General features: G+C 42.9%; 1 protein-coding gene across 1 annotated transcript; it reads left to right on the top strand.

The window, feature by feature from the left end:
• The first annotated feature begins 52,455 nt into the window (after positions 1-52,455).
• KCNK12 (potassium two pore domain channel subfamily K member 12) lies at positions 52,456-70,931 on the top strand. Its single transcript, XM_058835664.1, has 2 exons — positions 52,456-52,823; positions 69,980-70,931. The coding sequence occupies exons 1-2, from the start codon at positions 52,472-52,474 to the stop codon at positions 70,873-70,875; spliced, it is 1,248 nt and encodes a 415-aa protein (XP_058691647.1). The 5' UTR covers positions 52,456-52,471; the 3' UTR covers positions 70,876-70,931.
• Positions 70,932-72,089: the final 1,158 nt, after the last annotated feature.

The raw sequence follows: 72,089 nt of genomic DNA, 5'->3' as shown, positions 1-72,089 counted from the left end.
AGCTTAATGTATGCTCAAGCAAAAAGTCAGTTCAGGTTGTCACTGATCACTAATGCAAGCAACCAGCACAGAACCCTTGCATTAACTGGAAAGTTCTTTTTGTAATCGTCTGGCAACTCCATTAGCAAATTCAGGCCACCTATCTAAGAACTGGTAAGAAAGGGAAAATCACTTGTTAAATGGCTATTTAAGAAGTACATTTAGATAGATTGTTGAAAATTGACTGAATAAATCAAAAATATGTTCTGAGAAATCTGACCACATTAAGAAAGCAATCTGCATGTATTCCACAGGTTTATTAACATGGATTATGTATTCAAGGACTGTATATGCCATCAAATTAGCAATTCAAAGAGAAGAGCTCCTTTTGAATTTACTTACTCCTGAAGGAGATGCTTTCCTCCTTTCATCACTCACTGTGGCACATTCTGTTCCTCTCTGCAGGCAGACAGCTAAAGAGGAAAAAGAACAGCAGAAACCACAACAAATCAGGAGCATCGCTTTCCATTCCTTTCTGCCTGGCCATGTGCACTCTCTCCTCTCTCTAGTGCCATCACTTCCCTTTCCTGCTTCAGTGTTATTTTCCTTCCTCTCACTGGAAACTTCTGCTACTTCTGCTTCTTCTGGTTGTTCCCTGCATTTCTCCGGGAGTGAAGTCCTAACAGCGACTGCCTGTGCCCCACAAAAACATCTTTGGTGTCCTTCCCACTGGATCAGCAATACCCAGTGAAAGCGTCTTAGGCAAAATTAGGAAAAAGGAGCAAACCTTGAGAAATGGTCCATTGAGGGAATAGTTATAACAAGATACCATCATATCCATCCCACTGCCCTGAGCACCCAAGCCACATCACAGGGAATTTTCTGTGATACACCCTAAAATATCAACTTAGACAACAGTGCATTTCTGAGGCTGGATGTTGAGTGGGGTCTGCAGACATATTCCAATATCAAAATTATTCTCTCTCTCAGTATTTTCCACTGGTTTTTGAGGCTAGATGTTCAGAATGGACTTTATTTAAAATGTGTTGTTAATGGAAACACGTGAAAAACAAAGCATTATTAAAAAAAAAAACAACCCACAGGATTAAAATTACAAATATCCAATACCTGTAAGTGACCTTAAACTAAATTCTGCACAGGTGAGAAGGCACTGGCTCAAACTGACACCAGCAGTTTCTCTGTTCCGAGCAGTTCTGGATGTGCAAAATGTACAGGACTGCTGATTCTTTTTACATATGTGTGTGTGTGTGTGTGTGTGTGTGTGTGTTTATGACCTTATATCTCCTGAAATTATGTTCAAGACATGACCAACAAATGGAAAAACAAAAACAAGAGTTGGATCTGCAGGTGAATTGCAAGACCCTTCCTAAAATCGGTGGCTCTTTTGAAACAAACCAATCCTTGAGCCCTGAAGTTTCAGACCTAGAGAAGTTAATTCTAACCTGCATTCTTCCTAGGTGAATGATAAGTCTTCTAAAATAAGCCTGGCCAAAATGATCAAACTCTTTTCCCAAAGTTTAGACAAACTGTGTCCAGCAAATATGTACAGATCCTGTAAGGCTTCTGATTTCTAAAATCAGTTTGTGACTCATGCAGACACTCGCACCAGGCACACACTGAAAGAGAGCCGTGCAGAACACAGCAGCAAAAAAGGCCTCCAAAAATATGCAGACCTCTGCCTTGGATATATTTATGTAGAAGCTGCAATGAGCAGGCTTTCTCGTGTGCTTTGATGTGCACAGTTCTCATGTACCAGCCACCTAAGAGGCTTTTCTGAGGTTGTTTAAAGATGATATTTTAAGGTGGAGATATGTCAGATGACTGAAGCTCTGCTCTGTGTCTCCATAAACCCCCTCAGCCTTTTGGGTCAGGGCATTTCCCCCTTGTAGAAAACACTGAGAAACACCTTCTAGAAAACACCTGTCTACCTCTGTTCAGTGGGAAAGAGACTTTGCCCTTTCTAGAGCAGGACAGGGAGGTGACCACTATTATGGCCACAATCATACCTGACCCACACATTGCCAGTGAAACTAGAAGAAAGGTTAATCTATTAAAAAGCTCTGTATTTATTCTCTGAGAATCACCTTTCCGTGTTTGCCCTTTGGTGGGAAGATCATTCAACTCAAGATCTGAATTTTATGAGCTTTCCTGGATATGTACCTTGGACTGAAATCAGCTTTCACTCCCCAGCGTTATTTATAGCGCAGTCACAGTAAATAGTGACTGCAAGTAGGATGGGAAAGGAAGGAAAACAACATCACTAAAATACACGGCTCTGCTAACTCTGGGAATGGGTTGGTGGCTCTCCTTTCTCTCCTACTGACAGAGCATCCTGGCTTGGCTCATCTCCTCTGCCACCATATTTTCCTGCTTCCCTTGAAACCTTTTGTCAGTCTGCTAGCAAGCAGTAACTCCTTTTGGATGGTTTCTTCTCACACTTGTGTGTGATGGCCACCTGTCAAAGCACAAGTAAAAGCTTTCTAATTCCCCAAACCTGCCAACCAACATTCTTGAGGTTTATTGAGCTTTTTGAGGGACAAGCTGTACCCACTTGCAAACAAGCAAAATGGCTAAGCTGTAGCTCGACTTAATTGCCTTCAACTTCCCAGCTTGAAGGATCCTCCTCTGGGCTCTCTTGTGACAGCAGAGGTGTAAAACCATCCAGGAGAGGAGGAGGGAGATGCGGATACAGGTACCCAAAGGAGAGATTCGAAGAGAGCAGGGGGTTGGACCAACCCCAGGTGGAGGGCAGGGATGTGTCAGCAAGGTCATGGCCCTCCAGGCACGGTCCCTGGCTTGGCCCATGCTCCAGTGACGTTCCAGAGCTGCCCAGGTGAGCAGGAGGGAGCAGGGACAGCTTTCTGCTGCCTCCTGAAAATGAACACCCAGCGCACATGGCCAGCGTTGGACAGAACAGCGCAGGAAATTTTGGTGCACCCGGTCTGCGACACCTGGCTGAACATTCCTGCCTATTTCCTCTTGAAAGTGATTTGGGAAAGGATGTAACACGTAGAGGCCCTTTTCTTTGCAGTGTCTCACAGTAACATTTAACACTCTTCTCTCTTGCACAGATTTTCCTCTTTCCATCTTTCCATTCTCCCTCTTATCAGTGTTCTCTTGTTTGAAATAAAGGCCATTAAGACGGAAAATGTGTTTACTCTCTGCTCACAGAGAAACAAGTAAGATACATTAAAAAAAGGTCTATGAGCATCAGAGGGAAAAAGTAATTTATTGGGGCATACAAAGGCAAGGGCAGAAATCCTGGCTGGTTTCTTGTAGTCCTGTATTCAGCTGAAATTCATGGGATATAAAGGTAACTCAATTGCAAGTTGTTTTCTCTAAAGACTTTGAGACAAAGGCAGGAAAACTCCACCTCCCATTTTTCACTGTAATCACAGTAATGAAGATGACCTTAGCTATTTTTTTTTTTAAATTCACCTGCTACCCATACCCCTGTACTCTTGAAAGGCTTTAGTACATGATACATCAAGGATCAAAACCAAGTAACAGCTTTTATCTTCTCTTTCAGAAAAGAAGAAATTTGGGCTGAAGTCCATCTCTGCTTTACTCAGAGCTCTCATCATGGTATTTACAGTGTTACTCTAAACAGCCTTTCAGAGATCTGTGCCATATTTTCAAATGCTCCTGTAAGTGTCATTGCACAGCCTGTTACTTCAGAGCTCAAATTCACTGGAATACAGCTGGCTGTGTGATTTTCAAAGCAAGATAATCCTTATTTGCTGACCTGCTGAGCAGTCACATGTAAGTTTTGTTTTCTTCTTCAAGTTTTCTTTAAAATAATGAAGGTCCTACTCTACCCAAAGGCCAAACTGGCTTCATCCACCTCGAAAATGTGACATAAGCCTTCCTATTCTGCCCTAAGATCCTTTTAACCAGCACAAATAGATGTATTCAAAATTCCAAAGGTTTTTTTTTGAAGACCTGTTCCATGTCTTTAAAACACATTTCCATTTTTCTTATCCTAATAATCAGCAAATTACTTACTTAATGTTCTCCATATTTCTGACAGAGACAATTATAAAACAGCTAGGGATGGAGAGGCTTGTTGTTACTGAGATAATTTCTAATACTGTCTAAGTGGCTGATACTTTCAACAGCACTTAGCTGCTGTTAAGTCTGTCCTCTTCTGACTCTCTGCTGCTAAAATATCCACTAAGCCTGATCTTGAATCTCTTGTGTGTTTTTCTTACTCTTCTCACAAAACTGTCATTTCTGCCTAACTTACTGTTCCCTTCTTTTTTATTAAAGCCAGCATGGAAATAGCAGCAGTAGAATGAGCCAAACATGGATTTGAAAGTGGTGTTATAATACAAGAAAATTCAGTCCTCATTCAACACCCTTTGCAACAATTTAAAGGAAAAGAAAAAGGAACTCTTATGCATTCAAAATGGATAATGAAATCTTGGGCTCCTCAGCATTACAGAGCTTGACACAGGGTCAGCTACTGGACCATGTAAATTGCCTGTGTTGGCTTTTCCTATTAATGTATAAATCACCACCTTCACACAGAATAAATTCAATAAATCCATCTAGAAGAAGAACAACACAGTGCTAAGAAACCTTAGTGCCATTAGTATTGCACCTACGTGCAATAATGCAAAAGGTTTCCATTCACTCATATACACACTCATCAAAATGAGCATCATAGATCTCAGTCTTCAGGAAACATTACTACAAAAATTAATTCATAAAATTGATTAGAGAAAATTAAATGAAGAGTGGAAAAGCTCAGAGAAAGAAAGGTGAAATCTTTACCCTACTGGTATTAACATCGAAGGTACTGCTGTTTTTCATGAAAACATACTTTATACTCTGAGATGCTGGGAGGCATTCCCCACTGAAATATCCATTTCATTCACAGAGATTCCCAAGAATTAAATCCTTCTTAATGCAGTGGATTGTTTGATTTCAAGTTTGAGTTGCACTGATAGGTGTCATGTCCAAAGGCAAATCAGTGAGCACAGACAAATTACACAGCTCACTTTCAGCTTTGGTTCCATGAGAACACTGATTTGTTTGAAGTTAGCTCTATACTTATTGCTTCGTAACTTTGAAGACTTTTTTTTCTTTTTTGTGCAAAATGTGCATGCTTCCCTTATCTAAATTCCTCACTATTTCTAAAGTTGCTTGCAAAGTAGCTTTTCCTGCTGAAATACTTTGGCCAAGTCAGAACCAGGACATCCACACTTTCCTAACCTGATTGTCTCATATACATTTGGCAGCCTTCTTCACAAGCTGTGTTTGTTGGTGGGTTTTTTTCATATCCTTCAGAAGGGAAACATAATTCTGAGTCATCTCCACAGGGATTTGTTATCAGCTCCCTGGTGTGCTTGCTCTGAGCAAGCAGCTCTGTAGATGCTGACATGAGTGAAGAATAATGTCCCAGGCTAACAGAGATATTACACATTGTTTGTGAGCTCCCTTATGCATGTGTAGGCCAGCCTCATCCATCACTTATATGGGTGACAGCACCAGAAATAATTATAGGAGGTCTTTCTGAGATGGAATAAAAGTTCATATTTATTGCAGTACATGGGGGAAAAAAAGAATACCGTGCCCTGTATGATTTCTAAAGAAACAGAGCTGCTTTCTGTAATCAAATTATTTTGATTTGCAGGGGCTTTGCAGGAAAGCAGGGCCACTGCCAGCCTTTCCATGTAGCAGCAGGGAAGATGGGCAACCCAAGGAGAAAATGTTTTTACACTCTGCAGAAAGCTCTGGCTCCAATGAATGTGTTTGCCCCAAAATACTTAGGTTTCATCAAATCACCTTTTTTTTTTTCTGTGAAAATCACTCTGAGGGAAATGTTATTCTTTTTCTGTTTCATGCCACGCAGCCATGTCGTTAAGGATCTTCACACTCAGGAATTATTTTAGTCCCTCACCATATGAAATGTTTCCTGTTTAAAACAAAGTGGGCTGATAAGAAGAAGGCAGTAGAATATTAACACAAGTATATAATAGTCTGTAAAGCGATATATTAGGTAACAGAGGGTAGTTACAATTAACACGACAAAGTTTTATGTAATTAGGAGGCAGCATGAAAACGTGTCTCCAAAGCTGATATAGTGAAATGCACAAGCTCCTTTCCTAACAAAATTTTGCTGCATTTTTCGTTGCTCTTGTAACTTGCCATAATCACAAAAAAAATCAAATTTCCCAACCAGGACACAGGCTGAGTATTCATCAAAGTCTGGTTTACAAAGCAGAGCAGTTAAAAGTTGAGGTCCCTGCTCATTTCTCTTGCTGTGCCCACAAAAAGATGGTCACTCTCCCTTTCTGAACAGAAATATCAGAAATCTGATGCTGCTTTGACTGCTAATGACAGAGCGAGCCCTGAAATCTATCTTTTCCCTTGGCATTTTTTTATTTTTAATGCAGAAAAGTGCACTGAAGCTCTGGGAGAAACTTAAAAGCTGAGAAATTAAATAATGCTGAGGCACTTTTCCAATGAAAGCAATAATGAATTCAGAACAAAAAGAAGGTCCTTATCTTGAAATGCTGTAAAAATATTATATAGTATATCATAATTGCAACAGCGTAATAGAAGTGTGCTGCCTATTGCTTTGAAACGTCTTCAAAATGTTCACTGTTCCAATGAAACAGTGAAAGCTGTTGCAAAATTATCACTTGGAAGGCCTGTAAAATAGAAGAAGTGTTTTCTTATTCTTCACCAAAAAAGCTGCACATGCCAGTGCTGCCATGAGGCACATTTTGTGTAGAAATATGAAGTTGTGTAGAAATATGAAGTTGTGCACAAGCTCCAACAACCCAGGAGCCTCCCCTGAAGCAGCATTTGCTTAGTCTGGGTCCCATTTCTCTGGCTGAGTGTCCACAGCATCCAGAACTTGGGGGCAGGGGGGCTAAAAAAGCGTAAAGGGAAATCACGTGTGTACCAAGTACAGTGTGTCTAATTCTCCTTATAAACATGAGAAGCATCAGACACATTCCCTTTTCTACATCCACACAAGAGAGGAGTCCTGAGAGGTAAAACAAGAACATGAAGTTTTGGGTGTCACCCATTTTGTTACAATTTGGCTTTTTATGCCACTGATAATAATTAGCAATATCTAAGCCCTTCCATGCTGTATTGTCATTTGAAGTTACTGCCTTCCTTAAAAATGCACACACTGTGTTTTCATAAGCATTACTGCAGAGATATATTTTTCACTCTGGTGTGTGTTTTTATTAGGAAAAAAAAACCCTTGAAGAACACCTTGCTTTCTGAATAGAGCCTACTGAATTTCAGATGGCGTTCAGATTTTTGCACAGATCTGTCCTGCCGCCACAGAGCAGTCTCCAAGGAAATGTTTGATTCTGTACCAGTGAGTTCTGTACTTGCAGAGAAAGGATCTGCTGTGCCTGAGGAATGAGGTGGTCAAGCAGGATGATGGTCCTTCAGGTGTTGTTTTAAGCATTTAGAGCTCGGTCACCTGTGCTTTCAAATGTATGGAAGATATATAAAATATTCTGTGGTAGACAGATTAATAAGGAGCTCATAGTAGCTTATGCAGCAAAATCCTGTGCTAGCTGTTATTTTCTCAACTCTGGTGGCTCCGTGCCCAGATGTATTTTGGTGCTGCTGGGAGGTGATAAAGGCAAGCATTACCAAGTCCTTTCAAATCTTGACTAAACCACAACCCCCCAGAACTGAATTATTATGATTTAATTCCAGTATATGATAGCACTTAAGTCATGCGATTGGTGTTAGGTCTATGAATAATGCAAGTTTATTTAAAGGAATGGAAGCAGACCAGATTATTTAAAAGACACTGACTGCCAGGGCTGAATATAAATTTTTCCAAATGTCTTCATCTGTTACCAGAGCTGCAACCAGAAGCACAAGGAAATACTAGTTTTGTTGTGTGTTATGAATGACAGGGGAGTTGCTGTTTATCAGCATGGGAGCTGATCTCCTACCCCAGCAGAAGCAGTGGGAGATGCTGCCGCAGACATCACGGACGGACAGTTTGCTATAAATACAGAGCTCTGTATTTATAAACTGCAGACCCAACTGACTCATTTAGCTGAGCATCTCTTGGTTTCTTTACCAAATTGCTGAGGTACAAATAATTTGATCCACAGTCATCACTGCATCCCTTCCTTGGTGTTTGTTTAATCAGACATTTTTCCTCTGATTGAAACTGGCAGTTTTGGTCTGGAGAAGCAATGATTGAGCTTTTATTAATCAGAAGTGCACAGTTCAGACCTGCAGATGTGGGACAAGTATCCTGCCTGATACTGAATTTTCTAGGCGTGAGCTGAGCTGCGGGAATGAAGAGGGAGACCTGGCTGAACAGCAAGGCAAACTGAATCCATCTGACCCTAAACAATGCCTGCATTCAAGAACACATTTTAAGAGAGAGATGACAAAACAGTTTTGGTTTTTTTGGAGCAGCATATTTTGTAAATAGCATAATAAAGATCTTTGGGGATGTTTTGATTTTACTATAGATTTTACTATAGAGTCCAAGAATTCTCAATGTGATGTGTATCAGAGTACTGGCATCTTTTTGTTCAATATACCTGATTTGGATGGACCTTTTGGCCTTTATTCCACTGTTTGCAGTGGAATAGTGTCACTGTGTATAAATATTTTCACCAAGTCATTACAGTGGGGAAAGCCTTTTTATTGCTTCCTTTCCATTTTACACTCTACAATTTCTTTCCATCCTCTGTTTAGCTTTCTCCTACAGTTCTGAAGAAAATACTATGGGTACTCTTCTACAGAGTGTGCACTTTTTACTGATCTTTTTTTAATTATTATGTTGTTCTTCCATAAAAAAAAATAGGGAATGAAGAGGGATTTCCTTCTCACATCTTTTGCACCTTCTCAAAAGAGCTGCCATATGCACTCCTCCTTCCTGCACCAGGGAAGGAAATATTTGGCAGGAGCAGCAACAGGAAGCACACTAGGTCCCTTTTTTGTGAAAGCAACTGGAGGATTGGAGAAGGATAGAACAAGGTGTTAAAAAAAAATTAACAGCTTCCAGGGCAAACTATGGAGTTTGTACAGCTGCCGAATGCTTTATGGCAGCTCTACCATGTTGGGATACCAGCTGAAAGTCAGGGGTTTGTTATAAATGTTCCATCAGGGCAGGGTTTCACAGTGCTTTCTGCTCTGCACCAGCTGTTTTATTGAAACACACCAATGGGAAGCATGTCATTCATATCTGTGGACTGTTGTGATCATCATGGCAGTGATGCTCTACAAGATACCATCACTGCTCCAGTACATCTATTATCAGTGGCTGGTGCTGTTATCTCTACTGATACCATCTAACAACACAGAAAGAAGTCCAGGCTTCATTGACTTAATTTTCCCCTTGAAGAGCACTAAAAGTTTTGGCATTTTCAATTTATTGCAAAAGCGGCATTTTGATGAAGTTACTCAAAATGAATTGCAAAACCCTCCATTAACCAAAATTGTTTCAAACATGGGAGGGAGCTCCTAAGGTGTGAACATTTTTCTGAAGGACATTTTCATTGAATGGGAAAACCACTGGGGCACCTCTCCTATGATGAAAGGCTGAAACAATTGGATTTGCTTAGCCTGGAAAAGAGATGGCTTTGAGGTGATCGAATTGTGGCCTTCCAGTACCTGAACAGAGCCAACAAGAAAGTTGGGAAGAAAGTATTTACAAGGTCCTGTAGTGACAGGACAAGGGAGGAATGGCTTCAAACTGAGAGAAGGTTTAGATTAGGTGCTAGGTAGAAATTCTTTACAGTGAGGGTGGTGAGGCACTGCCACAGCCTGCCCAGAGAAGTTGTGGGTGCTCCATCCCTGGAAGTGCTCAAGGCCAGGCTGGGTGGAGCTCTGAGCAACCTGACCTAGTGAAAGGTGTCCCTGCCCATGCAGTGGGGATGGAATTAGTTGATCTTTAAGGATGGAATAAGTTGATCTTTCCAACCCAAACCACTCTATAATTCTAATTCTCATTGCTTCATTTTAGGATACTCTCCACATCCTGACACATGATGTGTGAATTTATCCTAATCAACTGATTCTTTTAATTTACAATTTTTTTCTTAGTCATTCTTTGGAAGATCTTTAATTAACGAAGCCCAGCTGAAGTGGAGAAAAATATGGTTGTTTTTTTTCCTCCAAGATTCACATGATTCCTTGAAAATAAGGTAAACAATTCCATTCTTGACACTGATTCTTTAGTGCCAGTTCCTGGGTTTTTTTTTTTTTTCTGATGATTATCAAATCCATCTTCCTCTGGGCAGTACATTATTTCTGACTCCTAAAATAAACCTTGATTCCCTCAAGGTTTATTTGGTGGTTGTTTTTGCTGACTTGGAATTCCATTAACAGCTAATCAACCTATCCCTTGAAATAGTTTTCCAGCTGAGATACAAATTGGTAACTGTCTTCCTAAAAATGAATGCACGTCAACAAAATGGATCCTTTTGAACACACTGAGTCTGGTTCTGTGTCTAGTGCTAATATCAGATCTAAGGACTAATTCTGTCTTTTCCTGCAGGACATTGTCATGGGAGCTAAATCCAGGTGGAGGGGACAAAACACGGACATCTCTCTTTCCGAAGAGCAGTGCAGAATTTGGTAGAGGTGAGAGAAAGCTACTGAAACAACTTTGAGATGAGAGATGAGTTTGAGAGAGAAGGGAAACCTTCCTGACTGTAGAATCATCCTGGAAATGAGGGTAGACATTGCCAATGCATAACAGCCCTGCCAGCCAGGAGTTAAGAATGTTGCAGAGAGAAAAACACACTGGTTTTGCTCAGCCTCCATTTTTACACCCAAAATCCTGCATGCAGCAGCGATACCAGTGAGGAGCAAGGCTATGAACACGCCTGGTGTTTTGGATGGAGTCCTTGCAAACACCAAGGGTGAGAAGCTGAAGTGATTGGTGAGACCACCACCAGGCACACTCATCTATTTCACAGTTTGCCTCACTGTTTCTCACCTCTGTGTTATTCCTGTGGCTGTGCTTGCACCTGGCCCTCGCTGAGGCCAACTCACAGAGGCAAAGTCACGCTGGTGACAAGGCAGAGGCACTAAACTCAGGACCTGGCTCTGTTATCAAGTGCTTCTGAGTGTATTCACATCTTCATGGGAACAATATCAAAGATCTGGAAATGTTAGAAAAGAAAAAGGGCAAGTAGTTTATGCTGTTGTCCAGAAATTTTGACTATTTTGAGGAAAGAAGAAATAAAATTTTAAAAAAGAGAGATTAATTGAACATCAATATTCATAATGGTATCTTGGCTTGAATCCTCTTGTCTCATGGCTAATTTAAGATCCACTGCTGGCAATCAGGATGGTGCTGCCATGCCTCTGCCTCTGGGGACACCCACTTTCCTCCCCAGCCACTTGTCCTCTTTCCCAGCCTCTTTGTATTTATGTTTGTGGAACCCCACAGCACCAAGGATGCCCTCGGTGGGCTCAGCCCCAGCCTGGTCACACCAAGGTAAGGAAAAGCGTCACACTGATGGGCACACTGACTGTACTGGCTTGAAATGCATCCTTTATAAACTTACATAAGCAGAGAGATCATGTAGGAGGACTGGAAATAATAAGCTGTTAGGATGATTTGCTGGAGCTACTCTTCACCTCAGCTCCCACGGAAACACAGAAATAAAAGTCCAATTTTCCCCGTAGACAGAGATCACTGAAGGCAGAAAAATTGCAGAATGAAAAGAAACATTTCCCTTTGGTATTTGCTGCCAACAAAAGCGATGCTGAAGAAGATACAGACTTATAGCCTCAAGGATGTGAGGTCAAAATTAGGTGAAAACTTCAGTCGGCAAGGAGATGATGTAACACAAAAGGTGCAACCTGTTTGCAAGCTGTGAGGATGGGAAGAACATGCCTAGCTTGTACAAACAGGATGGAAAAGGAAAAGCTGAAAATCCTCCTCTTTGGACAGCAGTCAAATTTGAGAACTACACATTCAATAAATTATAAATAAATTTTAAACTTTATAAGCAGCTCTTATTCCCAGGATATCCATAATACCTGTTCAGAACTTCTCAATATCTACCAATTGCCTAAAATTAGGGCAAGCTTAATATTCATATTCACATGCACATATATGTTAATTATTTTTTTGGAAAGATACATTGACCAGTCCAATTTCTATATAAAGACTAAAGGGCAACTGATAATGTCATACACCATTTGCTGACCCATTCAATTCTTGGAGAGATACAGCAGAAACAAAGAGCTACATCCTAAATTTTATTAACTGTGAAAGAGGTGATTTATTTTGTGGTGCAATAAAAGTGTCAGTGATAACAATGCCCCAGAGAAACAGCCACATTGTGAGGGCCTCTTGCTGTCTTTTCCTTGGTGCAGATAGTTTTATTTGTGTAAGACCTCACAGAATTGGAATTTCTTCTGCCCTTACTCTAAATTTAGAGTTAATTTAGACATTGCAAACTGCATTTACTATGGTATCCCCTGGATAACAAAGTGAACAGTGGATAGTGAAAGTGATAGTCTGGCCAGGAACTGAGCTAGGAATTGCCCACCCTTCAGACTTGAGCCGTGCTTGAAAGTCAGCTACGGCACCCCAGAATTTTCCTGTTCCTTATCAAATTGTGCTTTCACTTTCCTTTACCTGCTTTTCCTTCTTTACCTGCTTAATCCATTAGACAGTCATTAGAAGAACACCACTCTACATAGTTGCCAAACTTGATACCACAGCAGTTTAACAAAACTTTAACAAAACCAGCTCGAACCATCTTAAGACCAGGTCAGTGTTGTCCTCACGCTCCCACCTGTGTGCCATGTTTCCCTCAGGCTGTGTCACCCTACAATGTCCAGCCTGGTGTCTCACACAACCAGACTCACCCCAAGCCCCACTTCTGAGCGTAGCACCACAATTTTCTCGTAGATCAGCTGCTAAATGGGCAGGGCAGCAGTGCTGCTCACCTTAGCAGCTTCACAAAATTAAGCACGTGACCAAAATGCTTTATCATCTTCTTGGCAAACAACTGAAGTGCCAGAGCAAATTTAGAGCCCACAGTACCTTCCAGCTGAATGGCATTGTCACTGGACCATTTTATCAGGGCTGGGGATCAGGCATCAATTTCTCCCCTGTAACTTTGTTCATTTGTCCTGAGTCATAAGTTTTTGCCAGCTCATCCTTAGCTGATTAATCAAATTCACACAGAAGAGTCTGTTAATTCTGCTTTGTTATTACATAGCAATACCAGAGGTCATTTACCTTCTGTGTTGCCACCTCAGCTGCTTTGGAAAGGACTGGCAGGTGGCTCCAGGAGAGAAGGGGAGATGATTGTGGAGGCTCCTATATTGAATCAGTCAGAATACGGTCACAGCACTACTGTGCTTAATTCAAGAATGTCCCAGATACTTTGTATGTGCTTATACAGCACAATCTAATTCCAAAGACCATTTTTATTTCATACATTTACCCTGTCTTTCTTGGCTGTGTACCAGAAGCAAAGACCATGGTCTTAAAATAATTTTACTTTGATGAAGGAGGGTGGGGGCAGATGTTGACAGCAGAATATTTTTCTTTGATGTTGTAAGGTCCTGCAACTTTTCTGATGAATCCTGAGCTTTCTTTCTGTGGTAGTTTTTCTGATTTTCAGGAGTCATTTAAGATGTTCTTAATGGGCATGTTTATTGCCACTGAAGTAAGCTTAAAACATTGCAACATAGTCCTTTAAAACCTTCTGAGCAAGGTTTAGCTGCGGAATCCTTAGGAAAAGGCTTGATTTCAGTGAATATTTCAAGACTTAATGGTAGTGAAAGAGAAGATATTAAATTCTGTTTCCATTACAAATCAGATTTATTGTCACCTGGAAACTGCCTTGTGTTGCTCTGGCAGGAATCTATTCAGCAGTCTGCAAGCAGCACCTGGCATTGCAGAGTTCATCTGAGCTGAGCTGACAGAAAAGGCGCTTGGAAACACCTGTCAGGGCAGGGTGCTGCACCCTGCCAGGCTACAAAACCACTGGTTTTACTGGGAAATGCAATTTTCCCTCCATACAAATGTATCAAGAGAAGTAGCACAGCAAATCACCATTTGCAGTTTCAGCTGACACATTTCAGCAGCACCAGCTCGTGGTCCATTCCCTATTCCTCCCACACAGCAGCTTTCCTGGCGATAACCCTTCCCACACCTACCCAACTTTACCTAATTACACGTATTTAGGACAAGCACACATGGACTGGAAGATCCTGGTCCCTCCTGTGGACACCTAGAAGCTGTGATCTGCTTCAAGATGATGCCAAGGAGAGTGGTGCCTTCTGGTCACTTTGTCCCCAGAAGGATTTGGGACTTGGCTTTGAGCCAGTGGTGGTGGGACTCCACAAGACAAATGCTTCCCAGCAGGAGCGTGGCAGGAATGCAGAAATCCTACTGCAGTCCTGAGGACTGAAAGAGCTCCAGGACCTGTCCCTGTAGGAGGAAATGGTGTTTATTGAGTTAGCTGCTGCTTATAAAATCCTGCTCATGTTAGTGGCATCAAACCTCTAGTGATAAAATGCACCATGAGATAAAATCTGGAGCCAAGAGTGATAAAGTTCTGTGGCTTGTCCAGCTGACTGACAAACTCTTTTTTCTCCCATCTGCTCTTCACTAAGTGGGAAAAATCTGTACACTTCCTGAGAGGGGTTTGGGTCCTCCCAACTTTCTCCATCTCAGCCCGCTGATGATATCTCTGCAAAATACTCTTGGGATTGATTTCTCCTGAATGAGGATGTTTGTTTACCTGGTGTGTTTATAGACAATCTGATCTTCTCTCATCCCTGTTCTTCTGCACTAAGCAAGCCACGCTTTTTGTCTTCTCCTGTGTGGTGCATTTTCATTCACTTCCCTACATCATCTTGGAAGATCTCTGCTCCAGTGTCAATCATCAGTTTTGCAAACCAATGAAGATGCCCAAAGCAGTCCAAAGGACGACTTTGCCAGTATCTTTGTAAAAGTGCTAAAGCAGGGATGAGGCTGTCCATCCCATTATGCAGAGGAATTCTGAGAGGATCGACCTGTCCTGCTGTGTGCTCCCAAGGATGGGTGCATTTTCCCTGCACTCCAACTGGATCAGAAACCAAGCCTGCACTGCTATACCCCTACCTTGTAGCAAGGAGTCTGGGAAGACACTGAATTTTAGCTGCACCTCCTGTGGGTGTGGGGCACTTCTGTCCACCTGCAGAAGACTCACAGTCTCAATGGAGAAACCCTCCATAAATATAGAAGCATATCAGCACTTCACAGCTCTTTAGCATATAAATATCTCAGGTACATTTGAATATCAGAGAAGTGTCACTTTTGCAAACAAGTCTTGGCTAATCCCTCCACTGTAGCTAGCACACCCAGAATACAATACCCTCTCAGATTACCATTATCCATAAAAGTTTCACTGGAATGGGGCAATAATAAATTGCATGGATTAGTTTTTAAAAATATTTTTCCATTACATATCCAGAATCTTTCTTGTTTTCTATTAGCACAGAACAGCTTGATGGAAGTTAGTTCTGCTGCCCAGCAGTGTCAATTTTCTCTTTCCTTTAGCAATTAAAGCATTTTATTTGGTGGAGCCCCCTTTTTATTTCCAAATAAAATTTTATTTATTTGTTATTTTATTTTTATTTCCAGTTTCTTACAAATGCACAGTCCAGAAGCAGCAACGTAACTGAAAAATATCCCTGAGCTGTTGGACATGAAATTTTTCAGGAGAATGATATTGTTAGAGGCAAGAAAACAAATAACAAAAAGGAAACAGATATTGTTGGGTTATTCTTCCATTATTTTTGTTAGTTCTGTGTCAGACATCAGCACTCCTGAGCTGCTCTGTTGTATACATTGGCTTTTTCTGTTGTCAGCTGGTAAGGAGAGACACCAGCTGACACCTGCATAAGAAAAACTCCATTAAATGCTAAATTTTGTCAGGGCAGCAGGATGATAGATCTTGATTCAAATTTTTACTTCTAAAGGAATCCTGAGCCATCCCAGCTCTGGCTTCTGACACTAGCTTCAACTCCTGATTGAAAGATCAAGTTGTAATTTGTCTGAGTGAAGATGAGCTGTGGCCACAAACGGATTGTGCTGCCTGAGAGCCATCCTGGCTCCAAGAGAAGGTGACCCAGCACCAGACCCAGCCCCTCAGGCAGTGTCCAAGCTGGGCACAGTCACTGCATCCAGCAGAGCAGCTGTGTGTCCCAAACACAGCGTATGACAGCCAGAGGGGTGACAATTTTTGGTGTCTCAGAATGTTATTGCAACGCTGGAACTGGAAGAAGGAGCTAAGTGTCCCTCCCTGCCGCCCATGCCGTGCCACTGCTGCTTTTACTGGGACAAAGACATCTATGAATTGCTGATGAGGTTCTTGTCAGCATTTTTGCACTCAAGGCATAGGACCTAAAAAGTGTTCTTCTCCACTTATATCAGGTATGTAGCTATAACAGTATATATTATGCTTGTTTATGCATATTAAAGATTTTTGCACTAAGAAACATCTAGAACATCCTTGGCTCCCATGTCTGTAGTGTTCCAACGGGGACCATCTGTTTCCCCTCTGTAAAAACCTCTTGGGCTCTCTCCTTTAATTGCACATCATCGGTTTAGCTGCAATCAGAGTTTAACCCGGCAGGCTGAAGTTTAAGTTACTCCAAAGAGTAAAGCTGGCTCTCTAATCACCAGTATCACTTCTAGCCCAGCACAGCTGCAGCTCCCTGGTGGATGTGGGTGACAGCAAGGTGCCCACCACCCTGCAGAGCTTCAGATCTCAGAGTAAGGCCACAGGCAAGGGAGGGGGACAGCAGAGGGGGTGGCTCAAAATGCTCACAGGATTTGTGCCACCATCACAAGCAAACTGCTGTCCCTGCTCCTTCCATCTCCAATCCCAGCACTCCCAGGAGAGCAAATGCCTTCCCCTGGGATAATCCCACTAACAGGCTGGGCTTTGCACTGATATGGAAATGGACTTGTTGCCATTTCAGAAGCTAGGAAATTGCAGCAGCAATATTGGTTTCCTAGCAGCTTCCCAAGGAGGGATGTGTGAATCTCCTGCTTTCACCTCTGAAACAAACAGGGGAGAGGGCAATCAAGCACCAATTTAAACCTGATTTTTCAAAGTGAGCTGCAAAAAAGTTATCTAAGTGGCAAACCATCAACAGAAGTAAGGCAGAGAAAGAAATAGGAAGAAAGAAATCATGACATGCTGTCTGAATTCTGAAAAACAATTTAGGTAATTATGCTTCCTCAAAAATACATGCAATTTTTCCATGAGCACTTTGGAAAGCTGTGCTAGGTTGTGTGCTCATGGGTGTCAACATGCATATTATTTTGACAAGGAATCCACAGAACTGACTGCATTATACTGAACTGGGAAATAAAATTCTGGGTTTTTTTTACTGCTGGCTCAAATTTGGCTGGAATGATTTGGACCCTGCTCTCAGTAGCACTGAACCAGCTCTGCTGGAGAGCAGCCAGACTTGGTCTGAGCTTCTGTTAGGTACAGAAACTGGCAGCTCAGTGTATGCTAGATGGAATGAGAAAGAATAATAATAATAACAATAAAAATTTAAAAGTCATGGTTTTGCTGGGTGGCATCACACCGTGACAGAACATGATTCCAGAGAACAGCTCAAGGTCATGGAAAAAGTTTCAGAGCTCTTCCTCCCTTCCTTCAATGGATGCATGTAAAAATATGTAAGTGGTGTTAGTAAGAAGAGCAGGCTAACATATCCGAATTAAAATAAATTTTAAAAAATAATTAAAAGATGGGAAAAAATAAAAGAAAAGGAAGAGAACTCACTTATCAGCATTAATATACAATAACAAAAAAAAATTCAACCCACCAAAAAGTCAGAGCACAATATATAATCTCAATCACTTCCCAACTGCTCTTTACTTCATTATCCAGAACTCAGTAGTTCGCACGACACCCTGAACATACCACTTAAAAAGGATAAAGAGATATATCACATGGTCTATTTACAAAACAGTTCTGATCCTTGCCAGGTTGGCTGCTGGGACAGAGGATGTAAACTCTCAGGGGATGTTTTCTGTTGCCAGAGTGGTGCTACCACCTCATGCTTACCCCTTGTGACATGTGTGGAGTGATGTGGGTTTGTTCCAGCTGCTGAATCCCTCGCACAGCTGGCACTGACTGGATCAGCAGAGCATGTGGAACAACACAGCTGGGAGAAATGGATCTTTTGCCACCACACATGCCAGGCAAGAGCCATGGCAGCGTGGCAAAGCTCCAGCTGTTACCCTCCATGCTACTCCTGCTCCAGGCATCAGCACAAGACCAGACCTTCACAGTCCATCCATCTGCTGTGGCACTTGAATGCTGAAAATTAAATACATTAAAATTCAAAAGCAAAAAGAAATCCTACATGTGTGCCTTGGGTATATTCAGGAGTATCAATACTTTATCTGCTTGTGTCTGCTGAGCTGGGAAATATTGGCAAGCAAAATCAGATTAAACATTTCCCCACTTCAGCAGTCTTCAGCCAGCCGAGGAAGCAGGAATAAAGGGAGCTGAGGCACACTCTCCTTGTAGCAGCTCAAGCTCGGTTTCTCTGGATTTCACAGCAGGCTTCCTCTCTCTAGATATTTAACAGGCAAGCTTGATAAAATCCGGTCATTCCAGGTACACTGCACACACCACTCACTGCCAGCTCTATAACCCTGCCATCACACTGAACCCCCTGCTGCAGCAGCAAACACAGGAATTTAGAAATAGCTATATAAAAAGAAGAGCACATACCGAATATTAAAGCCTTGAAGCTGTGAGTCCATCCTGTTGCTTTTATAGGACAGCACATTTCTCTGAGCTCCCTTTTATGTTCCTGTGATTCACCACGATGCTGATAAATGTGTTCTTGTTACCTGTCTGTGCCATACATCGCAAAAATTTATGGCCTCTTGCCATCTGTTTCAATTAAGAAACTTATATATAGATCTGGGTGCCTTGCCCAGTAAAATACTTTTAGAAAGAGAATTTTATAGTCTGATAATGGACCAGTTCTCCAGTTGGCATTCATCCACATGCTTCCAGTAGTGTCACTTGATTTACAGCAGCCAAGCAGTCAGGTAGGTAACATCACAACAATAAATTCAAAATGTTATTCATCTCAGCAAACTCTTCTAATTGTGACACTGCTGACTGATGCTTGCAGCAGATTACAAAATAATCTTCAATTCCTGTTCATGTCGAAACTAATTATTTTAGTGAGACGTTTTTGCAGCTCAAGCAAATATGTTTGGCTCTGTTCACTCAACACAGACTGCAGATGATGGCTCCAATATATCAAATATACCTTTCCATTTTGCATGGATATAAGAGACGTGTCAATCACAGCTTTCTGAGAAGGGCTTTTTGAGGTCATTCCAGTGGCAGTAGAGCATTCATGAAGTTAAAACAAAAAAAACTAGAACAATTTAACACGTGACAGCCCTACAGATAATTGCAAACTCCTCTACCTCAATCAAAAAGCTACCACCTCAGCCAAAAGGGGATAAACGCTGCATAATTTAACATCAGCTACGCCACTAGTGCCACCTACAGCATCCAGCTCAGAGAAACCACCCAGACTATCAGCTGGCTCAGGTGTGCATACATTTCTAGACCACTTTTATTTGGTATCCAACCAGTCAAGAAGACATTTTCATAGAGAAAATATGTATTTGTGCAACACAAGCACTAAACTACTTATTTGCCACATGCAATTCAGGCACATAGCTCAAAAAGTAGATGCTTCTGGCAAATGCCAATGGCACACTAGAAAACCAGACAATATGTACATCCAGTCCTGACAGATGAACAGCTTTTATTTGTTGCACCTATTTTGTTTCATTTGTGTTGGAAGTGCCTGTCACCACTGGACACGTTTTTTTTAAGTGGCATAGTTTTTCCTTTTCCTGCTTCTTGAGCTATGGAGCAGCTCTTCCATCAGTTATCTACAGCTGCATGAGGTCCCTTCAGCTTCAGCATGGCTCAGGACATTTCATACCTGCAATTCAGAAGTGCCACACTGATGGCTAGCCCTTGGCACACAAGCTCATGGCAAACACCTTCATTCCAGGCTGGCTAACAATGTGCCCCTGGGAGCAGGTCCCGCAGCTCTGTAAGCATTAACCTCCAATGAGGCTTGTCATTTCCAAGATTATTTCCTGGTTTGGCTGATATCATTTTCTGCAGGGCTCACAATGCAATCTGAAAACGCTCCTGTCTTTTCTGTGTCATTTTTACAAGGATCCCATGGGAAATGTTGTGTCACCTCCTCTCTGGGTTTTGTGCTGCATCGTTTCCTGGTCACTGCACACCTGCTGAAGGCTTTGATGTCTGTTTCCCCAAAAGGCTGACTGCAGCTATAAATCCTGGTGAGGTGAAGAGAAACAGACTCGTCTGTACAGCACTAAGACTTGGCAAACAATGATTATCAAAAATAGAAGCTCTTCTCACCTTTGACCTCACCTCACACATTGAACGAGAGCTTTTACACAAGATCATACTAGGTGATCAAAGAATCAATTAATTTATTTTAATAAAGAATACTTCTGTGCCTCACATTTAACTACTTTCTTTTATAAATAACCACCTGTTGTTTACCTTTCCTTGACTGTTTCTCTTATTTTTTGACACCTCACAGGAAGAGCCTCAAAGTATGTGAAAAAATAGCTTACTTCCACCCTTACTTTTTAAATAGACAACACTGCTGAAGCTCAGGCTCAGGAAACCAATATGTTATCCTTGTATGATCAGAAGCAGAGAAGCAAAGGGAACCTTCCTAGGACTGTGTCCCTGCTTTTCCATCCTTGCTTGAGGAGCACCCAAGCCCTGAGGGGTTCTGGCTGCAGCCGGGGCCATCCTCCAAGCCAGGCTCTCCCTGAGAAAGGATTACTGATGCAGACAAAGCCTGTAATTCTGCATGTCCTGCACCAAAGCAGCACAGGAGATTGGCAATTCATTTGAAGGACAGTCTGCTGAAGGCAGGGTACAGGTGGCTGAGCACAGGATGTTTATCACCCTGGCAGGTGTGCTCTCCTGCCTGGCTCAGCACTGCAGCACCACAGGGACACTGAATTACAAGCAGAAGCTTCTGTGTCTCTTTCTGCACAGCTCCGTGGTACTGAAAAGCAGCTCTGTGCCACACCCCCAACCCTGTGAGCCCTCTCTGCCACCAGGAACTAGTCTCACCTCTGACACAAATCCCACTCTCTCTCTTTTTAACAGGGTGTGGAACTAACAGCCACCTGCCTTGTGTCCTTCTCATTTCCTTTGTGGCTCCTCCACTCCAGGCAGACATGCTCCCTGAGCTCATATCATGGCTGGCAGCTTCAAATTAGGAACTGCTTCAGCTGAATGGAACTTAGATAAGGAATTTTCTTCTGCTGCTTCCACAGCCTGAGTGATGCACAGGCACATGGCCCAGCCCATCTCCTGGGCAAGCCCGCTGCTAGTGGCACCATGATACCTCTGCAGCAAACACCAAGTGGCACTGCAGTTTGTCCCCCAGCTTGAGATCAGACTGGCTCAACCCACAACTCAGTTCTGCACTTATCTAGAAACAGAATTTAAAAGGCAGAAGTCAGACTTGGCCTCAATTAGACACTGGCTTGTGATTCAAAGCCAAATGTATGGAAAATTGAGAGAAATAGGTAACTGGTGTTACCAGTGTCTTGACACCTGGGTTTAGGCTTTGGCAGGAGGCCTATCTGGAGCTGCATCATCTCCAGAATTTCCTCTGACAGCTCAGCTCTCAGCTGGGCTGCCTGGCCCAGCAGCTCTGCTGTAGCTGCCTGTCTCAAGGGCTGGCTGTCCCAGCTTAAAGAGTATGAACAGAAATATGAGGCACAGGGACAGCTAAAACAGGGCTCCTGGCTGTTGCCAAAGTATCAAATTAACATTGCACACTACAGCTCAGCTTGGTAAAATGATCCCACAGCAGCCAGAAGACACAAAGCTGATGGGTACTGTCTGTAAGGGAATGGTAAATTTGTGTGTGAAGCCACAGAGGAGCTTAATTATAATCCCTTCATGCAAATATGGATTCTAAATCGTCAATGGGCATGTGGGGGTTCAAAAGCATCACTCAGTGTGAGGCAGTACTTGGAGAGGGAAATTGAAAGAATGGTAAATCTGACATGCTGTGAGTTTGCACCGGTGATCTCTTTTCCCTGTTCTTCTGTTCCCTCAGTAATTAAAACAATTCTTAGTGATAGACTGATGACTGGCTGACTGTCTTCCCTAGTGCCTTCCTCTGCCTCTCCTGCTTGTTGAGAAGGTTCAAAACACCTCAGGCTGCTCCTCTGTTTATCATAGACTCAAATGTTGGTTTTCATTAATCTGGGTGGGAGCCAGAGTGATTGCTCCTCTTCCAAGCTGCCTTCCTGCTCCACTGTTTGCTAGAAAAACTCAGGTCCCCTGAGTATGGTTTCACCACTCAGCTGCTTCTAAAAGTTTTTGTGCTCCAAACGATTTTGTAAATTGCGCTGGTTAGTTCAAATCCCACCATGGCCCCTTAATTGTGACTCTAATGGATGTTGGCAGATTCAGTGAGAAATCCAAACATATTCAGATTAAGAGCAGAGGGTGCTCAGGTTTGGTGAGAAATGTTTGTTCCCTTGCAGTTTCAGAAGGTTTGTGTGGTGAAGAAGAGCAAGCTTATGGCACACCAGAGCTAATGCAGTCCATAAGTGACAGCTCATCACATTGATTTTAATATCTTAATTGTTATGACTCTTTGAAAAATAAATAAATGAATCATCCTGCTGCCTTGAGCCTTATTTCAACCTTCAGAGGCTTCCCATCCTTATTTGGAGCTGCTGGCATTTCCCAGGAGTTAACCACACCCTGGGGTACAGGGCTCGGGAGTATCAGAGTGTGAATCTCCATTTGGTTTGGAATCTCAAAGCATTTTGCAGTCCACACAGCTCAGAGCAGAAATCCATAGTTAACAACAGAGCCTGTGCACATCACTGCAGCAAACAAGCCATCCAGGAGTGCAGAAAACATTTTGAGAGGATGTAAAGATCCAGAGAGGACCAGGCATGTCTCTGCAGACTACGCACAGCCCAGGGGATAAGTGGCAATACTTCAAGGAGCCATGTGCCAGAATTCTCCCTTCCACTATGAGCCACAGCTCCGACTGCTTTGGGTTGCACTGCTTTTCATTTTAGTGATCTGAATGTGGAACAGGTCTGAGGAAATAAGTACCACTAATCGAAAGACAAGAGTGACCTTTTAAAATGAGTAACTAATTTTAACTGTTTGCATCTCAGTTGGCTGGGATTAATAACATTTATTTCCACTGGAACTGCACGCAACAGAAACACTGAGAATAGGTGCACTGTGTGAGTAAATGTATTGAGAAATTCTGACCAGGGAAGAGCAATTCCACATCCCCCAAAAATACAACATCAGTAAACTGCATATGAAACACCTACCCTGCTATGTTAAAATAAAAAACTGTAAAAAACTATTCTGATAATTATTTTTAACACTGTGAAATTATAAATGATCATTATACATGATACATCAGGGACTGTATTTTATCAAATACATAGTAAAATAATCCTTTAACCAACAGGCAGAACAATTACAGCCCTTTTTCCTCTCTCCTCATCACAGATGACTAGTTAAAAGGTGCAGTATCAGAGATTATTACCATGTCCCCAAAAGGCATAATAATACATTGCAAATTTTCACATCAGTGATTTTTAGGTCTCCTCCTAGAATATGCAGGAGCATAAAGCCAAGGAGTTGGGCTGTTTTCACAGAGCATTTTTTGCACACCATTCTCTTAATGATGCAAAGCTAACAACTGGCCCCATAGGGCTGTCCTATCTTTAAATGAACACAAGACTGTACCAGTCTCAGAAACTTCAAACAGATAGCTGAAACAGCATAATCAATGCAGCCCAAATCCTATGCCATTCCTATGTGCTGAGGCTCTTTTTTTATATTGCTGGAACTGTTTTCCTGCTGAAGTAGGGAATATTTATGGTTCTTCCTCCAACTGCAAATCAAAAGCTATAAATAGCTGCTTGTCCCAACATATGTGGAAGGAGCGTTCATAGTTGCTGTTCCACATCATCTCTAAACCCCCAAGCAGTAAATGTAAATTAGAAATATTAACACAGAGAAGCAAAAGGGTTGTCTTGACACAAGCAGAAGTCCTCCTTCAACTTCAGTGTTTCAGATTAATTGATTTTTGAGGCCAGGAGGAAGGATGAGGCCAACTGGTTGAAAAATGCTGGTATTTTTCCTGAAAAAAGTGTGTAAAAATCAGATGCTGGGTCAGCAAGAGTTGGGCATCATTAGAAAACTTTTTCTGCAGAGGTAAAAGCAGCTGCAGGTCATCCTGACTATGTCTAGTGCTGGTCTAGCTGCCAACTACACCCAGGACATGGAAAAGAAACACAGTACTTCAGCATCCCAGGATTTGTAAATCATATATAAATCATATAGCCAGGAGTCTGCCACCTGAAAAAAATGCAGTGGGGCCACCAAATTTATATATGTATTTTTTTTAACCCAAAGACTGCAGTATTCTCAAGGCAGCCCAAACACAAACCCCAAAACCACAAAGCTACACAGACTCTCCAGCTGGTATTTTCCCTAGAGCATAATAAATGGGGTTTGATTTTCCTGCACACAAGAGAAGTGTCAACAACAGGAAAGAAGTGCACCTTGACAGCAAGCTGAGGAGCCAGCTGTATCCCAATTTCCCAGCTCCCAGGCAGGAGCTCTCACCTCTGCTCTGGTACCTGGGGGCACACACTGATGGTAGTTAATATACACCTAGGTAAGGCTGCAGAGATGTTACCTTCTGGCATGATTTCTACCACCTAAAATACTGTGGAAAATCTAAGTAGCCTGGAAACAAATGGGCTGTGCAAAGCTGAAAAGGCTGAATTCACTGTCCTGAATTATGGATGGATAATCAGCCACAAAAGAGCATTGTCTGCAGCTGCACTGGAATTACATTGAGCACTCCCTCTCTTCCACAATATAAAACTCAGATCCTGTTCAGATTAGAGGGATCATTTATAAGTACTGAATTTATTTCTATTATCCTGCGTTAAAAGATAGTTGATTTTTTTTCCTCTGTGATTTGTAATTATTATAAAATTAGTTTTCCTGATTTAGCATCATACAGCTTAGTTTGCACCAACTCTCTGAGGCACAACACCACTGCAAGACTGAGACCAGGGAAGCCCTTAGTCCCTTTTTATGCTGATACATAGTCTTGGGTGGGCTCATATATAGCTCTCTTTTTATCCCACTATGTTCCCCCATTCTTGCAACACCCAGCCCTACCCTGCACATGTAATGTAGAGCAGTTGTTTGCACAGGGACTCTTAGTGCCTCATATCACCTTCCTGATTTGGGCTGAGGAATCCTTGCACTGTAATAGCAGCACTGGATCAGACCAAAGTTCCCCTGCTGGTAGCTGGTGGGATGTTTCAGGGGATGGAAGAAGAAGCAGGATCATGTACAGCAGTACTTCCATGAAAGCCCTGTCTCTGTGGCTCCAGAACACGGCTGTGCATGGACATCTCTGCTGTTAACAGGTCCTGGCAGACCTCTCTTCCCTGAATGAGCTGATTCCTCCTGGGAGCCATTTGAACGACAGGCCTCCAGTGGCTGGTGGCAATGACTTCTGCAATGAATTACGAACCACTTGGAGGAATAATTCATTATTTTAATTTTAAACCTGATGCCCAGCAGCTTTGTGAGGTGCCTCATGATCTACAAGGATCGTCGTACTGACTTTACTGATGTTGAGAAGCCATAGACTGTTTAATTACTCCTGGCTGGGATGCCATTCATTAGGCTACCCTTCTCCAAGACTTTCTAGTCTTATTTTACTTGTAGTAGAAGTTGGAAAACCACACAGCCCTTGGGAAGCAGCCTTTTCCCTTGAAAGGACATTTAAAGCCAAGTAACACCATCTGGAGTTAAACACCTTCTGCTTCTAATAACCTGTGCTAAATAAAACAAAATGCTTGAAAATGAATGGGTTGTGACAATCGAGGCCCAGGATCAGTGTCAGCTGTGTCTGATGTTTTGTACTTGGCTTCCCATATCGCCTTCACACTGGCAGAAGCCATGAGCTGCAATTCCTGCAGGCTCTCTCTCCACTCGAAATCCTGGTTAGCCATGTGTTCACCAAATCTTGCTCAATTTATTCCAGCAGTGGCCTACAGATGGGCTTTATTAGTCTGGAAAACAAACTCACTAACTGGGACTGCAGCTACCATCTGGACAGAAATCTACTCAAAATGGGATTGCTTTCTTCCCCCTTCCCTCAGTGCCACTGCTCCACCCAGCACAGCCTGAGGTACAACCAAGCTGGTTTGAGGTCCCACACCTCACTCCTGCTTTTTTTCCTTTGCAGCAATGAGGCAGGGGATGCAATAAACAGGAATCAGTTGCAGTACCTATGAAGACTGGTACCAGATAAAACTCTTGATCTCTTATTCTCAAAGTCTTCACCAAAATCACAATACTTTAGAGGCTTTTGAGGCGTTCAGTGCTTGAAGAACAATGAGGTTGTTGTTCCTGCTGTGGCACCAGGGCACTGTCACAGCTGAAACTGCTCCTGGCACAACATCAGGGCAAGACCATGCTGTGGTGTGGCTGCAGAGCAGATTTTTTCCTACCTAAAATGACAGGTCAATTTTACTTATCAGTGCAAAGAAAATTGATGCTGCCACTTAAAAATATATCCCTCTTTTCATTTCAGATCTCTGGGAACGGCAAAGAGAAAAGTTGGAGATGGAAGGTAGCTACTGGTGGTCAAAGTGAAAATAAACAGTTGTGATGCATGACAGTATGAGCAGACTCTGTGTTCTACCAAGTATTTTGAAACCTGTGAGGCTTGGTGATTTACCCATTATAAAGAAGAACTGGCCACGGGGTTTTTTGGGTTAAGCAGCTGCTGTTGTGACCTGGTTCTCAACAATTCACACACCAAGGTGGGGTATTTCTAATATTTTTTTCTAATTTGTACAAAGTAGGCAGCTGGGTGGTAACCCATAAAAGACTGGCAACCTGACCATCCAGACTTCACACTAATTAAACATTTTAACAAAGGCATCAGCATCCACGGGTTACAGATTACATAACTTTTTTATTTATCAGTACTCAATGCCCTATTTGCTAGTTCCAGTCTCTCATTTCTTGTGCCAATTAGTCTGCATGCACAGTTCTTCCCTCCATTTGAGCCTGGGGTCTGTTTTGAGTAGGTGGGCAGTGGGTTGGTGGTTATGGTCTCCCACTGCCAGAGTTACCTTCCCCCCAGTTACTGCTCAGTTCTGCTGACTTCATTCCTGGTGGCTCTGGTCCAGACAACCCATTCATTTTGGGATTGTCTTCCCTTTCCCTTAACACATAAGATTAGCCAAGTGCACAAGGTTCACAATGCAATTGCTTAATCATAACTGTCCAGCTATTGCTACTGATTAATAACTAAAAAAGAAAATTGTCACGTTCGGTTCAGATCTTGAGGGGCTCAAATTTTGAGGGGCTCCATATCAGTGAGGCATGACAGATTTGACTGTAGGCAAAGGAAATAGTTATTTAATTATTTTTATTCACTCTTGGTAACTGGAACTGTGTTTAACTCTTCTATAGGACAATCTCATGGTCACCACCATAGGGACTGGCTTGGTGAAGAGTGAAGACTGCAGAGACAGCAACACTCCTGTGCTTGTCAGCAGTGGTTAGACCTCAGATGGGTTCTCCAGACTCCTCTGTGGATATGCAGTAATGGACAGAGTCCCAGAGAGCTTTAATTAAAAAGAAAACAAAAACCAAACCCAAGCAAAACCAGCAATGTGAACTGCCCTGGCCCACTGCCAGCACCTCGACCTCTTCTTCCCAACCCTTCCACCCAAGGACTAGGAGTGAATATGATGTTTTACCCCTGTTTAATGCCAAATTAGACAAGAACAAATGCACCTCTATTAAGAAGTGCTAACTGCTGTTTGATTAAGCAGAGTACATTAGCACACACCAAGGCTGGTCACTAAATTAAAATGAGTCCATTTCTCCACCAGAAAAAGCTTTGCTATTACTTTGCTCAAACTTTGGCCAGATATCACAGAAGAACAAAAGCTTAAGAACCCTGCTAGAAGAGATACACAGGTTGTGCAATACCATGGTTAAATAATGTTTGTAAAGCACTTTCTGGAGGAAAAAATTGCCAACTACAATCAATATTATCAACTGGCTTTTCTTTCATCAAGTCCTTGCCAATAATCCTCTCAGTTTTGTTTTCAGAGTTAAATTAAGCACTTTTGTAGTACTGTTGGGGACAGCCAAGCAATTATTGCTTTTCAGCTCAGTCCTTCCAGGTTTGGTCTGATTTTATCTGGGCTTTGTTTTATAGCTGGCTCCATTCTGTATTAAAAGAGCAGTTGAAGCTGATGACCTTTCCCAGGCTTATCCATATTTAAGATAGTGGGAAGAAGTGACTGAGAAAGGCATTTAATTAATAGGACTTTATGGAGGATTGAGAACAAAGCTGGAATGCAAGAGTAAGTGCAAACCCAGACACAAAGAAAGAAGGATGAAGTATAGAATAAAATTACTAAAGATAAACATGATCTCTTTTCTAGATAAGAGATTGATGGGGTTTTTTTCCAAACCATGATGCACAACACCTCATTTTTGTGTGCTTGATGAAGAGCTTCACAAAGAAGTATTAGTTGAGGCAGAGAAAAAGAGGCTCAACGTGAGAGAGGGGACCCACTTAAAGAGTAAATGTTAAAACACTGAGGTAAAGAGAGCCTTTTGGAATGAAGAAAGGATCTGCTGAAGTTTTTTTTTTTTTGTGGCTCAAGCTTAGAAATATTTATTTCATATCTTGTTTCTATGCAATACCGTCTCTCCAAAAAGAGGAAGAAAGCAAAAGAGCTGGTGAGGAAAGCTTGCTTCAGTTGCTGACAGGACTTGCTGACGAGAATATGCTACAGGAACCGATAAATTTGAGAAATACAGTCTAAGATATTAGTTTAATTGTAAAGCACAACACAAAGAGGAAGATAATACACTTAGGAACTGCTAACAGAATGTTCTCATTTAATTAAAGTTATCAGTGGGAACTCATGAGAAAGGGAAAGACATGAACATTATGAAAGAACCAACAAGCAAGCATAAGAAACCTTTGTGAAGTTTCTTTCAAGTACATTTCTAGCCTTCAGATTACTTAGAGGGTATGAAAATGCAGCTCTCCAGTGCTTATAAATCAGAATAACTTCTTTTAAATATCTCATTATCTTTCTGATGCTTCATTCATGTGTCACAGGCTTTATATGTTGATTGTGTAGCTAATATATCCTTCTCTTTGTTAACTTCTGTTTGGAAATTGAGATAAATTTACTGTTAAGAAACTGAAGGGAGAGAATTAAGAACAATGGGAAAAACTTGAAGGTAAAAAAGAAGAAAATACAGCAGCTAGCAGGTCAGGTCTACATTTTCACTCAACCTGTGTGAATCACGTAAGAGTGACTCAAAAGAGTGAATGACTCAAAAAAGTGCAGGTGACCACATTGTTATTTGTCTTCCTGTGAGCTCTGGAGGTTAAATTGCTCCCCTGAGTTTTGAATTTTGCTTACAGAAGGGATTTAAGAGTATTTTTTTACATTCCTCACCAACTACCTCGTTCTGAGTAAAAGAGCAGAACCTGCTGTTCTAGTAAACAAAATACTCTAGAATTTAATTTCAAAGTTTCCCCCGCAGCCAATCAAGGGGCTGTCCAAGTCATAATAAAAGTGAAGCAATAAAATTGAAGTGCCTGGCTGTCATGGTTTAACCCCAGATGACAACTAAGTACCTGCCTGCTCACTCCATGCCCTCTGGCCTGGTGTGGTGGGGAGGAGAATCAGAAAAAGGTAAATCCTGTGGGTTGAGATTAAAACAGTTTAATAATTGAAATACAATATATTACAATAATAACACCATTAAAAATGATGACAAAAGGGAGATAACAAAAAGCAAGAGAGGAATAAACCCCAAGGAAACCAACTGATGCCAAATAAAATTGCTCACCACCTGCTGAACGGTGCCCAGCTGGTCCCTGAGCAGCAGTCGAGCAACAATTAAAACATCAGTGTGTTATCAACATTATTTTCATCCTAAATCCAAAACAGTAGTGTACCAGCTGCTAAGAATAATTAACTCTATCCCAGCTGAAGCCAGGCCACTGCAACTTCTCTGTTAGGTCAATTCTGCAGCTTGACACACGTCCTTCACCTGTTTTTTCCGGGGTTGGCGTTTGTGTGGAAGGCAGGCTGGATGCTTCTGGCAGGCTGGGGTCAGTGGTGGTGCTGGAGCAGCGCAGCCACAGGAGGCAGCAGCACCTGCCCCATGGCTGATGGATGATTATGTACCCGAGTGACTCAGGAGAGTGGGGCTGAGAGGCAGGAGAGGCACTTCCCAGGGCAGCATTTCCTGACTCTGGGCTGAGGAAGCCAGAGGCAGCACAGGCACACCAAACATAACCCTCCTCCCGTGGGAAGCTGTGGTCAGACTGACAGTTCTTGCAAGTTTTTTCATCCTGCACTAACAGAGGGTGCTGCAGAAGCAAATAAAAGCAGCCAGAAAGTTAATCGATAGGGAGAAATTTTACCTGCATTTATTTTGAGAATTATTTGGGCTCCCATAGAGCACAAGGTTTCTCTACACCTCTGACAGATAGTTATCAAACTGTCTTATGCACAGTCAACACCATCACAGAAGCAAACAATTCAAGAGCTCTTTCTATTTGGTTCATAACTTTATTTTTGGAACAAAATTAGAACTTTGTCAGCCTGAAAACAGCACAATAAAACCAAGAGCATTACTCTTTCCCTGCTTGGTGAAAGCTTTATGGCTCACACAGCACGTCTAATCCTTTATGTCCTGTCGCTATGATGCATCTAATGAATAATCTCCCTTTCTCCTCTATAATTCACTTGACAGCCAAATAATGTATTTTTTAAATCACACAATCTCTTAAGCAGTGTTTTGTCTCCCTTATGCACATCATACATTTGCAGTTAAAACCTCTTCTCTGTTTCAGTACCTTCTTTCCCCACCCAAATACTCCCTGCGTCCCCAGCACTGCCAATCAGACACTTGTCTATGTCCAAAAAAGCACTTTTGCTGGCAGCCCTGCTGCTTGCTCCAGCTTTTTTTCCTGGGGCAGGACATGCCTTCTCCAGAAACTCTGTCTGCAGACAGACTGATACCTGCAGCCTAATGTCAATGAGGGGAAAAAAAAATACCAATTCACTTTCTTGTGTAGCCCAGGTGTTCAGCAGAACTGAATACCTGCAGGGTACAGTGATCAGCAGTGAAGAGTAGTGCTGGAAGTTTAAAAGAAGAATATTTGAGTCTTCTCAGGGAACCAACAGCTTTTTTCTACTACAGGTACAGGAGTAACTAAGAAAAGAGGGATTGGTTTGGGATTTTGTGGGCCAGTTGCAGAGAGAACAATTCCTGTGAAGATTGCTTTTAATCAGTCACTTGGCAAAGTGTCCCAAGGATGAGAAAGATTTATTACCTTCACCCTGAGGCTGATACATAAATGGTCTTAGTTACCTACAGCACAGAGATCTGTAACAGTGGGATTGAAAGGGTCATATGTCCCACTTTCCATCATCTTCACTAACAGCATAAAGTTGGGCAGGAAAATTCCAAAAATTAGTAAAGACTGAAATATACTGGTATGGCAGGGTGCCCTAAGATAGAGACACATAAATTACAGGAAGCTGTACCAAAACCTGCTTTGAGTATAGGGGAGAAGCAACCCTGCCCACAAAATGTCCTCACAGGATCACACACACACACCAGCTGGACAAGTGAATAGCAGTGTAAGAGTGTACATGGTAACTACTCACAAATGATTCTAAATCGTCTTAGATGTCCATTTTAAAAATGCACTGTTATCTGGGGTAGCTTTGGGTGAGAAAGGAAAGAAGGTAAAAACCAAAGAGAAATGGATCAAATTTAGGAAGAAAATTTTTGACTATTGAGGTTTTTTGATACTGAAGTATCGCGGTCTGAGGCTTTAGTCAGGTTCATATATATTGAAATGAGCAGATATAGAGCATCCAACACATCTGCAGGTGGAGCAATATATCCACTGGGAGCAGAGCTGCAGAGAGGACTCCAGATGGAGCCTCACAGCTGACCCCTACTCTCTGTGTATGCACACCTTTAGTTGCACTAAATGGTACATTTTTACTGTCTTAAATTAACTTTTTGAATGTTGGCTTCCTCTCTAGCTGGAGAGACAGTCTCTCACTACAAAAGGTTCAAGCAATAACTTTCATACAGACCCCTGGCAGCACTGAGTCTTTTCTCAAGCACAGGAGGTTTCCAACACAAGCACAAGTTCAGCTTTCTGCAGGTCCCTGGCAAGAGCTCAGCAGCCCATCCTCACCAGCACAGCTGCAAGAGACAGTGCTGCCTTGAAGGAAAACACACCTGAGAGACCAAACAGTCCTTCATCCCCTCTAAATGTGATTCAGCAGCTCCACCTCAAAAGTATGTTAGAATGGAGATCAGGGGAAATAAGAGAAAGAAAGGAAAATTGGAAATTTACTGTAACATATCTACATTAATATTATTTGTAATATACATATGTGTAGCACTCCCTTTCATGCTCAGAGCCATTTAATAAAGCTCTAGAAATTGTGATTTAGAATGGATGCTCAAAGAGAAAAAAATGAATTTACTTCCCACTCTCTGCAATCCTGGCGTGCCACTGAGAGCCTGAGAAGCTTTTCCTCTTTTAGTACCACTTCTGACATACAATTCCATGTTTTGGGCTCCAAAGCACACACCTGGCTCTCCCAGCACATTTTAACCAAAGCTCTGCCTACCTTAACCATAGCCTTGTTGAACAGAAACAAGATTTTCACTTTTATTTGTGCTGCAGGAAATGATGTAAGTAGGTTTTCACCATCAAATAATGGCAGGGAAAGCCACTTTTCCCTACTGTGTCGCCTTTCCCTCTTTCTGTCATTCATTGGGTGATGTTGGGAGAGGCTTGCAGTCAGTAACTTGAGGTGTCAGGAGCACTTCAGCAAATCCTGGAGTTCCACAGTGCTGCTGCAAAGCCATGAGAGCCTGTGACCTGACATGTCCATTAGATGTAGGTGTATGTTGGCAGGCCAAGAATTCTGGCAGCAGGTTCAGAGCAAGTGTTACCAAAGGCTCCTTAGTCCTTTTTTGTTTCCCAAAAACATCTTTAGAGTCCAGTCCTACAAGGCAGATAAAGGAAACCTTTTTATTCCTTTTAATGAAACTGGGGGGGGCTGACATACATTTCCTGAATGCCTGAAGATGGCAAAGATTAATGAGAAAGGGAGGACAAATAAATCATAAGTCTTGTATTTTATAAATAAATTACAAAGTTTTGAAGAACTTTTCCATTCTTCATTTCAGTAACAAGATTAATTCCCAGCACCTTCTGGAGGACTGTTCCCCTTGAGCTGAGTGGTGTTTTTTGTTCAGCAGGGAAGATGGAACAGTAGGAGGAAGGGGAAGAGAGGAGAAAAGAGGAGAGAGTGAAACAGATTCCAGGTTTAATTTCCAAAAATTTTTGTTAAACTTGACAAAAAAAGGATTGAGAAGGTGCTTTCAGTGAATTTCTTTTCTGTTCCCCTGCTTGAGACACTTCCCTGAAGCATTAAAAGCCCTGTGGACACAATATGTCTGACAAGGAGGCCAAAGTAGCTCCTCCCAACATCTGTTTGGGGCTGTGGACAAGGGACATGTCCCACACCAGTGACTGCTCTGCAGAGGTGTCCCCAAAGCCATGACCCAACCTGCTTCACCCCCCTGCACAGAGCAGCCCTGACCCTAAACAAGGCAGGGGGAGCAGCTCTGTGGAGCACAGCTCCAGGCACCAGCTTGGACATGGACAGCCCAGAGCTGTCCCTGTGCTGCCACACTGCTGAGCCCACCACCATCACCTTGGGCTGGCATTGCAGCAGAGAGCTGGGTGTAAGGTCTCACCCTGAGCACCTAAAGAAACCAGCCAGAGCAGCCTTACACCCCTCTATGTCACCTCACTCTGGTATCTCTAAGAATAAAAGACTGGGAAAACCACTTTGTCTCAGTTTTTAAATTTCAGAGGCTTTCTTGTGAACAGCTCTTCTTTCTCCCACTCCAGGACTGTACAAGAGAAATATGGAAGGAGGGCACAGGATGGCACTGGTGAGAAAAGGCTCCTGCTGTAACCTTTGTGGACACCAGACCAGGTTTAGATGGGTTATTACACCCAAAATAGTACAACCAAAGTGTATTTCATCTGAAGGTCCCTTCAAGGTTCATGCAAACACCTTGGAGCTGCAATCAGGCACTGCTTAAACATAGCTACAGCTGACCTTGGCAGAGAAAGTTTCCAAGTGCACAGAGTTTCTGGTGGCCTGTGACCATGGCCATGGGTGCAATTGGAAAAAGGTCATTCACAATCCCCTCCAGGGCAGCTCCACCTTTGCTGCTGCACTTCCCATCAGATGCTGCCTCTCTAACAATTTTCTTTGCCACTTCTGAATCGCTCCAGTCACCCATGGAAGCAGATACCAGTTTTCCAGTCTGTGTCCTCAGGTTGTCTCTTGGCTTTCTCCCTCATTTTTCAGTGTCTTTTATTCCTTCTTGCAGTTCAAGTGTCCTATATGTAGCAATTTATATATTGGACAGCGAGGCATCTAACAGTTTCTCCTTTTCTCCACTGTTTCCTTATTTATAAAATGGCCTTTTCCATGGCTGCAATGTGATTTATATATATACCTTTTTTTTAACTTCCAATATCTAGCAGAGGCAGAATGCACTATTGCACCTGTCTTTTTCCTTAAATAAGATGCAAATAACTGGCAAACAGATGCTGCAATACTGAAATTCATAGAATCATAGAATATTCTGAGTTGGAAGGGATCTACAGGAATCATGGAAGTCCAGCTCCTGGCCTTGCACAGAACACACCAATGGTCACAGCATGTTCCTGAGAGTGTTGTCCAAATGTTTATTGAGCTCTGTCAGTCTTGGTGCTGTGACACTGCCCTGGGGAGCCTGTTCCAGTGCCCAGTCACCCTCTGGGTGAAAAACCTTTTCCTGATACCCAAGCTAAACCTCCCCTGACACAGCTTCATGCCATTCTCTCAGGTAATTCACCCTTCACTCCCTTTCTTGAAGAGGATGCAGGGGGGAGAAACACAGGAATAATTTTGCACCTGGAAAACGGGGTTGCCCAGAGGATTTTCTAAAGATTTTCCATGCCGTCCTTGTAATTCCTAGTGACCCTTCTGCTTCTTTATGAAAACCCTGTTCTAGTTTGTGGTGTGAAGCCATGACCATGACCCAGCTGCACTGTGGACAGCCTGACAAGTGTTTGGACACAACATCAGCCAGAAACAAGGATTTGGTGTTTCTGACATCTCTTCCTGTGCATCCCATTTCCTCTCTTTATTTTGCCTCGTTTTCTCCATTTCTTAGACACAGGTCTAGACTGAAATTGGGAAGAGCTCTACAAAAGTACAGTCACAATATGGAGGAATCCAGCGTGAGATTTAGATCTAGGAAACTCTAAATATTCTGTCATATTCAAAAATAAAACCAAAAAGTGTCAGTATTATAAACACTTTCACAACTAACAAATAGGAAGCACTAAACAAGAACTCAAACAGTAAATATGAAACAAGAACTAATGTCTGGAAACTAGAGCCAGGAAAATCTGAATTAGAAACTAGATGTACATTTTTAAACTTCAAGTGTGATCAATCATTGCAACTTACTGAAATATTTCCAAAAGACAGGCTTGAGTTAGACTCAATGTCTCGGGCTCCACAGAAAAATAATTGGATTAAATTCTACTTTCACCTGATGATCAGAATATCCCCTCTGGTTCTGAGTGACAATGTCTGCATTAGTTGATTCAGATAGAACAGAGCTTTCATCAAGACAACTTAAACATTTCATTGTTATATTAAACCATTGGGGTGTTTGCTTGCCTTTCCTGCCAGCTGCATGTTGACTTTTTCAGGATCTATGTTCCTATGGCAGGCAGTACATCTTCTTTCACAGAGCTACCCAAATTGTGTAGCTGTCCTTGGGGCTATGAGTACTGCTCTAAGTGAGAGGAAAAAAGTTTTGATTAAGATTCAGAGCTTCCAGCCCTGTGGGATGAAAGAAAGCCATGTGACTTTTATATTGCACATTGGTCATTAGGAAAAGTGTTTCCAGTTCATTCTGCAAGCAATCTCCAGCAAAAATGTGTAGCTGCTCAAAACAATTTTGCAAAATCACTGACACAGACATTTCTTTATATTTCATGGCATTTTATTGTTCCTGTTATACTGGGACTTACTTCTCTCTACAGTGCCCAAGAGGCAGTTTTCAGTCAGTAATGGCAATTTCTTGGTCTCCTCTATAACTACATCAAATAAAATTCCAGTTTTATTTCCCATGTTCTGTATAAGCTTGACAGTTTACAACTCAGTTGAAGCAAATCTAGTTGCTTAGTTCCACTTTCAATGTTTACCAAGAAAATCGTTTCCCTAAAGCAGTCATTATTTATTAGGGACATGTTTATTCTGTTTTTGAGAGGTCAACACATGTCTTTTGTCTTTAAAACATTCCCCAGAGGAGGGGGGATTCTTAGATGACCAGATATCTCCCAGTGGGTAAGAAATTCTGTTACTGTTTCTGGAAAATAATAACAGCAATGAAAGACTCCCTGTTGTGTTCTCAGGTACTGAGTTACCTTGGGTTTTCCATTGAGCTTAAAAATCTCAAAAACCTGACCATGTTTTAAGGCTTGATGCAAGAGTCATTAATCTTCTGTTAATTACCAGATTGTGAAGGAATTCAGGTGTGCTCAGTAAAGATGGAGGAGAAATCTCTGATCCCTCCTACTGTCACATAATTTTGCTGATTTTGGTGGAGCTGCTTTTAATTAATTAAGTGAAAGGAGCCCCTTTAAGGTTCCCACCATAAAATCTCACTTGATTCCTCATAAATAATGTCCCTAGAGCTCATTCATGGTAATAAAAATATATAGTGTGCTGATTAAAACTGTTGTAATTTATAGTCATTAAAACCTCAATTTAAAGACATATTAAGGGGCAAAATTCTTTGACCATGACACTCTAGTTTGCATCTCATTACAAACTAAAGATTCAGGAGCTGAGATTGCCATGTACTGGCAAGGAACAATAAAACTCAATGATATGATTTTCATATCCTTCTATGCTGGGAGCAAACCTCTCCCTGAAAAGAAAAAAAAAAAAATGCAGTATGACTATTTTCCATAGAATTGCAAAGAGGTTGTCAAGGCAAGGTTCAGAAGAGCAAATAATCCACCTCAGTGTCCATGATAATGATGATTCAGATGGCAACCAGAGTTATTTTTAAAACAAAGGTTCACTTTTCTGTCTCAGGAAAAAAGTGGAAGGGAAGGAAATTGCAAACTCCACAACCAGCCCCATGCCTAGTCCTACATCCCACAAAGCTCTTCCTGTCCTAATGATAATCAACACAGAGATGCCCAACACTTCATGAGAGGGTACCTGATGTCTTAGAAGAACAACCCTTTTGCAATATGTCTTTCAAAGCAATCATTTTGCTTAGTCTGAAGGAGCATTTCACATGTTTTTGCCTCTTCTGACAGCTCATGAGAAACCCACAGCATGGAGGAGCAAAAACCCTGCATTAAAAATACTGGAGCCAAAGCTGGTATTTCACATATCAAGGGCAGATGTGGCCAACTGTCTGAATGGCAAAAGCAGCACAAAATTCCATGTAAGGTTCTGTGCCTGCTTTCCCCCTGGCATAATTCAGTTTATTATACTAGTTTATTTAACTGACAGGCCTTGACCTGTGTCTTTCATACTTTCCATACACCCAGGTCAAGGATATCTTTTCAGTCTGAATGATCCTGGGTTGGAACAAGCAATCCTGAGAAAGAACAGAAGCAGGATTTCAGAGCAAGGATTTGCACAAACACAGGACTCCTGTGCTGCTGCCTGTAGCAGAGCAAAATTACTTTTTTTCCGTACACAAGCAGAACCCTCAAAGGCACAAATCTGCCTAGGACAGAAAACCATTTTTAGTGTGTTCAGTAGCTGTAAACAGTATTATCTGCTAAGTTTAATGATCAACTATTTCTTTCCCATTTGTTCAAAGGAAGAGAATTGCAGAAACTGGAAATGCAGCGAGACTGTTCCATCAGAGTGCAGCTCATGCAGCCAGCGCTGTAAATGCATTCCACATTAGCTGAGAGCTCATCTCGAGAAGGCTGCTAAAAGCAGCAGTCAGCTCTCACACAACAAAACACAGCAAAACAGAGCAAATGGCCCCACCATAATTTACATTATTACAGAGCATTCCTGGTGAGCCACACTCTGAGCTCCTGAACATTAAGGCTTCTGCTGCACAAGGCGATTTCCACCCCACAGCCAGAGGATTGGAGTATTGTAATCCTACAGCCAGAGGACACCTTGTGCACAGCAGCTCATTCCCTGGACTCAAATAAAGCCATCCACCTACCCAAGCACTGCCTGTCACTTCTTCATTTCCTGTGAACAAGGTGGTTTCACCTTGAGCTGCCTTCAAACCATGTGAGTCAGAGCCCTCTTCCTGTTTGTGAGGCTTGGATGAGTGTGCTTGGTGTGAGTTTCACTACCCACAAAGTTATTGGCTTCATGTTTTATAGTGAGATGGAAATGAAACTTTTTCCACGCCAGTAACAGTTCCTGTCAACACAAGGCCATACTATCCATTTCTCTCCTGTGCACCTGCCCTCATAAACTCTCCACAGAGCAATTCATGCCCATGATATACCAGGCTTTCTTCCCAAACAAGCACAGAACTGAAAGAAATTATTGCATGGTCAATGTAGTGGAGAGGGGAGGTTTGTAAAATCCAATTATAATTACAGACAGAAACATTTCTATTGAAGATTTTTACTCCTGATGTCAGTCAAGAGTGATGAGATTTGAATAAAGAAGGCTCCTTCCGATTAAAATCATTCAGTGCAGTGAAGTGATGTCTGTGCCAGGTTTTAGGCTGTAGCAGAAGATCTTCCTTCATCAGCACCCATTTACATCTCTGAGGGCTGAGCAAGGCTGTGCCATTCCATCATCTGCAGCATTTCCCTCACTGGGCAGAGGTCTGCAGGGGAACTGACAGCCCTGAAACCAGACAGAAATCTCCAAAGACTGCAGAAGCCTGACATTGTGACATTGGCCTGAACATACTCCCAGACCAAGATAATCTCCCAGCCAAGCCAGTCTTTGGGATGAAGAGGAATTTAAATTTTAAGGTATGAAGACAAGCCTCCTGTCCTTCCCAAATGCTCACTACAGTTGTTCCCCTCTCCCCTGCCCCACTCACCTCTGTGGGACACCAGTCAGCAGCCCCTCAGCTGCCTTCTGCTGGTGAACATTTTCCTGCAGTGCTGTGCTCTGAACATACAAACAAAACCCTCTGATCCAGGGCATGGGTGTGCTTAACCCAGGCTGTTGAAGATGACTTACTCTGCAGATGTCACTGGGAACTATTCATGTGTTTTGGAATTAAGCTTGTGATGAAAGGCTTTGCTGGATAAGGGACCGAGCTCCTGGTGTTTTCAGGATGCAGCCTCAAATTTGGCAGATTTTTACTGTTGCAAATAAACAATGCCAACAGCAAGAGGAGGTTTTCAAACTCTTTTACTGGGAATTGACTTAAAATAGATCTATTCAGCAGGATTGAGAAAGCACTGCATCACTAGCTATTTGGGGCAATACTGCTTCACAAACACATATGGGACGATACTGAAATTCCAGTTATTCAACCCTGAAATTTTAGTCCAAAAAGCCAGTACCATTTTGGGCTCAGTTAGAATTTTCTTTATTAGTTTTTAATGTCAGACTTAACTGTCATCATAAAGCAGGAACACAATTTTGCTGTAGATTTCCCTGGGGACCCTTGCCTTTAGCCAGCTATGCTCAAAAAGAAGAGGGTATAGGAGTTTTCACTACATGTGTGGAAATGGGAGGGAAGTAGAATTACAAATGACACCTGGACGATCTTTAGCCCCAGGTCTCCCACAAGATGCACCAAAAAATGCTGTGAAAGCAACCCACTTGCCTTTGAGAAACTGCTGAACTGTTAGAGCAGTGTAGATGCAAGCAGGCAGAATTTCTTATGACCTATGGCCCCATTTATATCCCTTTCTCTTTCACCAGTGTCTTTATTTATTTTTTGCAGTTATCTGCTTTCTTTGAGGGTGAAGGGGCAACAATCATTACTTGCTGTCTTTCACATCTGAGATGTTTTCATGGATCCAGGATAATTGCCTCCTTTCAGAGTGCTAAGGTAAAAACTGTGTAACAATTAATGTAAAAGGTGAGATTTGACTGAGTTTCCAGTGTCACAATATTGTTCTCAATAATATTGACAATGCTGAAGGCCATAATCCATTAATACCAGGGAATTTAATATCAGAGTCAAGGAGCTAGCTTATAGCTTCCTCACCTCTGCTGGGAAATGATGCTGAAAGGTGCTTTATTGCAGAGGATTTGAGACTTATAGAGGTGGTGGAAGAGGCAAATGCAGCTCCTAGCAAAGCTTTGCTGCTGCACAGAAGACAAGTTTGTGCATATGTACCAGATAGGAGCCATGGGGATATGGATGTAGTTTCAAGTTACCAGGCAGGAAGCATGGCAGTAAACAATAAATCTCTTTTCCATGTCTCAATCTCCTAGTAGCAGCAATTGAGGAGGCAGTTGATAAAGATTCAAGTTTCTTCCTAGTAAAAATTAATCTTCTAATTCTTCTGAGTTGTCTTCTCATCAAGAAAATACTGATTAAAGAGGCTGGGGAAAGAGCACAAAAGAGGAGATCAATCTGCAGTGATAAGAAACTAAAGGTCAATATGACAAATGTGCCTCTCCTAAAAACGACGATATGATTGTTCAGCCAACATCATTCCCCCCTTTTCTGGTCTCTCTCATTGTGTTTCACTGAGCTAGCACCATAGACTGAATTTGACAGCTTCCCTACTCAAGAACATTTGCATCTACTTTCTAGAGTTCTAAGCACTGAGGTACCTATTTTATACTTTTTTTTTTTTTACTCTATTTGTTTAGGAAGGGGCTAGAGTGTGGCATTTAACAAAAACCTATCTAATATCCTTTTTTTCCTCCTTTGTGATATTTTTATGCTTCTTTATCAAGCAAGAAAAAAACCAAAACAACATACTTCCAGTGGATCTGAAAGACAAATCATTACTTTAAATGTACAGAGCAGGGTCTGCCTTGAAATGAACATCCAAGGCAATTGCTGTATTTTAAAAGCTCCCCAAGTTGCAGGCTTAATATGAAGCAGCTCTCAGCAGAATGTCTTTTACTGCCTTTCCAAATAGCAGTCTAACCGTAAGTATAGATCTTCTGGATATTCTCAGTGTAAAAGATCAATTGTAGAACAGGCAGCTTGATGTTTGCAATCTGTCTTTTAGTAAACATTTCTCTTTCTCCTCCTCAGTTGGAAAATTCCTGCTGGGTTCTGAACAGCAGAGACCTTGAGAAGCTTCCATGTTGGTAAATTATAACAGATGTAACTTTTTTCTTTTTTCTTTTTTTTTTTTTCCCACTGATAAGGATGTTCTAGCAAAATCATCCCTAGCCTTTCTTCCTAAATGCATTCCTCAGCCAGCTTACAAAAGTTACTTGAGTTCCAAAAGTCAATATTGCTATAAAAAGAGCGTGGAAATGTAACACCTCTTTTAGTGGTGATGGCAAAGAAATACTGTGTGTGACTGAGGTGTGTATGTTATCCAGTTAAAATACCTGATGATATTTTGGAGCACCTTAGCCATTAAATTCAGTTTCCTGGCAGTGCAGAAATCACTTTATATAACACACTTCAGACTCCACCTTACAGGCAGTCCAGCTTCTTGCCCTCATTCTTCCTATTGGAAGACTGATTAGAAATTTGATTCTTTTAAATAGCTAGGAACATTCTCAAATATTCTCTCAGGACATTCATAGGCAATACCTACTCATTTGCTTTTGGTCCAATGTTATTCTTTTGCTTAAACATATCTTTTCTTACCCTGACCTTCATCCCTCTGATTCATGTATTCGCCAGTCCCAAGAAATCCAGTGTTACTTAAATAAGATGTAGCCTAGAAGAAGAATCCTAAAGTCAGGCAGTCTCTGGGATTCATAACTCCTACAACTGTTAAATAATGAACTTCTGGGCTACATCTCTATCAGCTATACCCTTCCAGTATGTGTGTGTGTGTGAGAGAGAGAGCTGGGCATATACACTGCGAGCTCATTATTCAACACTCAGTTGATAAAATCCAGGCACTCGTCTCCTCAGCCATTTCCAGCTGATTTATTTTGTTGTTAGGCCAAATCTCATGACACAGGTTACCACAGGCTGCAGTTAAGGTGATGATTTATATTCTCTTGTATTGCAACAGCCCCTTTAAACTTCAGCACCTGATCAGAGATGGGAGAATTTGCTTCATAGGATTAATACACAACAGTACCACTGACTAGTGTAGTGCACAATCTTCTTCAGGACCAGAACTGCACAGCTCCAGAGACACTCCATACTTGACAAATGTACTCACTCAGTCCAGAGCAAAAGGAATGTTCTGCAATCCCAAAGCAGGGAAGGTTGTGACTGGGCCACCACGAGTTCAACCCTTGTGAAGTGCCATCAGAATAATCAGATTTTTTTTATCTGAATCATGAGTTAAATTGAGAAAGCCAAACCTTAGGCTTTTTAGGAAGACTAAACCCTGACAAATGTAATGTTTCCTTACTTGAGGGTAAGCATGATACAGGTGTGATCCCACAGGTACACCCTGCAAAGTCCAGCCAGCTGGTTCATCCCACAGCACAGATCTTGTCCCAGCAAGAGTTCTCACTCAAACAGGACATCTCAGTGTGTCCAAGACCCACCAAAAGTCCTCAGGCTATGCAGAGAGGTCCTTCCTTCTGCTGGAAAATACGCAAAGTCATCTAGGATCATTCCCAGATTGTTCAATTCTTCTACATGAACAACTGCCTAAAATATGACAATTGTCTTTTAGTACAGAGAGACAAATATAGTGGTTGGGATGAAAGTCAGAAACATGCTTTGTAAGGACAAAGCAAAAAATAAAATTAACATATTTTCCATGGAAAACATGTCTTTTTTCCTCCCTATTTCCATTCCCAACAGTATTTGGATTGTCTTTACTCATGAGGAAGGATGAAGACACAGGAAATTTCCTCTAGAAAAGTGAACATTCCTTTTCTAATAATACTTCATACTGGAGAAGGAGCTCCCTCACTTAGTGCATACCAGCTCTCTAAAGCAAAAAAACCCTGAAAGCAGCATACTGAAATAACATAAAATAAATAATAACCTGCGTTTTCTTGCCTGAGATGGTTCTGCTGCTTTCCTCAGCCCAGCCCACAAAAAAGGAGCTATTTGATTTCTGTGTTATACACTGCCTGTTGTTTGTCAGCAGGAAAAATTCAGAGTGCTAAAAATGCTTACTGCTTTGAGAGCAATAATAAAATGTGTGCTTGCCTTCAGATTAGCTATCACTGTTTTTCCCTGCAGATATTGAGAGAAATATAGAGGTGAAATTCCATGTTGTTATGTATATAATAGTCTTTAAAGAAGTGCCTGGGGTGTTATGTTGTATTGATATTAATGTGTCTTATGCAGCTAAATCCCTGCTCACTACTTATAGAACATAAAAGATATGAAATCTAGAATCTTGATCATAAAACACAAATTAAATCAACACAGTCAACTTCAGAGAGCATGAATATATTTCACTTCATTAGAAAATAATATGCCACACTGGCATTTGGACAGAAATGAAGCCTGCTTGGTAGAACACATTTTTTTCACAGAATTTCCCCCTTATATCATTATCAGCACACCAAGGCCTGCCCAGTACCATGGTTCTCTCCCCAGCAGGATTTTCTTTTATTTCCTTCATGGATGGTGGGAAGCTTGCCATGATTTCTTCACATCTCCAATGGAGCTATGATAACGTGTCAAAACTAAAGCCATTCTGTTCTGGAATATTTCTCAAACCTAGGGAGAGAAACAGGACCAAGGTCAGAAGGGTAAGTGAGGCAACTGGAAGAGAAATTATTAGATCAAGGTGATGCAACATATCAGTTTATAACTGGTGAGAAATTCATGTTTTCTAAGCCTGACTCAGATGGCCTGGCTGTCAGGCCAGGAGTCAGGAGCTGTGGATGGCACATGGGCTGGACCTGACACAGAGTCCCTGTGAAATGGGAAATGCTCCATCCTGAGATACAGCCAAGAGTCCCAGGGAAGCCAGCAGCCCCTGCAGGCCAGCAGGACACAACACTCGGCCACCCAGAAGCAGCTCGTTTCCATGTGGGACAAATCCCATACCTCCCAAACCTCTGTTAGCCCACTGAACTTCTAAGAAAATTAAAATACACTTTGGCAAGTACTGCTTGAAAACTTTCCAGCCTCTGCACTAAACCATGCTTAACTCCAAGTCAACACACCTGAAGGGCCAGCAAAGGGACTGTGCAGCCTAAAGGAAATCTTTTGAGAGGACTCTCAGCCTGAGCTTCCAGAAAGCTTTTAAAGACTGTGCTCCTTTCTATTCTCTGTCCCTACCTCCTGCACTTCTCCCAGATGCAGAGCTACAGAGATGATCTCTCAGGCACAGAGTGCCCCCAGAGTTACCACTATTTACTCCACTTCTGAAGTGTCCACCCTCACCACCTGTCCATCCCACTGTTCCTTTGTGTTCACCTCACCAAAGCAATTTCTGACCTGAAGCACGCCATGTAGTTTGGTTTCAATATCATATGTTCTTCATTGTGCATTTTTATTTTTTGTGTTTCCACTGATGCATTTGCACTAGGAAAGTGCTTGTTAAATGCTAAATCAATACCCCAGTGCTCTAAAACCAAAGTGAGAGCACTGGCCACACTACACCTACAATGCATTAAAGCCACTGTAACAAGTTTAATCACTTGCATCACTTTGAGTGCTCCTTCGTGAAATGACTGCAAAATGCTGCCAAACAGCTTCATTTCATTTTCCTCTAGTGACCAGGTGAATATGGGCAGCAGCCATCTCTAAAAATAGGAAAATGGGAGGCTGAAGTTCATTTCCAGGCTAAGAAGACCAGAGATGAAAATTCCTCTGGTCCTGAATGTTTTGCCTGGCACATTTTTGCATGCTCAGTGGCACAGCAATTGTCCTTCTTTCATAAGATGCACAAATAATGTTTTGGTATTACATATGAAACATTGCTTATGTGGCCATAAATAACAGAAAATCTTATTCTGAAAAGGTCCTTTAAAACCCTCTGCATAGCAAATTGGAATTTTACTTTTTTTTTTTTAAAGCTTGATACATTTCCCCATTTGCTTACTGCACTTGAAGCAAGAATGGACAGCTGTAAAAGGGAGCCCTCCTCACCATGACGTTCTCTTCACCTTCTGCTCCCTAGCATGAACTCAGAATTTGTTCTAAAGATGATATGTTGCTTTTCTTGCCTGTGCCTGATACCTGCAGAGGAACCAAGGCAAAGTCTTCAGCCATACACTTCCACTCCACACATCCCCGAGAACAAACCAAGTTGTATGAAGTTGCTTAGTCACAATTGGAACCTGTTTATGAAAAGCTTACCAGGGTAAATGACCTTAGAGGAACATCAGCCAGCACCTACCTGAGAGAAACAAGAGGGACAGATCGGGGGCAGAAAGGACATTTTAACCTGTTTGGTGGTAACTGACAGGTGTAATCAGCACACAATTGCTCTCTGAAACTTCTCACCCCAACAGGTGAAAATCTAACAGGTCAAAAGGTTTGCCAATGTTTTCTTCAGTGCTGTGATCAAATACTGCCTTGTCCTGAGCTCCTGTAAAGCCTCAGCCTGATGGAGTGAGTGTCAGCTTAGCTGGTTTCATTTCGGTGCCACTGGCTGGAGAGATTCACATGAGCTGCAGCCATAAGCTCTGTCAAATACATGCAATATGCCTTCAAATGGCATGAAAATTTCACAACTTTGATTCATAAATTCCTCATGCTGTCCTTGGCTTTTATGTCAACATGATAAAGTTGGCTTTCCTGTCTTGAAACTTGGTGTGCCCAGCAGCCCCATTTCCAGACCCACATTTCTGTGCTTTCCTTTGAGCGTGGAGGGAAGGTGGGCAAAGAGACCTTTGCCATGTTCACCAGCCTAGCTGGGTTAAACACTCACCTGTCAAATGCAGGAAGGGATGAGAAATGTAAGGAGGCCCCATGCCCATGAATTGTTTCCTCAGCAGCATCACGAGATTCAGGGCTGCCGGCTCCCAGACAGACATTCCTCCTCCACTTTTCACCACGCACTGCTGCAGCAAGGCAAGTGCTTCTGGGAACAGGCTGGAGACTGGATCCCAGCTGAAAGTAGCCCTTCAAAAATAGCAATTTTTAAACTGAATCATTTTCCAAATCACACTCTAAAATTACTTCCCTTCCTGGCAAGCTCCCTGCAGCTCATCGGTACACAGGAAAGCATGGACTCGGAGGATGCAGATTTCTCAGGAGCTGCACCAATCCCATTCTGCAGGTTTCTGCACCCATCCATCCATGCATCTGTCTGTCCATCCCTCCCCTCTGCACCGTGAAGTTCAACCGCAGAATACAGGGACCACGTCTCTAACCTTAACAGAGAGATTTACAAAGAACTCTTCTCCTTCCCTCCAAATTCTTGTCAAGAGAAATGGCAGGTTACAGAACTGCCTAACTGGCCTTTCAGTCCTTTCAAAACCTGAGCTGTTTACTTGGAGAGCTGAAGGATGCTGGCCTCTCCTGAAAGACCAGGTACTGGTTAGGCTGAGGTTCAAAAAAAATGGGTGAGATTCAAAAAAAATCTGGTAACTGGTTTGTTGCCTGATAGTCTACAAGAATTCAACAGTGGATTGTGCATTCAGAAAGTATCCTTTGCAGGGCCTCAGAAATATTACTGCATCTTCCTGAGTAGTAGAATAGTAGCTTTCCATTATTAAAATGTATTAAAAAATCCCTTGCATGCTAAGCCACTGACTGAAATTTCCCAGCACAAAGCAATAATAGAAAACAAATTAGCAAAACTAATGCAGGAAGAGCATAAGCCATCAGAGTGGAAGGTTTTCCCACAAAATGTGAGATTTCATACCAAAAATTATGAGGAAAGTAAGTCATGTGAACACAGAACTACCCTCACAAGAGCAGGGTGCCTGTGGCTTCCATCAGCAGCACAGGCAAGTGAGAACACGTTAACGTGCTCAGGATGCTCAGAGCACTAGGCAGAATCAGGCCTTCTGAAATTGGCTATTCATCAGATTTAAACTGAATGTAATTGGCAGCACTAATTAGATCTTTCTCAGTGAGAGCAGTGAAAGTGAGAAAGTGGTAGTTAGATCACTGAGCCTCAGGAAAAATAAAAACAAAAGGCCATTGCGTATTCATAAATTAGCAGGAAGAATGAAGGAATCTCTGATTTAAGCAGCGATTGCTTCCTGTTTCTCTCAAACCTGTGGAAATATTCTCCTTGTAAAACCATGTTTTTGGTTAACAATACTGTTTCCCTACAGCTCAGTATCCCCTAGCAGTTTGACCTAGCAACCCAAAACCTGCACTGGCTGACTCCTACATCCCACCCTGACTTGATTTTGAGTTTGGGAGCACAAGAAATGGTTCCCAGAGCATTCTTAAGTTCATCTCATCAGCTTCTTCAGCTCTGCTCCCATGAAAGCCAGAGTGCTACTGGCAGAGCACTGGGGGCTTACAGAGCCCAGCTACCTGGAAACAGTTTCATGCCAAGACTCTACATGGACCACCTCCAAAATCAACACGCAAGATGTCTCAGTTTTCAACCTAATTGTCTGCAACAGGCAACTCATGGCTTCAAGTAAGCCTGCCTGTTTTCTCTCTCCCCTCCCCAAAAGTTCACCCTGATACAGAGAGAAGACATGACAACACAAAAGGTGATTTGGGTCACGGGACTGGTCTTCTGCTTCAAAACCTAAAAAGAGCCTGGGGAGGATGAGGAGACACTGGTAACATCTGAGGTTCCATGGAAACACACACTCATCCCCAAATACTTTGTAGTTAGTATACTTTTCACTGCCTCAGTCTGTCATCACACAAAGTCAGGTACTGCAAAGAGCCCTCTATCCTGAAGTATCCAGAGTTATAACTCAAAAATTGGGCATATTCCTTTCTGTTATGCATTGTGACTGAAACCCTTGCTTACAATGCTACCAAGGCACTGATTGCATAGACTACCAATTACCTCATCCATTTCTTTTCATTACAAGGTAAAAATAAAGAGACTGTCCCCTGAAATCCAGTAGGAGGTACAAGTGAAGAACAGCACCATCTCATTGCCTGTGCAGCTTGTCAAGCTCCATAAGGCCACTCACTGAAAAATAATTTCCTTGGTACATGTTACAGACAAAAACTAATTTATACAGCCCATATTGGGCAACACAAAACCACCTGCACATTAAGTCCAGCTGCAGGAGCAGTTACAAATCTATTTACCTTTGGTTACTGTCGAGGTAGAAAGTATGTCCAGGTACTGCAAACAAACCGTGCATTTCAGGTCAGGGACTGTATGACATGTTTACCTTCACATTGCTTGAGACGCTTCCAAATAACTGCTTGAGACATTTCCATGCCAGTGTAGTGGTAAAAAGGTCCTGAATGATGTACTTGATATTTTTTCTTGGCAAATATTTGCTACAAAGTCAGTGGGGATGTGTATGAGTGAAGCTTGTACTGGAACCAAGAGCACAAATATGGAGGTCTTGGTATCCCTGAAGTAGAAAAAAGTGGTCTTGCCAATTTGCTTGTGAGTCACACAGTCAAACCATGGTTGAGAATTCAGAAGATTTTACCCACAGGAAAACAAAAGCAACAAAAACCCAACTGTTCCCTTAAAAGGAATAACAGTAACTGGTCTTTTTCATGTTTAAAATACCATTTTAAACTTTATTCTTTAATAAAGAGATGCGATGTTTAGCAGTACGACCTATTTGCAGACAATGGTTTAATTAAACATTTAATGAGCCCATCTCATTTCTTTGCATGAGCTTCACTTTAAACAGACACTCCAGTAATACAAACACCACATTTTTGTTATTGAAATAATTGCTTTCACAAACACTGACCTCCTGACAAACCAAATGGCTGGTGCTATGCCTACAGTACTCCCACGGCTCAGGGATCTAATTTTAGCATAAAGCCTGATTTACAGTTGACCATCAGCTTTTAAAAAAAATCTAGAAAAACAGTTTTAAAGACAGTGATGTTTTCACCAAATCCCTCAAGATTTCATTCAATTATTCAAGAAAATTTAGAAAAGCATCCTTCATTTAACCATATAACAGCCTTTAGGAGTGTTACCCAAGCAGGGGGCAGCAGCAGCTTTAGGATGTTTCCTCAGACTCTCATATCTGGATCAGAGCAACCAAAACCATCACCTTCCTTTAAGCCACAGCTTTGGAGGATTTTTTATCTAGCTAATGGAGTTTTTCCAGTGACTTTGGAAAGGACCAAACATTTTCAGTGGGACTTTAATGAAAAAAAACCCAACTTTTTCCCCCTAGCTTTATAACCAAAAAAACCTGAAGTATTTCTGCAAAACTATGACAAATTTTCAAGACTCCATGCAAAAAAATCTTAGTGAAATGAGTTGTCAAAACATTTTGAAAATCTGTCAACAGCTCGAATTCTTAGAAACCATGATTCGGTGATGCTGGAAATACAATCTTGTCCATGCTGAAGCAGCTAAACCACGTCCCTTGCTGCTTCAGCTGAGCTTTTTTTTTTCATGGAAAGTTACTGGTAGGCTTTCATATCCATGATGTGATTCCTCCAGCTAATCAGCATCCCACCAGCATCATCCTTTCCCAGGCAGGACATCTCCAGAGAGGCCACGGCAGGCTCCAGAGCCAGCCAGCTTCTACTGCTTGGAAAGCAAGGAAATGGACAACTTTTCACTCCTCATCTAGGAGCCAGCCATCCCCCAAGACAGGAAAATGCGTGGCATGGTGAGGCATGACTTACACAAACTTTGCTAACCCACCAAGAACCCGAGGGGCCTCTCACAGTCAGTGAAAATGCTGAAGACTCCTGAGAATTGAACCCTCATTTTTTAATGTTCCCAATAGGAAAGTAAAAAAACAGCAACAAAAACAACCAACCAAACAACAAAAATCCCCAGTCTTACTTCCTCTGCAAACACAAAAGCACCAGGAATCTAAATGATGATGCCCATCTGAAGCAACAAAATTCCTGCAAACTCAGGTAAATTAGCTCAGTTTTACGTCAACTGACACAGTGGATTGCATGTAATCATCCCTGGATTACCACAGTGGAAATTATTTCTAACTATAGCCATTGGCACTAAATAGCCCATTTCTGATCTGTTAAGCCCTTGACCATCCATGGGAGGCTTTCCACTGATTTCAGGTCTTTTGATTAGGTCTGATATACTTTCCCAATGTTTTTCTGCTTCTTGTGTCCTTGAGATCTGCTATTGTTTTCCACAGCTACTGGGTTTGTGATTTATTTGTTTCAATTTGTTTTATTATTTTTATTCCGTTTTAGTATTTATAATGGGACACATTATAAATTTATAATGGAACACTTTGAAATAGGAGACACTTTTTTTCTTAAGGGTTGCATGTGGTACTGGTCTCCTTGAGCACAACAGGAGATTAGAAATCTTATTTGATACTTCTTGATACTTTAATTTCACCTCTGCTGAACAAAATGCTTTGGCACAAAAGCAATAACAGCAAAACCTCGAAGTTTAGACATGTTAGTGGCTATCAAAACATGACACTTTGATTAGAGTACTTTGTAAACTAATTAATTGCATTTTATGCATGGCCTGTTGCTAGGAAGCATAGGTGTAAACCCAAGCCATTTTCTTCACCTGACAAGTATGAACAGTCTGTTAGAAAGGAAGTTCTTCTGCTATGGATGTGGCCAAGAGATAACTGCCAATGATGTGAATTCTCATGGCAAAGCAAAATTTCTCAGATCCAAAATAAGAAATAAATGTGTGAAGCTATGGAGAAGTTCTAGTGATGGCAAATAGCCCTTTGCTAAAAGACATCATGTAGCTACCAAGAGGCAGGAAATATTTTCCTGTAGACAAAAAAAAAAAAAGAAAAAAGAAAAAAGAAAAAAATAGAAGCTAGGCTAAAAAAACCCATAAACCAGGGCACAAGCTCCCATCCCAGTGAGACTGACACTGGCAACTGTAAATTGTGGGGAGCATTTCCTCCTCCAAGCCCAGATCTTTCCTACACGTGTTATCAACCCCTACACATATGTTTGCAGGACTGGCATCACTCCCATCCTCTCTGCAATACTTTATCAGTGAGAATTCTCATTTTATTTAAAAAATACGAATGTAATTATTTACTTCAAGTCTCCCAGGAAAGGACTGCAGTTCTTACTGCAGCATAACAGATAAGGCTACAGTGTTTGTTCCAAGGAAAATAGCGAAGACAGAATCCAACATCTTAGGGGGGGAAGAAAAATCACCTTTCAGGCACTGGCTAAGATTAAATGGGCATTTGGCACCGAACCCAAAATGTATCATTTTCTTGGGTCTACCTCTGTGGAATCAGATCAGAAACAACCATTCGTGCATCCAGAAATGGCTGAAATTAAGTAATTAGCGCTCCGCCGACCACCACCAACTCCCTCAAAAACACCCTGTTGGCACCGGGCGTAGAGGAAAGGTTTGGAAGCCGAAGCACCCCGGCAGGGGCCAAGGCGCATCCCATACGTGGCGAGGGAGCAGCGCGTTCTCCGCGTTCCCCCCGCCCGGCCGGTGCGGCTGTGGGAGCGGCGGGCAGGGCAGGGCAGGGCAGGGCAGGGCAGGGCAGGGCAGGGCAGGGCAGGGCAGGGCGGCTCCGTCCCGCCCCATCCCTCCCCAGGGCCGGGCGCGGCGGTCCCCGGGGGCGCGGCAGCGGCGGCTCCAGCGGCCCGTGCCGGGCGGGAGGCGGCAGCGGGGCTGCGGGAGCCTCCCCGCCGGGGATGCGGCTCCCCGGGGGACGCGCCGCACGCTCCCGCCCTCCGCCCGCCGTCGACCGGGCGCCGCGCGGAGCCTCCGCCTCCGCCTCCCCGCGGCGTCTCCCCCGCGGCGGGGCCGCCGCCGCCGCCGCCCCGCATGGCCAGAGCGAGCCGGGCGGTGCGCGCCGCCGAGCCCGCGCCGCAGCAGCCCGCGGCCCCGGGGGCTCGGGGCGTCGGGCCGAGGGCGGGCGGGCGAGGCCAACGGCCCCGGGGCGCCGCCGCCGCCGGCAGCCGGGCGGGCGGCCCCGCCGGGGGATGACTCAGAGCCGCGGCCCCTGCAGCGAAGCCGCCGCCGCGCCGGGCTCCGCGCAGCGCCGCCCCATGCCCGCGCCCCCCGCCGGGGGCCGCCCGCCGCCCGCCGCGCCCGCCGCGCCGCGCACCGGATGATGCCCCCGCGGGGGGCGGTGGGCTCCTGCCGCCGGCGGCGCCTGGCGCCCCTCAACGAGGACAACGGGCGGTTCCTGCTGCTGGCCGCCCTCATCGCGGCGTACCTGAGCGCCGGCGCCACCGTCTTCTCGGTCCTCGAGAGCCCGTCGGAGGCGGCGGCGCAGCTCCGCTGGAACCGGACCCTCCACAACTTCAGCCGCATCTTCAACATCAGCCTCCCGGAGCTGCGCGCCTTCCTGCGGAGCTACGAGGCGGCCATGGCCGCGGGCATCCGCGTCGACGCCCTGCGGCCCCGCTGGGACTTCCCCGGCGCCTTCTACTTCGTGGGCACCGTCGTCTCCACCATAGGTGAGCGCCGCCCCGACGGCCCCGCGGAGCAGACCCGCCCGTCCGGGGGATGCCGCTGCCCCGGCCCCGTCCCCGTCGTTATAGCGACCAAAGTTTGGGGAGAGAGGCGCCGCCGCGTTGCTGTGGCAACAGGGGCTTCTCGGCGCGTCCGGGTCCCTCTGTCCCCGCTGACCTCCCGCCCCCAGGGTCGCGGTTCCATCGCCCCCACCCCGCTGCTCGGAGCCGGGGACCGGCGCCGCTCCCGCCCCGCAGCGCTCCGGCTCCCGCGGGTTCGCAGGAGCGCGGCCGTCGTGGCTGCGGGAGCCCCGTCCCTCCCCAGCAAACTTCTGCTGCCGGCGGCTCGGCTTCTTCGTTCTGCCGGCCCGCGGGAGCGAGCGGGGCTGGCGGCTGCCCTCCTAGCGCTGCCTGTCCCGGGATGCGCCCACCGGGCGAGCGGCTCGGTACCGGGAGAGGCGGCGCGGGGGCCGGCAGTAGCGGGCTGATGGGGATGCTGAGCGAGAGCCAGGCTTTCGCCGAGCCTGGCCGCTCAACTTGATACCGGCTTTAAGCGCCGGCAAAGTTAGGATGTGTATGTGTTTAAAGACGCGAGGCGCACGAAGTCGTGTCTGCCAGCTGTTAGCACGATACAATGTTCTCAGTGTATCGCTGCAGCTTTTCGTGTCCCATAGGTGTTTAGGAAAAGCGGCACTTCGTAAAGCAAATGATGAGTTTTGGTGGGAGGATTTTTTCTTTTAACTCTGTGGCTATCTACTACTCTTGTACTATTGCCTGAGAAACTCTGTCCCTGAGCACGAGATCTTAGCGGTCTTAACTCTGCCAGTTTTTAAGCTTTGTAGGAAGCCAGGTGTCTTCTGAGCATAAATGTCGTGTTTTCCCTTTGTTGTAAAAGAAGAAACTCGCAGCTCATTGTTGCGTTTACATTCATTAGGTATGGAAAATGTTTTATCAATAATGACTAATCCGTATAATGGAGTCGTGATGTGAGCACAGCAGTGTTGTCAGGTATTGTTACTTTTTGCATTGAAAAATCCAGTTAACTTCTGCTTTGCAATTACATTTGGTAGCCCAGTCATTAAAACACTGTTTTAATTAAGCATTAAGATATCTTCATCACAGGAACGTTTATTTAAAAAAGATCTTTTTGACTGATCAGAATGAATTAACAAAAAAAGCCAATGTTTTAACAAACCCATTCTTTCATTACACCTGCCGTGGGAAACCGAAATCTTCGGGTGATGTGTAAACACACTGCTTCCCTGCCAACTCTGGCTTCTCTGAGGTTATTGAAATGTAAAATGTTTCCTCTTACTTTGCATTTGTTTCCGTCTCCACCTCATTGCCCCATCTGTAGTCTGCCATTCCTTTGCCAGAGGGACTGAAGGACTCAGCAGGGAGTTCTGCCTGGTCTTGACAGGTGTAAATGGCAGAATCAAGAGTTGTGTTTCTCATATTCCTGTAGCACCAACCGAGGGCAGTGCTCTCTCCTTAGAGTAAGTAATGTCACATCTCACATGCGAGGTGGAGGCTGAAGACTGTTTTTTTTTGATGTACAACAAAGTCTGGATTCTGACAAGTGTTCCCCAAGTCGTGCCTTCTCTTGCAATGCTACCTGCCAGTGCTTACTCCTGGATTTCTTAGAGCACTTGGTGTGAGTTCAGAGAGCCGTAGAGCAAAGCTTTGCTCTGAGTGAGGAGATGCAGCAGAAGGTGTCTGGAAGCGAGGCTGAGATGTGCCTGTGGGCACAGTGAAGGCCATGGCAGAGCTGCTGTGCTGGGGGTGCCCATCTGCACAGCGGGGCAGGAGCAGTGTCTGCCAGAGTACCGGCATCCCGAGGCTGCTGCGCTCCATCGGGCATGGCTTTCACCAGCTACATGTACAGCTCCTGCACATGAAGAGGAGCTGCTGCCCCCACCTCAGCGCTTCTCTTCGTGTGCCTCTTCAAGCTGTTGCAGCTCGTAGAGGCAAAGCCCGTGGTGAGCTCAGCTGCAGCAGGGTTTCTTCCACCACACAGTTGTATTCAGTTATTTTTGGCAGTTCCTTTCAGCAAAAGCAAAAAAACCCAATGAATTCACTAGTTGTCCCATTAAATACGGCGCTGTACTCTTAGTCAAAGGTGCACAAAGCTGTCTGGCTCGTGGTCCCAGTATGGGAGAAACCAAATGGCAGGGCAGCAAGACGTCACCTGGGTGAGCAGTTCCAAAGCGATTCTTTCAAGGTCCATTTTTGACCCTTCCAGCCAGCTCATGTGTGCACCTACCCACCTGCACTACCTTGATTCCACGATCAGCTCACACACCACCTTATCCTGGCTCTGAGCAATTTGATTTCCTTTTGTGTCATGCTTAATTGACAAGAATGCTGTTTTTACCCAACCTTGCCAAGAACTACCAGACATGCAGAGTCAAAACAGCTTGCCTTCCTCAACAGCTTCATCAGTTACGTGTGTCAAAGCAACTTCGTTACTCCAGCTAAACACACCACTACCCCAGTGAGGTGGTGGAAAGCTTCCTTACTCACTGCCTAACAAACAGCAAGTATACTCAATGTCTCTCAAGGGTAAATCACCCACAGGTTACTCAGCTTCTCATCTTTAGAGGACTCCAACTCACAGGAATCTTGCTATGTCTTTTCAAGCCCTCGCTCTGTTCTCGACAGTTTTAATAAAACTACTAAATCTTTCACATGTAGGCATTGAAATACAGTCATCCAGGGACAGGACTGCAAGTTCTCCTGGAGCTTGTGTAAGCTGAGCTGAGAAAGACTCCAGTTCTTCATCCTTCTGTGAGCACAAGCGTTAGGAATGGCAGGGCTGGGAGAGACCTGTTCTGTCCACACTCCTTGAGCTGGCTTTTTGCAGAGTCAAGCAGCTCCCCTCCTTCAGGTGCCTCCTTGGCTGCAGTTCTGCACTTTCCTAATTCCTCAGAGACGCAATAAAACAGTCTGTGTGAGAAACATGTTAATGGGGTCTTTAAGAAGTGAGAGTTGAAATTCTAATTTTAAAGCATTTTCCTGAATAGCCCACAAAGTGGGTGGCTGATAGTCCATAAAACACCCTCTTGATAGCACTCTGGGCATTCAGTTTTTATTACTGTATTGTTTGTGCTGGAATAATGAAATGTTGAGTCTGTTTTCCTTAGACACATCTGGATTTTCAGAGCTATGTAAGAAGATCATTCGGTCTAATTTCTGATTGCTTGCTATCAGGCTACGCCATCTATTCAGTCATTATTTTGCACTCCAAAAGGTACTAGGTTTCTAGGCTATTATTATTATTATTATTATTATTATTATTATTATTTCTTAAAGGAGCAGCTAGGTAGAATTTATTCTTGATTGTTTGGTCTTACTGTAGACTTTGGTTTTCAGTTGGGTTTTTCCCTCCCTGCCCCCCTCCCCCAAATGCAAACCACCTATTGTACTTTGTTAAAGACTGAAAGCAAAACTGTAACTCAGACCAGGTTTCTTCCTGGTAAAATGTTACAGATGCAGGCATAATCAGTCCTACCTTTCCCCATATTCTGGTAGCAGAGGCTTATTCTGCCTAGCATACCAGGCAACTCTGGAATGCCTGAAGATCTGGATTTCTGACTCAGTCCATGAGTCTGGACTTTGCACCCAGATTTTTTTCTTCTCTTAAGTGGTAGAATAAACCATAGGTGTCTGTATAGTAAAACATTTTGAAACACAGACACATTAAAATTGGATTCTAAGCTTCTTGTGTGTAAGTACGTGTTCCAAAAATCAAGTGATAGGATTGATTTATAGAAATTCATACCAAACATTAAAAAAAGAGGTCAAGTGAAGTACTCCGATATATAAAAGTGATTTTTTGATATAATATTTTTTTGTAGCACCTTTACTGTGGGCAGATGATTTTGGGATGGAACATGTCTAGGTTACATATGCTTGAGAAGTGCCCCTGGGAAGAAAAGGTGCAGGGATCTTCTCTCTGCACAGCTGTGCAGAGGTTACAGGTGTTGGGGGCACAGTGTGTGGGAGTGAGCAGGACTGTTCATACTTGCCTTATCCCTGAGGTACCCTGTTAAATGACTCAATATTCCTGTGGACTGACAACTCCATCCAAAGGGATGGGGCATGCTCTGCTCCTAAGAGACACAGCATTCTGTGTTTTCTGCCATCTCACTGGTTTGGCAGCTGTTCTCCTCTCCTTGCTTAGGATGTCAGCTGGGTTAGACCTTCTCTCTGGGTCCTCTGCAGGGACTGGCATAGACAGTCTGGCATTTCTGCTTGTGCTCCACAACCTAAGCACCATAACAACTCACTTCTAAAATATCCTCTGGCTCAGGATCATAGTCTTGTGAGAATATCTGTCAGTCCAGATGTTCTGCAGGTGTTAATTTAGTGGAAGTGATGTGCAAAGCACACCTGGACAGCTCAGCAAGCACAGGTCAGATGTTGGACTACGCTGCCAGGAGCCAGGGGGTGAGCCTGTGAGAGCAGGCACTACAGAGGATAATTTGACAAGAAATCCCACAAATAAACAAGATGGTCTGAAGGTTTAAGGGGTAAATATATTTGTCCCATCTTCTTCACTGTTGTATTCCAGAATCAGAGCTGCAGCCACAGGAGGTTCTGGCTCTCTGCTGTCCCTGAATGCAGCCTCACTGTCTGTAGGGCCAGCCCAACCAAAAGGCAACAGCCAAACCAGAATGTGCACCTGATAAGCAGCAGGGCTACCTCCTTGGGGCTCTGCAGGTCTCTGGGGCTTATACAGGCAGCTTTTGCAGAGGTTTCAGATTAGGGGGGAGTTGCCTCCAGAGCTGACCTTCTTAAAGTTAAGAAATAATCAAACAAAACCGAATGAGAAAGCAGCTGGAAGAGCCAGCAGTGTTATTAAGCTGCAGTGTCAGGTTATTTGTCTTTGCCATCTGATACACAGTCTGCAGGCAGAATGAGAGTGTGTTTCAGGCAGATCTGATTCCTTTGGTGCGTGTCATGTTTTGATCAATGTGCCGGTGGATTTCTGACTTCTGTCTGAGTTACTTTCTCACTCCCGTAATCTCAGTAAAGAACAGAGAGCAAGAAGCTCAGAGGGCAGCAGGTCAATGGTCAGCATATTTCTGTGGAGAGCTGTGATCCTACACTGATTTTCCTCAGGTGAAGAACTGTCACCATAGCAGTGTTTTCTGCTTGCCATTGCTGCATGGGAATATTAACTTCTTTGGGTGCCACTTCTAGGAATTTCTTTAAGTGTGTGGGCATAGGTTGGGAGCTCAGAGCAGAAAAGTAATCTAAATCACAGCTTGTTTTCTTGTAGTTGAGACCAACAACGCAAAGCTTTACTTGAAATACATCCACATAATTACACAGGTGGTTTGAGGAGTCCCCACTGAAGGGTCACGATTAAGTCATTTTGATCCTAAATTTGTTGGGATTTTATTCTAGAAGGCAGGAGGGAGGAACCCAAATACTTTAAATAAAACCCTTTCTAAAACTAAAAAAAAAAAAAAAAAAAAAAAAAAAAAAGTGAAAAATATTATTGTGATCTCAGTGCTTCTTAGAGTTTGCCTGCCACTGGAGGGTTATGCCAGCCAGAAAATTAAGCTTTCACTGTGGTTTGGTCATCTAAACCAAATGATCTCTACAGAGCAGTTCAGATTAGTTCATCTAAGCATTTCAGATGTTTCTTTAATATTAAACCCTAGCTAAATGTTTCAAAACATTAGCATCAGTACCTGATGGAGAGGTCAAGGACAAACAAATTGAACTTCTTTTTGCCATGGCTGTGGAGTTTGAGGTGCTCAGCTGGAGCACGGAAGTGTGGGGTCTCCAAATTAAATGTCAAGCACCACAGCTTCGTAAAGCAGTCATCCAAAAACCACGTTTTGCCCAGCATTACATGAGATATGGTCCACCATCTCAGCAGTTAGGGGAGATTTTATACTGACTTACGAGGTGCTGGTTCAGGTTCAAAACACAGATCAGCTGGAGTTTGCAATCATGGGTTCTCCATTTTTGCAGCCTTCAGGGTGCCTCTAGCTCGGGTCATTGAAGGATCAGTGTCTGCTTACTGAGCATGTGCTTCCTGCTCAGCAGAACATTCAATTTGGTCGTCAGTGATAGTCCTGGAAATACCTCTGTTTTAGCTCCCTATGCGTTTACAAGAGCTTGTAGATGTCATTGCAAACCAGACACTGGTGTGCCAAAGCACCCCTTTGACAGCTCTCCATCCACATGTGGCTCCAGCCAGTCCCTCTCTATTACCAAGCAACCTCCCTGAAAACCAGTTATTGTGCCTGTGATAGCTGTGAGGAACCATAATTACCGAGTTTATCAGCTGCCCTGTTTGCTGCAGGCTCATAAAGCCAAATCCTGCTTGAAACTCTGTGGTCTGTGCTCCTATTGAGCCCTGCCAGTCCCTGGAGTCTTCCCCCCACTTTGTTCTCCTGGGAATATGCCCCCTTTCCTTCTCATAGGGCTTACCTACTGCTGCTGCTCATCTTTCCCAGCCTGAACTTCTCCAGCTTCTTCTGCCTTCCTCCGATTAGTGTGTCCTTCTCCGCTGGAGATTTGTTTGCTTGATTAACTCTCAAATATTTGTTTGATGTCTTTGCAGTCTTTCATGTTAAGAACTACCAAAGAGGTCAGAAGTAAAGCTTTACAGTTTCTCTCTGTTCCTCATCACACTCATCCCCTTTCCATAGTGTTAATCCTGCTATTGACCCTCGTTTCTTTCTCAGTTTTTCTTCCTTCTCTGATTGTCTTCAGTTTAACACAGATCATGTGCACGCCATCATTTTTTCTCACTTGTACCACGGGGTCATCTTTGCCAGCACACGGTCTTGTTTTTATGCAAGCTTTAATTGCTCTTCATTGTGGAGAGGAGAGGAAAACAATTACAGGGTTGTTCTGTTGGCAATTAACTTCATGTAACATTACCTACTGCTGTCTGTGTGCTGGAAAACACAATGTCATTTCTTTATTTTAATGAATGCAGGATTACATTATCTTGGAAGCTGTTAAGTCAAAGAGAATTTTGCCTCTTGCCATAGTAGTATCAGGGTTAGAGCAACAGAAAAACAGCTTGGAAGATTTTATATGCAATTTTTAGACTGAAACAGCTTGATATTACTGAAAACATAACCTTTGGCCATGATCTGAATAAGCCTTGCTTACCTATATCAAAAGAGATAGTTTTTGTAGTGTGTCAGCACCAAGGGCATTTTGGGAAAAGACATTTAAGGACAAAAATTAGGGTTCGTGCTGGTGAACATTTGAAATGTGAAAGTCCTCCTGAGCACAATAAATGTTTGAAGTGATAATAAAAACCTTTTGTGAATAGAAACATTCTAGTAACAAACAGAATTATAATCCAAGGGGCAATTGCATAGCAATCCAGACAAATAAAATACCTCCTCAATAGCCTGCTTCTGCTGATGTCAATAACAGACCAGTCTGCAGAGCTTTAGGAAATCCTACCTTAAGTACTTTATTGGCACACCAGGTTTATAAAACAAATGCACTTTTTATTACTGTGTAAAATACATCCCCCTCAGCTCAGTGGGTCTGTTGATGGCACTGGCTGGTACACCTAGACGTGGGAGGGTTTCAGTGCAATCTTTCTTGAATCAAATAAGTGGAATGAAAATTAAATCTAATTGCGTTAGACAAGGCAAAGCATTAGCAGCCTTACAAGTAATTAAAGCTTTGGAGTGGAATAAGATAAGAAATTGAATGGTTTGGTGTTAACATATGGGATTACTTCTTGTGGGTGAGGCACTGCTATTGCTAGTGTTTCAAAATCCACAGTAAGTGCAGGAAAGGAGCAGTAATACCTTGATAACAGTTGTAGCCCTGCAGCAAGTCCTCACTGGATTTTACCCTTTCTGAGCTTGTCCCACTGCAGCTTCTTCCCCTTTAGAAATTATTGGCCAAATGTTTCCCAATCTTTCTCAAGTCTTACACAGGCAAATTTAATCATGACAGAAACTGTAGCTAGAAGAAATTTGCCTGTGTTGAGAACTGAGAGCTGAGTGAGAAACTAATTCAGTAAATTTCAGTTAAAGCCAGATAAAATGCCTTTGGTTATTCATCATTATATATTCTCTCATCTTGTTGCTCAGCCTGAGCATTGTGCAAGCAATATATTTCTCTCCTGAGGTCAAACAAAAATCACAGTGTCACTCATGCTCAGTGTGCATGCAGTCAGGTCTGCTTTAAGCCCAATGGAAATAGGAGGGAGTGACAGCAGTGTAAAGGTCTTAAATGCAAGTTGTGATTTTCATGAGAGAGGCAGAAACTAGCTGTTTTATATGATGATTTGTTCATTTACAAAACCTGCTTCTGGCAGAGCTGCGAGGACCAGGAAAATCTCAGATAAAATCAAAAGCTCAAAACTGTCTTGGTAATGTGGTGGAGTTGTTCAGCATCATTAAATTTAAAAATAGTCAAGGGAAATGCATACTAAGGAAGGGTTAAATGAAGAAGTAGAAAATGGGAAATAACTGGTTAGTCAGCAGTCCTGCCACCCTCTATTTCTGTTACAGTAACTTAAAATCAGGTTTTTTGCCTTCATGAATGAATTGGAAGAGCTGCCTGAGCAAAAAGGTACTTTTTGCTCAAAGAATTTGCTTCTTTGCTTCCAGCTGAAACTTCTTAAAATAAGGGCTCCATGAAGGTATAATTAAACCATTAAGAACCCCAGGTAAGTTTATCAGGGTTTTTTTCATTAAGTTGTAACTGTAGAAGTTTGTACAAATATTTGAAATAAAAAAAATATAAATAGGCCTAATAGTGGAAAGGATGTTTTCACATCTAGGGCCTTTTTATCCCTTGGATACATCTTTTATAGGCAAACTCTTTGTAAAGCAGAATAGCTGAGGCAACTCTCAAGAAACAGATGTTCTCTGAACACCTACCTACACAAACTCCAGTGGCAGAAGAAAAATATGCCACGAGTCTGTTGTTTAATCCAGTCAAAAGAGAAGCCAACAGTATAACCATTGAACAGCCTTCCCCATCTGTAAGGCTCAGAAAGCCCACAAGTGACATCTTCTTTTATCAGATTTCTTATGCAGGGCAGTATGACAAAGACCCAAGATCACTTGTGAAATTTAGATAATGCTGTTTGTTAGCCTGAAAGGGGAGATACTGTGAGATGTACTGGCACTGAAGTGACAGTACATGTGCAAGTATTCTTTAGAAGCCAACAATAGCTCAAGAATATAACAAAATTTGGATGCCATTTTTCACTTGGAGATCAGAAAAAAAAAATGGCTCAACCTTGGATGTACACAGACATCTGAAATACAACTGCAAGTTTCAATAAACATCAAAAGCATGTGTGAATGCTAATGTTTGAAATGACAGGGCATAAGCTTTTTTCTGTAAGGGTGTTGCTTAGATACACTATTATCTACACAAAAAACATTCTCATAAAAACATAAGGAAATAAGAATGGAAACAGCTTTAAAAGATAAAAAATTATGATTGCAACAGAAATCTGCTTTGGAAACAGTGTTCACCTTGAATCATCAGCTGCATGAAGGCTGTAGGAAGGTCAGAGGAGGTGGCAGTGTATGACTTCAGATATTGGACATATCTTAGGAGCAAGAAGGAGCTGGCGATTTTTGGGGTCCATGAGCTCCACCATCATGTATATCCATGGTTACTGTGACACACTTCATATATTTCTTGGTTATCATGCTTTTGTTTTCTGTGTTTTTTTCCAAACAGTTACTCAAATGCAGGGGTGTTTCCTCTGTCTGAAGGTGTTTCAGAAAGCCCTGTGTTTTAGGTGATACTGGGCCGTGCAGTAAGCCAAGGCAGATGCTTCTGCACACAACCTGGATTATGAGCAGGGGTTTGATACCCCCCTGACAGCTGTTAATGTGGGACTGTGGAGACCCTAAGCCTGTAGTGCAAAGAGGAGGCTTTTCCATGGTAATACAACTTTGTCAAACAGCTGTGGAGTGTGTTAGATATATTTTTCCATTATTAACACCACCACCATTTCAGAGAAGATTATAGCAAAATGGTTTTCCCCAGCTGTTAGGATAAGAAAAGAAAACAAGCCAAAGGCAGTGTGGCTAGAGGACACAAAATGATTCACACTACTACCTTCAGTGTTAAAACAAAAACCCGTGACTTTATTTCTTAACTCCAGTATTTATAGATTCTTGACAATGACCAGGGATTGGATAATTAAGTTACCACCTGGTCATGCGAACTGTCCATCAAAAGATGTTTCTTAGAAGGAATGCATAAACATCTATGTTTACAATTACTTTCCTGAGAAAGCAGCTACAATTATGAAAACAAGATCAGAAGGTTTAATTTTCAGGGTGACAAGACAGAATTCTGCAATCATCAGGTGTGGAGGCAGTCACAGGAAGCAGCTCTGGGCTAGTTTAGATCAATGTACAAGGAGACAGGCTGCCACCAAAAGAAAGAACATCCTGCTCTCATCTCCTTTTTCTGGAAGTCCTCCTTTGTGAGATGGTTTAGGACTAATTCAGGCAGCACTAACCCATATTCTTTCTGTTTTAACAAGCCATTAGAGTGCTTTGGCTGTGCCAAGGGGCAGAATAACTGACAAAACAGGAGGCCATTTGGTAGCATCTTGCTGAAGATTTGTCCAAGAAAGGCAGCATAAAATGAAGAAAGTAATTTCAGTCTTGATTTTTATGACTGTAAACCATAGACTGGCCCCAAGAGTTTAGCAGACAAGAAGATTGTATTATTTATAAGAACAATAAAACCTTAAATATTTAAAGAAAGTTTATGAACAATATGTTAATAGAGAAGGGAGATTCTCACACCACACGACATGTCCACCCCTTTACAGTCAATTCAGCAAAAATAGTTCTAGTTTGTAGGTCCTGACTTTTTTACTCTGTGTAGTTTGAATTCCTATTCCTGATTTTCATCCTTCTCTGAGCTTTATTCTCCACCATCTCCTTTTAGGAGAGGCTCCCTCTCCCTCATTTGAAACCATCTTCTCTTGCAGTAGGATTAGCCAGAAAACTGAACATAACCTTGCCAAAGATTTTGAGCCTCAAGCCTGTGACTCTCCCCACGTATTCCCTCTTCAGAGGGGCCTGCTTAGCAAGACCTTGGGCCAGAGCTGCTGCTCAGCTGGCAACACTGATGGCTTGGCACAAGTCAGTCCCCATTTGCTTGTACAAGGTGTATAAAGAGCAGCTGGCCCCAGCCAGGGAACCATAAAACTGATTTAGAGACACTTCTGCTTCTTCCTTGGCTTGGTTCCGCGCCAAAGCAATTTCAGCAGACCTCCTTCTGTATTCATTGGGGTTTGTCTTTAGGATAATGGCATGTGGTAGTGAGCAAGGGTGGACTTGTTTAGTTGGTCTTTGGTGTGCACTTCCTTTGCAGGCTGTACGCAGAAAGGGCAACATGCAGTACAGCTGAGAAAAAAAGCTTGCCTACTTCTGCTGAGTGAAAAGAGCAAGAATACTGCTGCTGCTGGTGGAGCTGAAGCTCCGGTGTTTATCTTTTTAAGGGCCATGTATCACTCAAACGTACAAAAGTTAGGCCACTTGAGCTAATAAATGTGCCTGCTGAGTACCCACTTGATTCTGAAGATCTTTTTTGGAAAGCTCAACAAGAAGGTGTCAGCTTAGAAAAACACACTTGAGAAAGCTGCTGCGAGGAGGAGAAGTTAAACATTCACGAGCAGCCAGGTTTTGAGGAGGTTATTCCTCTCTCCTTCCCTGAGGTTTCTTTGGGGTCACCCCTCGTGCCATCAAGGTGGTAACAGTTGAGGTTTCTGAGATGAAACCTCCCCCTTACTCTCAGTCCAGCATATCTGTCACTCTAAATACATTGCTGTGGATGTATGATAACCTCTCCTTAGGTTGTGGGGTCCCCTTCTCACCCCCCTGACGTTGCCAGGTATCAGCCCCACACGGCAGCACCTCTGCATGCAAGTACTCTGTGTCTGGGGTCATTCTTCACTTTCCCATCTTCGGGGAATTTAATGAGACAGGTTTTCCTGCAGCTTCTTATCCCTCAGTTGGCTGCCTAGTCCTCTTTACAGCAAAAGAGGTCCTTCATCACCACCTCCCTTACAAAATTTCCGCTCCATAGCACGTGAGTACTCTGTTCAATCCCAACATCAGAGCCGCCAGCACCTCTGGACTATTTCTTAATTCACCTTTTGATTATTTAATGTAATTGGTACAAATTGAATTTATTTTTTTTTTTCCTAAGGGAAGCTTGTCTTATTTTAAGCTTAAATTCTGTTAGCTCTTTTTAAAACCAACATACATTAAAGAGGAATGAATGACCATGACCTTTTAGCCTGTGGTTTAAAGCATGGCCAGCAGAGAAATGCCAAGGGTGATTGATTCTGGTGTTCACTGATGTCAGGCATCACAGCACTTTGGGTAACCAATAACCTGATCACTGTTGTGTTTAAATAGAATAAAACTGGTCCTGTAGAAAGCCTGTAATAATCACCTGCAGCTCTTTGAAACTCCTTAAATTTCAATTAATCATCTGGCTCTGTTCTGCCAGTGTGGCTTCTTTGGAGTAGCAGTTGTCTCAAACAACTAATGTTTCACAGGTGGAAATGAAACAAAGAGTACCAGCAGAGACATGGGTGGTTTTTAATTACTTTCATTTCGTTTATGATGGTGCTCTTGGATGAATGGATAGATTTGTGGAAGTCAGTCCTTATTTGCATGGTCACTCAGTATTTTCTCCATGGAATATCTGCCCCAGTACATGGGTCACCAAAGACTGCAAGCTGGTGTATGATACAGGTTAGGCCAGCCCTAAAACTGCAGTTGTATCTCATTTATTCAGAAATAGCATGGGTCCAACTTAAGGGGTCTTAATTCACAGAGTGCTGGACAGACCGCTGCTGCTCAGAAGGTGTTTGCAGAGAGTAATCTAAGATCAAATGGGATTTTACAGCAACTTTTATGTTAAATGCTTTGCAATAGAAAAGCTCTAAAAAAATTTACTGTATGAGCCTGAAGGGGGGTATTTTACTAAAGCAGGTTGAGAAAGATGTTAAAGTAAGTCTTTCATTTGTAGTCTGAAAATGCAGAGCCAGTTGGAAGAACTGACTTGTAGAATTCCCACTCCTTGGGTAAAAGCTCTGGATGCAGCAGTTTTGTCAGCTCCGAGCTGTGACCCTGTATCCAAGGCAACTGTTTCTGGATGTTAGGTGGTAAGAAGCTAGGGAATAAATGGGAGGCAGTTGTAAAATTCTCAGGTATGGCTCTCAGGGGAAATAATGATGAAATGCTAACAGGTGGAAAAGGGTGGAAGGAAGCACCAGAACCCAAGCATGGGATTCAGTCTAGGATGTATGGTTTATGTCTTAGTCAGTCAAGACCAACCACACCTATTGGAGAGCTATGAAGTAAAGCAAGTGCAGAAAAGACAGGAAGGGGGAAAACATGAAAATTGGTAGCTCTTTGTTTCTCTCTCTGGTTTTTTTAACCCCCATCTCTTAGCCTTTATGATGCAAGAACTTCTTTCCCTCTGGAAGCAGCATTCTGGTTATAGTTGTTTCTGTCATTTATCTCCAAGGAGCCATTTGTTTAAAAAGTTACTTTCAACCATTTTAGCTTATTTTGATTTCCTTAAATACATGATGGTTACATAGTGGTATAGAGGTGATGCTACTTTGATGATCTAAGTGCTGTTTCACTCTGGGATTTCAAATGATTGCTCCAGTGTGCTGACCTGCTGTGTGAATGAAGTCCTGTGTCAGGACACCTGCGTAAGAAGAGCTGGGTGGCTGAAAGAGGCAGGGACACATTATGGCCTTTCTTGTTATTTTTTGTGACTTTCTTGTGTTCAGTTTTTGAGGTGACCAAGACTATTGCGTCTCTGGGTAAATACATCTTTTCTGCAAAACTTTCACCCCCTTTAATCTCAAAATATAGTAAGAGAAGGTAATTGCCAAAGTGATTTGACTGAGAGAAGAGCTCACAAGTACTAAAGCTGCTATTCCTTTCTGTCTTCTGGCATCAACCACCTCTTACTCATAAGAAAGTGGGTAAAAGAAAAGAAAGCAAGAGCAACAGGAAGCATATGTCACAAGTTTGTCCATCTGTTCTACCTCTCAAATCCATCCCTAGCTTAAGTAATTTAAAACTCCAGATGAGCAGAATTGTAACCACAAACCTTTTATGCAAGTCAGGATGAAGGTCTCATTAAATGCCAGCACTTAACCATGAGTGGCTGCTGAAGAGAGTTTTTATCAGCTCATCTCTACTAATTCTCTTTGGGGAGGAGAAATATCAACCAGCTGAAATTAATGCTGCCATAGAGCTTGTATCTGAAGTGGTGGGGCAGAATTTGCGTGAGGGAGGTTCAGGTATTGCATCTGAGCCACACAAAGTCAACCCCAAGGCACCTGTAAAATATGTCTCAGGGCCATGAAAAACACAAAGCCCTGTTGTGCTTTTCCCTTGTACTGTGTTGGAAGCATAGGCAGTTCTGGATGAGTTTGCTTCATCCAGGCATCACGGTGTTCTCAGCCTTGGGCGGGGGCTGAGCTCAGAGGTGAGGTACAGAACTCCTCGTGGTTGGGGTGACACCAAGGGACAAACACAGCTGGCAGAGGAAGACCCTGCACTGAGAGCCCGTGACTGCTTCCCTCAGCCAGCTGGTGACCTAAGGGATGTGTTTCAGTGGTGGCTTGGCAGCGCTGGGGTAACAGTTGGGACTCAATGGTCTTAAAGGTCTTTTCCAGCCTAAATGGCCTGGATCCATTTGCTGCCTGTTTTATGTATTTCTTAGCATTCTCATTGCTGTGATGGGCCCTTTCACCTTGCCTAGCTACATACTGAATTTTGGTAGCATTTTGCTTCAGAAAATCTTGATCAAACAAACAGCAACAAAAATATAAAACTTCACCACCTCTCTTCAATGATCACCAGAAAATACTAAAAGGCTTCAGCGCATTTACAGCTTGATGCAAACTGTCGCTATCTCTTTCTTTTTTAACTAATTAATAAATGTGTCTAGCCGTATGTGTGACAAAAAAGCCAGTTATTTTGATGGTGATGTTCACATGCTTGCTGTGAAGCACATGTTTTAAGTGTTTTGCTGACAAGGCACAGGCGAACAGATGCCTTCTCCATAACAAGTTGGCTGTGTATCCCTAGCTGGCAACCACAACAGGCTCCTTCTGAGGACCAGGCACTTTTGGATATTCATCATGATGAATGGGAAGACTCCTGCTAGCAGCCAGCCCAACCCAGAGAACAGGTCCACCCCACAGAGAAGATGGAACTGAGAACTTCCCAGAGCCCGTGGCAGGCTCTGTGAGGTCTGCTCAAAGGTGGTCTTGTTAACAGTGCAGAATGGACAGATGGTGGGTCCAGAAAGCAAAATGTAATGATCTCTTTGGTAATATTTTCTGGTAATACTGTGCAAGTTTTTCACTGACTTTTACAGAAAATACTCTTTTTATAACGATGCTTATGATCATAAAATCATGGAATGGTTTGGGTTGGAAGGGACTTGAAAGGTCATTTATTCACATGGGCAGGGACACCTCTCACTAGAGCAGGTTACTCAGGTTATGAGGTATAGGCTGACTTGCTGGCACACAGCTGTTTCTGAGCCTGCCAAATCTGTTGTGAAAGTAGGACCACCTCTTCTCTCATGCATCTTCATGTCACTGAAAAAATACATCTGAGTTTACTTGTCATGAGCATTTACATTCTTCTATCAAGCAGTGGATAATTCTTTATCAACAAAATAAGAAGGGAGCACGAATAAACTACCCAGAAATATTCAGCCATTGCAAAAATTGATCAGTACATTTCAAGCAGCAATCTCAACTCATTATACATAGGCAATATTGTCCTATTGCTGTTTATAAAGGTGTGTCATGGTAATTAAACTGGATTTAATTATTTCATTATGCCCTGTAATGAGTTCATTATCCTCTATGCTTTTTTTCTCAAATTTCTGTTTATATAGTCTGGTGTTGATATTTACCTCCTTGAATAAGTTGCTTGCTCAGTATTTTGGTGGAACAATACAGCAATGAAATTTCAGAATGTGGATTTTTCACAAAACTTTAATTTAGATTAGATGTGGTTATTTATTCGTGGGACATAAACAGTCACCTCAGTCGTGTCAATATGTTTTTTGCCTGAGTCACCAAGTGTTTCTACAGGGAAGAATAGCAGAACAAAGCAAATACCTTCAGAAGTGAGTTTCAGAAGAATCTTCTTGGAATAGAATGTGATATATATGTGCTTTTCATATGATAAGTGGTATCAGCAAATAACATGGAGTAAACTTTATTTATTTGCATGCTAATTTAAGTTCAATATTGCTGTTATTTAACCATCTGTTAGCTACAAGGCATTACTGCTTACTTATAAAACTTTGTATATGAGTAATGTTATAATAATAAGGAATATTACAATAAGTAATTCATATAAAGAAGAGTTGAATTAATATTGTTGCTGGATCTTCCCAGCATTTGTATACTCTGATTTTTCTATTCAACTGTGCAGCAGTGTTTCTCCCTGCTGTAATGATCCATCTGCAAGTTCCCAATGCCCCCAGTCTGCCAGGCAGCTCTGCAGCGTGATGGCTTTTCCTTCCCTCTGTGATGATACCAGGTGGGCTGGTCACAGCTGGGATTTGGAAAAGACTTAAAAGTGCTGTTATTTTTAAAACAACGTTCAGTATTTGGGAGGAGGATTTTTTTTCCTGCTATACAAACTGAAAACTTCCATCTTCTTGGTGGGAATGGTATAATCAGACCCCTATAAGAAAAATGTTACACTGGGTTACAGTTTGTGAACAGAGAACTTAAACTTTGCATCAGATCATGATTGCTGACACCTATGGGAGCAGGGAAATGGCCTCTTCACCTCATCCCACCTCGAAAAGGTTTGGGCTCAGTGAGTCTTCCACCTGCATTTTGAGTGGTGTTGCTCTGTCAATACAGATAATAGTCCTTTCATGTTGCAAGGATTTTTTGCTCACTTTTGAGATTTAGTCATCCCATTGAACTTTTGTTGCCTTCTTCCTTCTTTACGAAATTCGGTTTTGTGTTGTCCTAAGCTTACTTAGAGATAGCACTCTCTTTGTCCAGCGAGATGGGAACCTTGTTAAGGTACATATATCCTGAGCTTACATACAAAAACCTGTGTTATTAACGTTGCCCATTTATCTCCACACCGTAGGTTTTGGAATGACCACACCAGCAACCGTGGCTGGAAAAGTATTCCTCATCATTTATGGCCTTTTCGGGTGTGCCGGGACTATCCTCTTCTTCAACCTCTTCTTGGAGCGCATCATCTCCCTCCTGGCATTTATCATGAAGGCGTGCTACGAGAGACAGCTGCGAAGAAGTGGTCTCCTACCTCCCAACTTCCGAAGGGGGCCAGCTGTGTCCGGGGTGGGCAGCCTCGTGGGCTGGAAGCCGTCCGTTTACCACGTGATGCTGATCCTGGGAATTTTTGCTATTGCCCTTTCCTGCTGCGCCTCCGCCATGTACACGGCAGTGGAAGGATGGAACTACATTGACTCCTTGTATTATTGCTTTGTCACCTTCAGCACCATTGGCTTTGGAGATTTGGTAAGCAGCCAAAAGGCTGTGTACCAACATCAGGGATTATACAGATTTGGGAACTTCATGTTTATATTAATGGGGGTATGTTGCATATACTCCCTTTTTAACGTCATCTCAATTGTAATCAAACAAATTTTGAACTGGGTGTTGAAAAAATTCGAATGCAGATGTTGCCCAAAGTGCCATAAATCCAGTACCCGCCTCAGCCGTCGCAACGCCATCACCCCAGGAGCCCGCCTGCGCCGCCACAACGTCGCCGTGGACACTGACGGACAGTACGACAGTGACACCGAGGGCAGGAGGCTCTCTGGAGAGATGATCTCCATGAGGGAGCTCACAGCCTCCAGTAAAGTCTCCCTGGCCATTTTGCAGAAGCAGTTGTCCGAGACAGCCAATGGCTACCCGAGGAATGTCTGTATCAATACGAGACAGAACGGTTTCTCCGCGGGGGTGGGGGCTCTGGCCATCATGAACAACCGCTTGGCAGAAACAAGTGATTCTAGGTAGAGTTTTTGGAATTCCTTTTGTTTCTTAAATAAAAATAAAATGGTGGTTAGGGTGGAATTACCACGTAAGCTACTGGAAGGTTTTACATGTGAGAGACAGCCTTGGTATTGATTGGGTGTTCAGCATTTTACTTCCTGGGGGTTTTATAAGTTTTCTCTAATATGCAGTGAGATCTTTACCATTGTGTTACAATTTTCCCCTAAGGGGGTTTTAAATGAGACTTGGATGTCTTTGATGCAGAATCTGGTGCAATTACAGAAGGATGGTGTGTATGGTTAGGATGGTGTCAAAACCAACATGTTCTTCAGAACAGAGCCTGAACCCAAACTCTGTGTTAAAAGGCATGAAGCGGGCAAGCTGGGCTGTGGATTCAAACATGGGATTGGTAAGTTTTGGCTAACCAGTGTCTCACAGTTTGCAGAGGTCTGGGTCTGGTCCTGAGCCTTGTACTCAGTGCTCTTCAGCAATTCCTCGTAGCAGGCCTCTATATGACATGCACGTAGGTGACTGTCGTCACACCAGCTCTAGGGTGACTGTGCTTCACTTCAGTAATCCCAGTGACTTCAGTGGCAGAGGATGGAATGGGCTGAACTCCCCTCCTACAAATGGTGGAGTTCAGCCAGGCTTGTCTGAAAGACCACCTGCCACCTAACTCATAAAAGTCAGGGGATTATCAAGGACCACGTTAAAGTGTACAAAACTTTTCCTACCTACTGAATAACAGAAAACACGCAATTGTCATCTTCAGAACTGGCTTTGTTTAATGCAAGAGAAGCCGGTATGCACCTCTGGTGTCAAATGTTTGCATCACCACAAAAATGCTTACTTCCTTACTTTCTCATTGAAATAAGTTGCTAAAATGAATGTAGGCTCTCTGTTGTCCTAAATTTGCATCTCTTACTTCTGCAGTATTGTTGCAGAGATTCATGCAAATAATTTCCTTGCAGTTCTTTGAGGGCTCCAACCCTGTATTCGTTTCCCACAATTTTGACTGTGCAGGTTGTACAGAAGGGCATTGCTTTGGACTTCCCCCAGAAGCTGGCTTCCCCCAAAATGTTGATACCAAGTCATAAATTGGCCTTTGGCTGTTGCTGCTACCATCTTAAGCCATATTTAACCTGTGCTAGCCCAAACCACTGAAGAGCCAAAAGCAAATCTGGTCTAGAGTGTGTAGTTCAGCACGACAAGTGGATGCAGAGGATTTGCTGCAAACC

This window comes from Poecile atricapillus, chromosome 3 (assembly GCF_030490865.1).
Source record: "Poecile atricapillus isolate bPoeAtr1 chromosome 3, bPoeAtr1.hap1, whole genome shotgun sequence".
Classification (NCBI taxonomy): domain Eukaryota; kingdom Metazoa; phylum Chordata; class Aves; order Passeriformes; family Paridae; genus Poecile; species Poecile atricapillus.
The sequence above is the reverse complement of the archived record's forward strand: the minus strand, read 5'-3'. Positions and strand labels throughout refer to the sequence as shown.

Coding starts and splice junctions, on each gene's coding strand:
- KCNK12 (XM_058835664.1), top strand. CDS start 52,472: ATGATGCCCCCGCGGGGGGCGGTGGGCTCCTGCCGCCGGCGGCGCCTG. Junction 52,824..69,979: donor CACCGTCGTCTCCACCATAG/GTGAGCGCCGCC, acceptor TCCACACCGTAG/GTTTTGGAATGACCACACCA.